Source organism: Rhamphochromis longiceps, linkage group LG12, assembly GCF_057381845.1.
Source record: "Rhamphochromis longiceps isolate RC_006_pf linkage group LG12, R_longiceps_female_GT1.1, whole genome shotgun sequence".
NCBI lineage: Eukaryota > Metazoa > Chordata > Actinopteri > Cichliformes > Cichlidae > Rhamphochromis > Rhamphochromis longiceps.
Genome location: NC_140568.1, coordinates 26,738,351 through 26,791,978, shown reverse-complemented (window position 1 = coordinate 26,791,978; position 53,628 = coordinate 26,738,351). Strand labels below are relative to the sequence as shown.

At 40.1% G+C, this 53,628-nt stretch overlaps 5 protein-coding genes across 14 annotated transcripts; 3 read left to right on the top strand and 2 right to left on the bottom strand.

Annotated features, from left to right (window-relative positions):
* Positions 1-650: 650 nt before the first annotated feature.
* Positions 651-8,870, bottom strand: ankrd13a (ankyrin repeat domain 13A). The gene is made up of 15 exons (XM_085425467.1): positions 8,367-8,870; positions 7,164-7,299; positions 6,748-6,872; positions 6,614-6,659; positions 6,121-6,264; positions 5,839-6,028; positions 5,091-5,157; positions 4,921-5,002; positions 3,272-3,333; positions 3,054-3,184; positions 2,801-2,958; positions 2,547-2,675; positions 2,267-2,427; positions 2,088-2,152; positions 651-1,826 (listed from the first exon to the last, which is right to left on the bottom strand). Exons 1-15 carry the CDS (start codon positions 8,472-8,474, stop codon positions 1,628-1,630), a joined length of 1,803 nt encoding a protein of 600 aa, XP_085281593.1. The 5' UTR covers positions 8,475-8,870; the 3' UTR covers positions 651-1,627.
* Positions 8,871-9,927: 1,057 nt separating this feature from the next.
* git2a (G protein-coupled receptor kinase interacting ArfGAP 2a) lies at positions 9,928-24,901 on the top strand. Of its 8 annotated transcripts, none has more exons than XM_085425460.1 (22): positions 9,928-10,090; positions 10,208-10,289; positions 13,040-13,173; positions 13,555-13,667; positions 13,827-13,932; positions 14,062-14,148; positions 14,265-14,395; positions 14,486-14,580; positions 15,080-15,125; positions 15,535-15,583; positions 15,671-15,743; positions 15,872-15,969; positions 16,105-16,216; positions 16,323-16,465; positions 16,558-16,707; positions 19,464-19,712; positions 20,584-20,673; positions 21,977-22,059; positions 22,179-22,373; positions 22,679-22,810; positions 23,333-23,396; positions 23,540-24,901. In XM_085425460.1, exons 2-22 carry the CDS (start codon positions 10,238-10,240, stop codon positions 23,750-23,752), a joined length of 2,415 nt encoding a protein of 804 aa, XP_085281586.1. In that variant the 5' UTR covers positions 9,928-10,090; positions 10,208-10,237; the 3' UTR covers positions 23,753-24,901. The 8 variants fall into 8 exon arrangements, with proteins under 8 accessions (XP_085281586.1, XP_085281585.1, XP_085281583.1 ...); XM_085425459.1 differs by having other exon boundaries at positions 15,532-15,583; positions 22,182-22,373; XM_085425457.1 differs by having other exon boundaries at positions 15,532-15,583.
* A 95-nt stretch (positions 24,902-24,996) lies between these two features.
* On the bottom strand, positions 24,997-30,003 carry tchp (trichoplein, keratin filament binding). Its single transcript, XM_085425466.1, has 13 exons — positions 29,866-30,003; positions 29,312-29,506; positions 28,338-28,548; positions 28,193-28,249; positions 27,773-27,841; positions 27,269-27,442; positions 27,059-27,171; positions 26,895-26,961; positions 26,631-26,803; positions 26,458-26,539; positions 26,174-26,359; positions 25,610-25,753; positions 24,997-25,520 (listed from the first exon to the last, which is right to left on the bottom strand). Exons 2-13 carry the CDS (start codon positions 29,500-29,502, stop codon positions 25,488-25,490), a joined length of 1,500 nt encoding a protein of 499 aa, XP_085281592.1. The 5' UTR covers positions 29,503-29,506; positions 29,866-30,003; the 3' UTR covers positions 24,997-25,487.
* A 615-nt stretch (positions 30,004-30,618) lies between these two features.
* gltpa (glycolipid transfer protein a) lies at positions 30,619-35,950 on the top strand. Of its 3 annotated transcripts, XM_085426957.1 has the most exons (6): positions 30,619-30,758; positions 31,197-31,324; positions 33,459-33,517; positions 33,589-33,722; positions 34,284-34,434; positions 34,537-35,946. In XM_085426957.1, exons 2-6 carry the CDS (start codon positions 31,222-31,224, stop codon positions 34,717-34,719), a joined length of 630 nt encoding a protein of 209 aa, XP_085283083.1. In that variant the 5' UTR covers positions 30,619-30,758; positions 31,197-31,221; the 3' UTR covers positions 34,720-35,946. The 3 variants fall into 3 exon arrangements, with proteins under 3 accessions (XP_085283083.1, XP_085283085.1, XP_085283082.1); XM_085426959.1 differs by lacking the exon at positions 30,619-30,758 and having other exon boundaries at positions 31,133-31,324; positions 33,598-33,722; positions 34,537-35,950; XM_085426956.1 differs by lacking the exon at positions 30,619-30,758 and having other exon boundaries at positions 31,135-31,324.
* Positions 35,951-38,614: 2,664 nt separating this feature from the next.
* Positions 38,615-52,141, top strand: trpv4 (transient receptor potential cation channel, subfamily V, member 4). Its single transcript, XM_085425456.1, has 17 exons — positions 38,615-38,877; positions 40,122-40,202; positions 40,935-41,383; positions 41,958-42,133; positions 42,772-42,924; positions 43,422-43,562; positions 44,993-45,291; positions 45,380-45,559; positions 45,775-45,933; positions 46,588-46,680; positions 46,819-46,892; positions 47,256-47,421; positions 47,508-47,574; positions 47,785-48,089; positions 50,210-50,337; positions 50,431-50,552; positions 50,657-52,141. The coding sequence occupies exons 2-17, from the start codon at positions 40,194-40,196 to the stop codon at positions 50,755-50,757; spliced, it is 2,622 nt and encodes an 873-aa protein (XP_085281582.1). The 5' UTR covers positions 38,615-38,877; positions 40,122-40,193; the 3' UTR covers positions 50,758-52,141.
* The last annotated feature ends 1,487 nt before the right edge of the window (positions 52,142-53,628 follow it).

Genomic DNA, 53,628 nt, shown 5'->3' with positions numbered 1-53,628 from the left:
TTTGAAAACTGACACATTCTCTGAAACTTTCAACCTATTATAAAAAAACCTTACAGCTCAAATGGCGCACTGCAAAGATTTTCATTAAATTAACTAAAGCTACCATTTTCAAATTTGACTTTTCAGCAGTTTGGCAACTTGATCTTTACAGTTAGTAGCTGTTCAGCTGAAGCTTCTGATGCAGTCAGTCGCACAGACCTCTGATAAAGTGGTTGGTTGTCAGTAAAAATCATTGACAGTGGTTAATGAGTGTTACTTGGCATCACACAGCTGAGACACCTTGTTTTTCAAACTACAAAATTTTAAAGAAACTCATTTAAACAGTTTAGTCTGAGTTGCACTGCATATAAATTTTGCCACGCTTCAGCTCCACCACGTGTTATCAGAGCGAAGCAATCCTTGGCACATGCTGAAGAAAAGAAAAGGAAAAAAAAAAAAAAATCAAACCCCAACGTATGGCGCTCATGCTTGACCTCAGGGTCTGTGCTGCTTTCCTTCTTCCGCACAGAGGTGTTGAGTTGTTCATGGATACAAAATGTAGACTGCCCTTTGGAACTACTGCTTCCCAGCTGCATGACTATTATAAATCCACAGACAGACTGGTCTTTGCTATTGCATTTCTGAATTGAGGTGAAGTTGCTCAGTGAGAATTTACAAAAAAAAGAAAAAGAAAAGAGAAGTCAATTTTCACCAGAAGCTCAAGACAGGAAAGGAAAGCCAACCACCCCCTTTATCCTTTTTGCAAAGAGATACTACACCATGCGGCTAATTTCAAATTTCTTTCAAAGCAACATGCTCTACTCCATCTGTAGAGAGTACATTCACAAAGTACAAGAAGACACATTTACATATGAACATCTGAATCAACCCAACAAACCTTTCCAACTTAACACTGGCATAGTGTTCTTATAGAACGATATGCTAGAGTGGTACCATATTAAAATCATTTACCTGGCTAACTTCTGTCAGTTTTACAGCTGATTAACAAAGTTATTCCAAAGCAAAGGAACAAAAACAAAACAAAACTGCTAACCCTGAGTTTTCTGCTTTTCAGTGAGTCCAATATCTTCAACCAAGTGACTATGTAGGGAGACTTTACAATGACAGCACTGCTGTGTTTGTTTGCCGGGGCCGTGAATATCACATTTGTGTGCCGACACTATATGAAGTCACCTTTGAGCAGTCAGTCAAACTTTTTTTGTTCACAGAACCACGTTACACTGACTCAACCCTCACCCGAGACAACAGTGACAGAAATACCTGCAAGTTGCCGCTGTGAGTCTGAACTGAAACAAAGAAACTGAATAAATAAAAAGTAGAACCCATCCAGAATGATCTCAAACAGTCCAGGAAAGAAGCGTGACGATGGAGACACTATACTGAGATAGAAATATACAAAAAAAAAAAAAAGAGTATACTCTTACCAAAATACCTTCTGAAAAATATTGGATACAGACAGTTTGATTTTGGCTGTGTAAGAATTATCTGTTGTAGAAAGAGATCTGCAGTTGCATAGTTGATGAGAGTGGTTAGGAAGGAAAACTGAGGTGTGGTGGTTGCTTTCTGGATCAGCAGAATTTGTATTATTATAATTATTATTAATATTTATATTTCCCTCTTATTCCCTTTATTTCTCTGTGAGCGAAAGCTGCAATATCCTCTCCAGCTCCTCTTCCTCTTGTTTCCTCATTCTCTCTTCTTCCTCTTGAGCTCTTGCAGAAAGCTCCATTGCTAGACGCAGGTCTGAATCAGGGCTAGAGGCAGAGGCAGAGCTGGGAGGGCTGGAGGTGTCTCTATAATCCACCAGCACCCCCTCTGGGATACTCCTAGAAGGTCAACAGGATAAAACTGAGATTCACCTTTTTTCCTGTTGCCTTTACTGATGCTTACAGGCAGCGAGGCAGAATATCATCCTCACAGGTGGACACTGAACAGACTTAAGGTGCGCAGAATAAATATGTGATAAAGTTTGACTAAAAACACTACAAAACCAACCATGTGAATCCCTAGGCCTCCTAAGCTGCAAGCACCTTCTATTAAAACACTCAGTAACAGAGTTACTTGTAACACTGTTAATCTGTTCCTACCTGTCACTCTGGTTAATCGGCATTACATCAGCGAAGTCCCCATCAACATGATCCCAGAGCCCCTCCTACAAACACACAAACACCAGGGGAAGTTACAGTCTTCAGCATGTGGGGGGGGGGGGGGGGGGGGGGGAAATTTGCATGAAAAAGAAGTTTGTGTCAGTGACGATTGCTCTGACCTGGCCAGTGCCTTGACGAGACTCCAGGAGACTCTGATGGATGGCGTACTGTAAGAGCTCCTCATCGTTATTGGACACAGGCATGTGGCGGCTTCCCCCGCGACGGTGATAACTCGCAGGTACCTCAAACACCGAGGGACACACCTGGAAAGGAGGTGGTGCTGGGTAGGGTGGATAAAAAAACCAAAAACAAAAAAAAAAAACCAGTAGTTGAGCAGTTTAAAATGACAATCGTGCGTTTTGTGTTTAAATATTCTGGATAAACCATCTGCTTTCCAACCTGCTGCTTCATCGTCTCCTGTGGATGTTGGTGTGGCTGCTGCTGATGTGTTCGCTTCCTCCTCAGTGCTGCATTTATTTACACTACCAAAGGTAATCTTGGCATTAAGCACATGAAACAGGGGAATCTCTGAAAGAGAGGGCCACATGAGATACCAAAGTGACAACAGAAAGGGTATCAGAGTGCTTCTGCAAATCCAAAATTTCTAGTGAAAAAAATAACAATAAATAAAAATCATAAAACTGCAAAAATACCTATTTTAACAGGAAATCCAGGAGGGAATTTCAGGGTTACAAAGTCTCGTAGTCTTGCAAAATGGGAACTCGTGCGAGCCATGAGGTCGATAATGGGGGTTACCTGCTCCACCAGGGAGAGGGGATGGTCCTCACTCATCCACAATGTTCCTTTGAATCTGCGTGAGAGGAGATTGCAGATAAAGTGAAACATTAAATTCCACAATACAACTAGGAAAATGAGTGGACTGGAGTTTAGAACACTTGAAATTACTTCTGTGTTCGAATGCTCAGTTCAATAGGACGGCCGATGTCTCGTTTCACAAGGTCAAAGTCGGGATCAAAGTATTCCTCTGGAGTGATCGCAGTGGGATTGTTGGCAGTTGCATATTCGAGAGTCAGGTCCTACAGAATGATGAAGTCGCAAAAAATAAGCAGGTGCATGGCAACAAAATGTATCACGTTTACAATAATGCTGAAGGAACAACTTACTCCTTGCGCATTTATGTGCTGCTCCACAGTCCCCAGTAGAGACTCCAGGATGTTTCTTTCACCTTTGGAAAGACCAAAAACAAAAGAAAAGCAGCCAATCAGCACTCAGATTCAGTTCTGTTATGAGTGTAAAGAAAAGTTGACTATAACAACATTCAAACCACTTCCCTGACATTTTGAACTGGCAGCAGATTTCATGTTGTTTTGAAAGGCATCAACAATTAAACTTTATTATTACTATTATTTTATTTCGCTGACACTTTGGGTCCTTTGGGTTAGTGGATGGGGCATCCATGGATCTGCCTCAATCAGTCAGGGATACATGTCAGAGAGGACGACCCTGCCAGTGTTGGTGCTGGTGTTTAGGTGAGTGATACAAGGCAAAATAATAGCCACATTAATACTAGAGCGCTACAAAGCGAGATCAATTGGTTAGCGAGCTATGTCAAGCTTAAAGTTGGAGTTTTTGGTGTGACAAGAGCAGCTCTCATTTTACCTGGCTAAATCACTATGGTAACTTGTGCTGAATGAATAATCTTGTGGGGCAAAGGTTATGTTTAGAGTTTCAGTTTAAAATATACCACGACTTCATTGATTCTTTTTTCTCCTCCCGAAGGGTAGGTGTATGGATTTGGTTCTTTTTTAGTATGTGTTTGTTAGCATTCTTATCAAGATACCTTTTTCTTGAGCTGATGTCATTTTGGTAAAAAAAAAAAAAAACCAATCAGGTCAAGGTCACACCAAGTGTGAAAAATTAATTGTAAAAACTTTATATTACCCACAATTTTTATAGATCATCTTCAAACTTCACATAAGTACCCAGGTTGCCTTCACCTTCATTCTTAGCACCAAAGGCTAAAGTTCACTGTGAAAAACGCATTCCAAGGAACCTGTCAAAATATATACTCTTAGAATATATCATGAGAGTAATATTCATATGAAAGGGCATGGAGGGAGCTATGAACCAAATACGACACGCTATGATGTCACAATGACACCATAACAGGCTGAAAACCGTGTGCTGTAATAAAGACATCATAAAACATTGAAGTTTAGTGTAGCCCTCGCCCTGCAGAAGGAGATCTCCCTGAGTGCTCTTGTTTACAGCTTGTTTTCTCTGCTGGGAGGATGGGGGAAGTTAAGTTATTAAGCCCTACCTTACTGATATAATGAAAGAAGCAAAGCTGTAAAATCACAGCAGGTCCCTTAAAATTTGCATATATTGTTTTGGCGATGCAGAAAACGTATAAATGTTTTTATGCTTGCTTCCAATCTGCTGATAAGTCTCCTTTACACTGCAGGAATTGCAGCTGCTAGAACACACAACAAACACCAAAAATGTTTATTAAACTTAAAAAAAATAAATACAACTTTGATCCACTGACAAATTAAAGAAATTTCCATGTCTGCTTTATTTGTCTGTGCAGAGCCTGAAGCAGAAAGTCTGGCTTAACAGATCCGTTATCATCAACTAGGTTCTAGGTTTTGTGAGCCAGCTAACACAAAGAAAGCCCGGCTGTGTTGAGCTTCTTTCAAAGGATACTTAATAATTAATGCTGTCACTGATCAGTTCATTTAAACTATGTGCTGAAACCCCCCCCAAAAGCAAACAAAAACAATATATATACTGAAATACTTAAAAACTGTACTTTTTATCCTGGCTTTCTCCTCGTCTGTAAGATGCTCCGTCCGTGTCCTGATTACCACATTTACATTGTTCACACTGAAAACCTGAGAAAATGACAAAAATACAATGTCAGGTAATAAAACCAGCACATTTTATAAACACATTCTGGTTTGATTTATAACTTCTCTATACCTTCGCTTCAAATCCATTGACTACTTCAGTTTTATCAGCTCTCCAGCCCCAAATGCCAGACTTAGTCCTGTAGGAAAAACACAAAACAAAAGACTGGTATATATCCAGAAAACATAAAACATCATAATAGAAGAGATTCATCGTTGTTCTTTAGATTCAAATACATTCACAATCCAACAGTGCAACAGCAACTACTAATGTAAGGATAGCTGAAGTAAGATGCCGTCTGTCACCTGTGTCGTCATCATCATTGTGATAACATGTCCTCTAGCTGGATGTTGAATAAACAACAAAAAAAAAAAAGTACTAAATATAAATATTGCATTTAGATGCTACAGTTTCCAGAAGGACAGACAAGAAAAAGCTTGAATATCTCATGTAAAAATTCCATAATAACTCAATATACTGTATAATAGAGAATCATCTACCCTGCTATTTTAACATGTTAGATTCTGGTTTGACGTGTTAATTTTGAAAAATTTAAGAATATTCCATGTAAGGCCTCAAAATATTTATTATCTTATACTACTGGAAATGTCATCCATAGATCAGAGGTGGTGATCATGAACTCTAATGGGTTACACAGTAACCTGGCTCAGGCAGTAATTCCACTGAAACAAGATGCCATGAGAAGCCAACTCTCGTGAAGTAGCATAGCTTTGGAGTTCTGTCGCAGCTTATCAAACAAATTTAGATCCTTTCCTGACATGAGGAAAAACAGGAACAAGGAGGAATAAATGCCTCTTACCTCTCAAAAGCAATATCCTTTGTGTCCAAGTAGGTGTTGACAATAGGAGTCGTCAACCTTTTTGCAACTTCCTGCTCAGCTGGCTGCATTGACTCTAACGTCACATCCTCCATTTCTTGGGATATGTTGAAGCGTTCGATGTCCACGACTTCATCATCATGGTTCACCTCCATCAGCTCTGCAAATGAATCTGCAGACACGCAGACAGGGAGTCGCTTAGACCATTTTAATCAAAACAGCAGCAAAGAAAACTCGTCTGTGTGAGGGAGTGTAAACACATGCCATCTCCTCTGAAGATGTAGCTTCTACGCCCTCTGATCCAGGTCATGTTCTCAAAGCCTAGAAGAGTAACATCCACTCGCAGCGAGGCGCCGCTTTTCCAGATGCGGCAAACATCACTCGGACAAACCCGGGACACGAGAGGAACTGCGAAACAACAGGATACAGAAACAAAAAGCATCCATACGTGAAAAACACCACTTAAGCAAACAAATACTTCACCTGCCATCAGGCAGGTATGTAGTTTTTCCTGTGTGACCTGATGAAGCCGCACAGGAAAAGTGTCAATCTTTAAAAATAGACTGCTGCCTTAAATAAAAAAAAAAAACAACTTTTGAAACCATCCCTCTTTTGCATACTGGATTTCTGATAAACTAGCTGTTTTTGCATGAACATAATACTATTTATACACTTGTCTACTTTAAAAATCTACTTAAAAAATATATATTTCCACTCACAAAAAAAAAAACAAAAAAAAAAAAAAAAAAAAACTTACTCCAACTGGTGAATTCCCATTTCATCTCCATATAGAAGTCTGGAGACTAGAAAGAGCAAAAGAAATGTTATAAATGTTTCCAGGCACACTTACAAATGATGACAAGCAAAAGGCAAAAATATATGAAGTCACACCACTCGGATCTTTGACAGCAGCTCAGGCACTCCTCCCAGGGCAGTGGAGGCTTTGAGGTAGTCTCTGCGTTGAAGCACTAACTGAACCATCTCTGGATCTCCTGTGCTGACTGCTTCCTGCAGCACTGCCCATAGAAAGTCAAGCAGAAACAAACCACTAAACCTTTTAATGCAACAGCATCCGTTTCCTGAGAAACGATTAACCATTAAAAACCTCAGCAATGAAATTAAAGACCAAAGAAACCATTTTACTGCTGTGGTAGGAGTTGATATTCTTGGATAAGTATATTTACAAGAAACCTCATCAACAGCAGATGACGGGTAGAGTTATAGACAGCAGGGATTGAAAATCAACCAACAAACCAATCCAAATCCTAGCCCTCCTTGTCTGTTATGTAGCTAGCTTCGTAACAAACCTGTCCAATTATTGGCATTTTCTTTAGTCACTTGACCGCCATGTCTCAGCAGGATTCTCACTGACTCCAGGTTCCCGAGTGATACAGCCAGGTGCAGAGGTGTTCGGCCTCTGGGATCCACAGCCTCGATGTCATTCTGAAAAATAATAAGGTGCCTGTTTAGATTAAATACTACCGAGCTGACATAACAACCTCCAAGCGATTACTATAACCAGTGCAGTCAACAACATGCAATTTGGTCATGGCTAACAATGATATAAAACTGCTGGAGTCAGTACAGAGGAATCATAATAATTGTATAGTTTGGATGTATAAGCCCAACAAGGGCTGAAAATTAGGAACAGCTATAAACTCTTTGTGCGGCACATCAGTTTCATGCTCTGTACTGGAACTATGTCAAACTGCATTGTCCATTTTAAGTAAATAAAATACACTCTCAAGCACGTATTGAGGTAATTATCGGCGTAGGGATGGGAATCTAGAGCTTATACTATTCATCGGATTATCATAAACCCCCCAAAACATCGAATCTTTTCACGACACATGGCATGTTTTTCCAAAAGTTGCAGATTGCACAACAGTGACACCAGACTCGTGATAGCGGCACTTTTTACACACCTGAGTCACATGCAAGCTTATTTCCCCCTACACTTTGTCCAAGCAGTGAAAATGAAACTGAGTTGACAGTAAAAACCAATCTGACCTATAAAGAAAATCAATAATGGCATTTGCATCAATAAACTCTTATCAATACCCATCCCTAACACTTCTTATTGTTTGAGCTACTGGAGCTCTCCATTTTGAAGCTAAATAGCAATGCCGAGTTACTGTAGGTAGTGCAAAAATAAACAACAAATCTATGCATGCGAGTGATAAAACACGTACTGCTGTCTGTTAATCAGTGTATTTGAGGAATCCAGTGAAATGGGACAGAAGCTTACATTTTAACTGGAAACAAGCTACCAGTCTGTACCGGAAGACTTTTGGGTTTTTTTTGTCTTTTAAAGCTTTCAAACTTATAGATGCGTAAAAAGCTGCGCTACTCAGTGTCATGTGTATGTGGCTGCCTGCGGAGCATCTGTAAACACCACTGGCCTTCTTTAACTGCCTGCCTGCGGAAATTCAGCAGCTCACTCCTGGCTTAGTCCGGCTAGCTGAGTATCGGTGCCAAAGTTACCAACCTCGCCAGTGGTTTTAACCAACCTGCGTTGATGTTAATAGCTGCTCCAGCTTCCTGTAGTCATTCTCCCACACTGCGGAATGTAGGGGAAACTTCACCCTGATGTCTTCGCTAATGTTAGCCATGGACATCTTCCTCTTTCTTTCAGTGCAACGTTAGCCACCCTCTAACAACTGGAGCCATGAGAAAAGCTGGGACAGCCACAGTAGTTACGCCAAAAAGCTTTGATCCATGCCTTTAATGTCTGACAGCAGCGTCGAAGGAATAACCAATCCGGTGACCAACTTTCCCCCCCAAGCCTTCCCCTAAATAAAACTTTTGAACAAGGAAGTGCCAGGAGTAGTTCCCAGCAACGACAGGGGTGTTCTATATAGAAACAGACTCGCAGTCCATTAAATATCGCCTGATTAAGGTAACCTAATGGTCAATTTTAAAGGAACACCTTATATACGGTTTACAAAAAAATCATTTAGGCTAAAAACAAATGAAACAGCACTCGTAGTTAAAATCATCGCCTTAAAAAAATAATAGACAGTCCCAGTCTGGAATCAACCATTTAGCATGTCGACGTGGGGGTTGCAGAACCTTCATTGTTAGTACTATGACTAAATAAAGTGATTTCTATATTGTCTAACTTTGGTTCCCATATTTTGAATTCTTGAAATGTAGCGCTGCTATATCGTGCAGACATTAGATAAACAAACCATGTAAATTCCCAGAAAGTTAATTGTCCTATTATGCCCTATAACATTGAAATGGGATTGGCAATATTACGTTTTGAGAGAGGGGGTGGATGCGGGTTAAAAATCTAAATCTGTACCGCCAGGTTATAATGTACATAACTTTTTAAAAAAATTAACTTTATTTAGAACAATAACAATGACAATCTCAAAGAGACAAGCGACATATTAAATCAATCAGAACAGAATCACATCTCCTGTACTATAATGTACATAACTACGCCTGCTAAATTTAAAGATAGTATATAACGTTGTATGTATCCGGCTTATTGTTTAAAACTTCACAAATCAATATTAATTAAAAACTCATCTGTCTCAGTTACGTTCGGTGCCTTTTTCTGCTCTACGCAGTCAAATTTTAATACATGATTTAATACACATGACTGTTTTCACGTCTTGTATCTGGGTTGGTCACTTGCCGTTTTTGTTTTTTTAATCTAAAATTGCATCAGTGTTAAAGATGTACAAAGCGCGATTTAAAAGGCTGTCGGTAGGTGAACATGTATGGAGATTAATTTAAGACATAAAAAATACTACAGTGTACTCCAAGGTGAGTAGATCAAACTCACCTCTTTTAGGGAAAATTAAAACCCTGATTTTAATTTGTCAGGTTGTGTACCGACAAAAACGAGCTCCACAAGTATTGTGTTGTATTCATATTTCATGTTTACCCGTAGATATAAAATTAGAGAATCGGAACAAATTTCAAGCAGGACTTATTCGTATTATTTTGAGAGGTGTATTTCCTGAGAGTCAAAACTATGGGCAGAGTAAACCACAATTATAGGTCACAGTCACAACTGCCTCTGGGATCGCGCTAGCGCTAAATGCTGCTGTCTAGAGGCAGAGGAGTAAACTACCAAGTGTGCACAGGCTAGTTAGCTAATCAGGTGGCTGCTCAGTCAGCTCACTTGCAGACGAGCGGCGTTGTAGCGGGAGGAAATGTTATCATGGTCATAACTCCAACTCTAGCAAAAAACGAAAAGGCTCGCAACGGTTAAAAGGAAGTAAGTACGATAGTTAGTTGTTGGATTGTTTTTAATTTTCTGGGTTTAGCTAACGCGGAAGGCATCTTAACGGAGTAATCAATGGTTAGCATAACGGACACAATTTCCTCTACTCAGTTTTAAAAGGCGTTTCTTCCCGAGTTGAGGATGTCTAAACGCCTGCGAAACACTGAGGTCTGCGCAGATTGCTGTGTCCCAGGTAAGTAAAACTCACACCATCTATGCAGTGTTTGTCTGTTAGCTGACATTTGGTGCTTAAGAAACACCCCAAATCCAAATAAATCCGATTAGCAGCGCTGGCAACACTTTGGTTTCTCTTTACAGTAATTTAGGGTATCCAGTTTACCTAGTTAGTATTCATATCTAACGCCATAGCTCCCTTCATGAAAGGAGTTTTTAGGGTGCCGTTTGGTTTAATAACCAACCAAAACCCTATTATAATTATATGATATGTCCCTTTTATATGCCCGTTATAAAATTAACTTTCAACTGCTGGGATTAACTGTTTCTCATGAGTAAAGTGCAATAAAAAAGGGGGCATAACAGTGGTCTTCTGGCACGATGGAACTCAGCTGAACTAAAGGTGTTAATGAGTAATGACTGTATTGTATTTCCTACTGTATTCATAAAGATTTGATTATTTAAAAAAGTCTCTGCATCATTAACCCAAATCTGCAGTCCGTGTCATCTGTAACCAGTCACTTGTAATGTAATAGAGTAAAAAAAATAGTGCTATAACTACTTATATGGCATCAGGGTACACGAGCACTCTCTAACAGAGCTTTGTTTTTCGGGACCAATGGCACCAAGCTCTGAGAGCTGAGCATACAATTGTTGTATTGTGTCTGAGGCTGTACTTACAGAAGTTCCACTTGTATAGAAATGACGTGATGCTGTTCAGCAGGCACAGGAAGCAAAACAGGATGCTGAGTGAATTGACCGCATACTCAATGCAGGAGAGATTTTATTTTTCTTCTTCTTGTGGCGACATAATGCACTGTAAATTAAGCAAAGTCTAATAATAGAAAATACATCGGTTTGTTTTGCATCATTCAGCGGAACGCAAATATTAAGAAGCTCGTCTGTCATCATGTCACTCATGTCATTAGTTAACCCTGAGCTCTCCTCAGCAGCTGCCCTGGATTGCCCCACTTTATGGCTGCTACCAGTTGTTGGGTGTGAATATTTTTAGCGTTTCAAGATGTGGTATTAAATTTAGCAGCACGTGCTGAGGAGAGCACTGAGACTCGGGAGGTCCTGAGGGACAGTTGTTAGAAAGAGATTCTGAAAACTCTGGGACCAGGAGCCACAATCTGTCCAGCGACCTCCTGCATCTGTTGCTCTTGCACTGCAGCTGCTGTTGGGATTTTTACAGCGCCTGTCCCGTCACTCTATCTGCTTGAAACTCAGTGGGCTTTAGTGTTGTATCATTTTACAGTGTTTCTAGTCTTGATGTTTGCTGTCAAGAAGAGTCTGTGCACAGATGGAAGACAACTCTGTGACTTTTGCACTGCATGAACCGTGCAAAATAGGCCAAGGTTAAGTAAACACATTTATTTTGGTCACAGAGTCATAGTACACTTTTAATTCATAGGGCAAAAAACACCACGCATTAGGTTAATATTGCAGCTCAGTTCTAAGATTATTAGTTCTTCAGGTATTTTCTTTATAGTGCTTTGAAAGAGGAAGCTGCTCTGTTAGTCTTCACTTCCTTTTTACGCAACCCATAGCTTCACCTAAATCTGCAGTCAGAAAGGCGATACATGACTATGAATGTGACCTTTTTCACAGCCTGTTTTGAGTTTGGCTTTTTCTTTTCTTTCTTTCTTGGATTGTGTTTTTCTTCATTAGATCTTAAAGCATCCACTCAGCATCTTGTGATATTATTATGTTTAATTATATAACATATAATACATTGTGATCTAGTGTCCAGAAATTTAATGAAAACGCCAACACCAACATTTTGTTAATCCCATGTGTTGAAAGCCAATGAAGACTTTTTTTAAAAATAAAATATATGAAATAACTATTTTGAAAAGCCTCAGCTATTTCTTCCAGCAGGACACTAGTTTTCAGCGAATGCCACTTGAGCAGGATTAAACAGCATATTTTTCAGGGACCTTTCTCAGCTATAGATAACTATATGTTTGTTTTCTCAGAGCGGGTCTGGGGACAGCTTTGTGCTAAGGGGTCCTCAAAATAATATGCTTTAACTCATAAAATCATGCCATAGCAATCAAAAACTAAATACCTTATACATATGGGGACTATTTACGCTATCAAAACAATCAGATTCTGTCGATTATTTCATTCTGTGGGATCTTTGGTCCAACTGAAATTCTTATGTTGTCTCGAAACTCCGATATTATCCCTTTCTGTCATGAAATCACAACTCTTTTTAGGGTGCTAGGAACCTAAAAGATAGTTGTCTTAAGCCCAATCCAGCTAAATCTGTCAGAATTATGAAGGATCCATGTAAAACGGTTACTTCTGTGCCTCTAAACATTTGAGAGCTCATTTTTGTAGGTGCGTAATGGTGTGTGTGAAGTACTGATATCACTGTGGCTTGGCTATAATTTTCAAGAGTCCTATGGCACAGAAGAATAAACTGTATTAAACTTTGGGTAAATTAGCAGTACTTGTGAGTAAGAACTATCAAATGATGTTTTTTCCTTGGACAAAAAAGCAAAATATCATAATTATTACAAAGTAAGCACCTGCCTGTAGTAGTCATCTTACAACAGCGGTAACAGGAGACTCTTTGGGTCCAGCTTGTTGTCAAAAGAGAAGCACTGAGTTGATTTGAATATGATAAAAAGAGAAAGAAAGATTAACTTCCTCAGCTTGATCAAAGTAAAACCAGTGAACTGCTCGAACTCCAAGATTATACTCTAAGTGCACAATTTATCTATCATAATTGTGACCTGGTTGTTTTCTGTTCTCGCTCAGAACCTCGCTGGGCCTCGGTGAACAGAGGCGTGTTGATCTGCGACGAGTGCTGCAGTGTACATCGGAGCCTGGGCAGACACAGCTCCCAAGTGCGCCACCTGACGCACACGCCATGGCCCCCTACGCAGCTGCAGGTAAATAATCCTCAACAGAAATATTTTGATCATTCAGCTGTTGCATGCATATTTATTCTGTTGGCTGTGAACTTGTCTTACTTGTAGTTTCTGTGCTTAGATGCTGAACTAAAGCCATTAGAACATGTTATACTTGGGTTTGGGTTAGTATTACTTCAGTTTTAAATTCAGTAGAGCTGTATGACATCAAGTGCAGCAGATCCCCTGAGGTGTATTGATTTTTGTCCAAATATAGCAAGTGCAGCACAGGAAGGGGATTTATTTATTTATTTATTTATTTATTTATTTATTTATTTATTTATTTATTTTCCCCTCACCATTTGAAGGTCTAAATCAATATGAGAAATTATACACGATGCTTTCCTTTTTAATCTAACCTAGATGGTTCAGACATTATACAACAACGGTGCGAATTCAATTTGGGAGCACTCCCTTCTGGACCCTGCGTCTGTGACGAGTGGAAAACGCAAGGCCAACCCTCAGGACAAACTCCAGTGAGTCATAAATGTTTGGAAATGATTATGGAGTACTTTTTTGTTTTTTAATTAAAAAATGACAATGGACTCTCTTGCTGCTTTCTCATTCATAGTCTCTCAATGTCTTTTGTGTGTGTGTGTGTGTGTGTGTGTGTGTGTTTCATGGCATCCCAAAAGTCCAAACAAATCAGAGTTTATAAGAGCCAAATATCAAATGCTGGTGTTTGTCCATCGCATACCTTGCCGAGAGGATGACAGCTCAACAGCCAAGGATTTAAGCAAGGTGAGGAGAAATGGTTGGGTGCAGTGATCCACCAGGGAAAGAAAGGAAGCATGTTTTTGAACAGAGCTCTATTGTTGTGCTTTTTAAAGTCACAGTTAAATTTTTTTATTTCTTTTTTTTTTCCCCCAGCAACTTCACTCAAGCGTACGCACTGGTAATCTGGAGACTTGTTTGAGGCTGCTGACACTCGGAGCTCAAGCAAATTTCTTTCATCCTGTAAGACCTTCTGTATTTAAAAGTATCATTTCCGTGTTTTTGCATGTGTTTTTTTTTTTCTGTCAAATTCTGGCTCATGTTCTGGCTTTTGTTATGTTGATCATTGTCTTGGGCAGGAAAAGGGAAGCACTCCTTTGCATGTAGCTGCAAAGGCTGGGCAAGTATCTCAGGTTGAACTGTTGACCGTTTATGGGGCAGATCCTGGTGCTCCAGACAGCAGAGGCAAAACTCCCATTGACTGTGCAAGGCAAGCCTACGTGTTTATTATGTAAAATAATTATTTATATATAAGACAAAATATTAAGCTTAATTTGACTTTTTAAATATGGTTTTGTAGAGAAGCTGGCCACAACGACCTGGCAGACAGGCTGGTGGAAATTCAGTATGAACTAACCGATCGACTGGCGTTTTACTTGTGTGGACGAAAACCAGGTAAGCGGAGATGTGTCATTTAAAATAATTTTTTTTTAAAAAGCTGAAAAAGCAGCATTTGCTGCTGCTGGGTGAGCAGTAATGTGCAAGAACTCTTGATGTTTTTGTAAAAATAAAATAGTATTTTTGCACCAACAAAGTGATTCTAAGAGCTTCTGGCTGAAAGCTTGGCATATCCGAGCATGCTGTGCAGTGTGGACTTAATAATTTTGAGAAAACTGGACTAGTGGAGGGCAAAAGAAGAAGTGGGAGACCTAAAAACAGCAGATGAACAGTATCTAAAAGTCATATCCTCAAGAAATGTGAAACAATCCAGCACAGACCGGGACTTTTGCACAGTGCTGTAGGTGTTTTAGTGATGTGGCTCTACAGCTGATCAAATTTGCTTATGAGCTAAATACAGATTTTAAATGGTGATTAACAGAAAGTGAATACAGTTCCTGTAATTGCCCCGAAGGATTTTGGCACTTATCCAGAACTTTCGCGTTGTTCCTTTCAGATCATAAAAGCGGCCAGCACTTCATCGTTCCACAAATGGCCGACAGGTAAGAAAGCAGAAGCTGTACGTCAGTATGATGCATGTCTACCAATTAACATGCGCCTGAGTGAATGAGTTTAAGTTGAACTGAGCCAGCAGAGTGAATGCAGTGAGGCATTTAGTGATGGTTGTTTTAGTTGTGAGTCTTGTTCTGACATGAAGTTAAGCTTGCTGCAGTCTTTTAAACAGAGTGAGGGAAGTTTTCATTATTAGCTCTAATTTCAAAGCAGAAAAAGAGCAGAAAAATACTTTTGCACGTCAAATGACACATGCGATCTGTTTTAACTGCTTTCATTTATTGGGATCAGGAACATGTAAGTATTACTGAAAATAAACTGCATTATAGTAGCAATAGACCTACAGACCTACGAATTTATTAAGCAATGTTCACAAACACAATTTTCTGTTTGCAGCAGTGCAGATTTATCGGAACTTGCAAAGGCAGCGAAAAAGAAACTGCAGTCTGTAAGTGTTTTCACTGTGTTTCATTTTAAATATTCTCCCCTGAAGTTTGCTCAGGTGTGATTTTTCTTTCTTTTCTATTTAATGTAGCTCAGTAATCATTTATTTGAGGAGCTGGCCATGGACGTGTATGATGAAGTGGACAGGCGAGAGACTGATGCAGGTAGAGTTTTACCCCTTACCAGAGGACTCAAATGCATCTATAGTGGTATTCACACGCACTCTTCAACACCTCCACTAGCATTGCAGCTGTACTCGTGCCTTAAACAGCACTCTGCTCATTCTCTGCAGTGTGGTTGGCAACACAGAATCACAGCACGCTGGTCACAGAGACAACTGTGGTTCCTTTCCTTCCTGTGAATCCGGAGTATTCATCGACACGAAACCAGGCAAGTCAGCTGTGCAGAACACCCCTGCAAACGTGGTTGTGTTGGTTTTCTCTCTGTTGTTACCTTAAAGGTTGTGCATTGTTTGTGTAATTTCTTTGTGTTTTTTTTTTTTCTTTCTTTCTGTGTGTTATTTAGGGGCGGCAAAAGCTTGCAAGATTTAATGCACATGAATTTGCAACTTTGGTCATTGACATATTAAGTGAAGCAAAGCGCAGACAGCAAGGGAATCCGATAGTCAGTCCCAAAGGTCGGTGTCTTCTTGTTACTTTCTTCAAAAATCCCCCCCGACACCCGAGTCTCATGAAGATACAGAGTAACAAAACAAGTTGGTTTTTTTTTCTTGTTTGTCCTAGACAACGTTGAACTTATCATGAAGAACGTGGCCGTCAGACACTGTAGTGATAGCCAGGACAATGACCAGCCTGACTATGATAGTGTGGCATCTGATGAGGATACAGATCAAGAGCTCCCATCAAGCAAAGGAGACAGGACCAAGGTACCCAGACAGTATTTTCACAAACTAAAACCCTGAATGAAATCTCTTTTGCATCATTCACCTCTTTGTTTTGTTTGGCATGTCTTTAACAGAGCCTGGACTCGGACCTCTCAGACGGACCCATCACTATGCAAGAATACCTGGAGGTGAAAACCGCCCTCTCTGCCTCTGAAGCAAAAATCCAGCAACTCATGAAAGCAAACAACAGTCTGAGCGATGAGCTGAGGCTCATGCAGAAAAAGGTACCCACCGCGCTCCACCCGTAAGATCACTAACATCGAGGGCCGGACTAGAAGGGGCGGGGGCACAGCGGTCAGCAGAGCACTTCTCCTGCACAGTGCGAACGCTCTCTGGTGTGGAGGCCCAGCCTGTGTTTAGTAATCACGGCCGAACCACCTGAATAGGAATGCTCTGTGGTACGATAAGGCTGCTGTGACACCCTGCTGGTCCACCCTCTGTTATGGCCAGCATGTTCAATTTTCAGAGTCTGAATGTAAACCAGAGATTTCTGTTTTGTTTTTTTTTCCTTTTTGTGTGTGTGTGTGTTTTGGTTTAACACCAAGGTCACTTTTCCCACCTAATTTATAAATTAAAGTTAAAGCCGGTCTAATGTTACTAACAAGCATGTTTGAAGAAAAAGCATGATATAATTGATGATGGTGTTTTTTTTGTTTTTGTTTTGTTTTGTTTTGTTTTTAATCCCTTTGATAACACACAGTGACTAACTGAAATTGTATGTGTGTGCCTTGCTTTGTCATATATACTGTGTTTACTGCAATGAATGTTTTTGGATGATTTCCAGCTGTTTGGGGGAACATACTTTAGCACATGTGGACTTTTTGTTTGGCTATTTTTCACAGAACACCTCACCTTATACTGTTAAACTCAACTGATGATTTAATGGGAGACATTTGAGATTTATACAGTTTTAGCTTGCTAAAACTAAACCAAATTGGAAGTTATTAAGTTACTATTTACTTATTTGGTAAAGTAAACCTGGTATAAAGTTTACCCAGGGTAAAGTAACAGTGATGTTACAATGTTGTCGTTTTACTTTTAGAGCTGATGAAGAGCATCTAGAGCATTCACGTAGCTGCACTCAGTCTGCTGTTGTTTCTCCCCCTGCAGTAAACTGTAGCACACAGCATCATTTAGATAAAGATGTAGTGGAGAAAACGTGCAGCACTGTGGCTTTTCTTGGCTTACTGTGGTTGTACCTTGTAGTTTCAAAAGTACAAATGTTTCTTATTTTGTTAGCTTTTTATATTTAAATATCAGTTCATGATCACATAAGCACAATCTTTAGCTTTATCGCTATTAATCTTCATCACAGTTTTAAAGTAGTTGTAGTATTTAAGGCCAGTGTATTCTTGATCAAATGTTGATGTTTAGAGCATCCCTGAATCCCTTTATAATTCCTGAGTCAGTCTGTTAGTGCTGTAAACCTGGAAGAAGAACCGTGGAAAGCTTTGGATTTCTGCATTGGTTAAGCTATAAAATGTGGTCCGATAATGATCTCAGTCACAGGTATAGACCAACACAATGACTCTCCACAAATGCAACAAAAATACACAAACTGTTGTATTTTTCGTTGACACCGAGTTAGCACTTACTTCAGGTTTGGGGGGGAATAAGTGAACTCTTTAATGTTATTGAACTTCCTTTACCAACCATAGTTTCTAGCGGGTGTTTCCTGTAGCTTCTTATGAGATTTGCACAACATTGAGGAATTTTGGACAGTTTCTTCGGAAGTTCATCAGGATTTCTGGAAGAACAGCCTGCATTGGGCTGTGCTACAACATCTTATCTGGGTTAAGTCAGATTCTCACGTGATCTTTGAAAAAGGTGGGGAAACAGGGTAAAGGTTTCTGAGACAACTTCACCCAAGGTGCAAGAAGAAGAGCAAACATCTGAAAAGGTTGAAGCTTTTTCAAAAACTTGAAAAACCTTGTCCTCTTTTTCAATTAGTCTGTCTCCATTGCCTTGTTAAGTCATTCAACCTCAGCCTCCAGACCCTCAGGCACCAAAGCATTCCCAAACCATGATGCTCTCTTCACCATACTTTTTTGTTTAATTTAAGCCAAATTGTTTTTTCATCCATGCTTTAGTAGTATTTTCCAGCTTTGTCCACCTCTAGTCCTCCTAAACCTCTATAGTCCTCCTAGATATTGTTCATAGACTGACTTGGATCACGTGACTTAAAGTACTTCTGGAGAAATCTGTGTCATAGAGGTTCACTTACTTTTTCCTGCTTATACTGGGAGGGAGTGTTTTTTGTTTTTTGTTTTTTGTTTTCGTCAGATTGTGTTGGTCTATAATTGTAACTTGGGTGAAGATCAGACCATGTTTATTAGTTTTTCATGCAGCAATCATGATTATTCCAAAGTGTTCACAAACCTTTCCTTGCAGCTGAATCTTTGACTTGAACTGCACCTGTGTTTCTTACCTGTACAATGATCTTTTGCTTGCTTATCTTGAGCTTTGCACTGATAGGCAAAAAGAATCCACCCAAACCAAAATTCATGTTATTCCTTTGATGCTGTTTCAGACGAGACCTTGAATTTGAATTTCCCTGCACTATAGATACTTAACTACTGGATACTGTCGTCAAGTAAACAGAATCTAAAGCTGTTTGAATATGAATGGCAATGGTTAGTAATGATTAGTGAAGGGTACTCAGCAAGACACTTTTCTATAGGAGGGGTGTTGTGATGAAAATCTATCAGAGCTTTGAGCGAGCATTCTCTCCATAGCTATGGACTTTTTTTTTTTATAATTCATTCATAGTTGTGAAAACAGCTTCAGGTTTTGTATATTGGTGACGTGCCAGAAAAGAACATGTTTCAAACTCTGTATCTGGAAAGATTGGTGGTTTCTGCCAAATTATAACCTTGGCAGTAGGAGCGGCAACAATCTATCAAAATTTAAATAGATAGCAATCTAGAGAAACAGTGGCATTAAAGCGCCCCTCTTAGTGTATTACTGACATCTCTTCCAGCTGCAATCTCTGCAAAGCGAGAACACCTCTCTCAGGCGGCAGGTCACTACCAATATCTATCAGATCCCCAGCGGTACAGACTACCCTGACCCCTCCAGTCCCTCTGCCCTGAAACGCCGGCAGTCTGCACGGGCCAGTCGGCCCATGTCTATGTATGAGACCGGCTCAGGCCTGAAGCCCTATCTCCCTAAAGGGGAAACTCCCTACTCAGAGGAGGGAATCCCCACCCTTCAATCCTTCCCAACTCATGTAAGTAAGACCTGTTCCCTGCTCTCCTTTGCCATTTCCACTCAGTGACTGTCCCTCATGTCTTCATCCTGTCTGCAGACATTTTCCCCTGCCTGTGTTTGTGTCTCTCCTTACTCATTTTCCACTACGCACGTTTTATTTTGTTTTGTTTTGGGGTTTTTTTTTTTAATTTTTGGCTTCTTCAAAGACTGACTCATTAAAAACCACAATGCGATGCAATGTTAGATAGAGCCAGAGCAATCGCAATATGTGTCCAGTTTAATAACACACACATCTGCAAACATCTGTTGTTAATGGGAGTGCTGCCTTTTTAATTTTTTTGCTAGACAAGACTTAGTTGTACACGCAGAAACATGCTGTCATGGTTTGTGTTGGTTTGTACTGTGTTTTTTATGTTGATAAAGTATTAAACTGCCATACAAATACTCTGTGTTTTTGTAATGCACCATACATTTACACACTCACTTTAACTGTCCATCTGCTCTGTTTGGTTTTAATCCAAGCCTGTGACTTATAGTTTCTGATATTTTTTTCCCTTTATCAGCTCGTTTCCAGGCTATTCAGTGATATTTTTTTTTAAAGCACTGTACACCGAAAGGAAACAGTGGAGCTCAGGGAATAAAAATAGGAGGATTAAGCTCCATTGCATTGTCTTTGTACTATTGATTTATCCTAAGCTAAGAAAGACTTTTATTATTTTGAATTCAGTGCTCACGGTCTTTGCACAGCTTTGCATCGACTCCAGTCCATACACAGTATTTTTTTAATATCCATTCAGCTTTTTTGTAAGTCCGTATAAACAGGTCTTTTCATTTTAAGAAATCTGTGTGTGTGTGTCTGTGTTACATTATGATTTGAACCCTGTCTTTAGACGGAAAGGGGCGCTTTTGTGACCACCTCTTCATCCCTTCCCTCATTTCCATCCACCTTGTGTTGGTCGAAGGACGACAGTGCTCAAAAGGTTAAGTACATCCTAACTCGGTCTGCGTCTCGCGGGACGCCGCAAATCTCCTCGGAGCCCAATTCTACCCGTTCATCCTCTGTTCTCCTGCTCTTTATCTGCCCTGCATGAGCCATCCTTCCATCGGCTGTCCTCACCGCCAGATACCTGCCTTCATCAGCATCATCCTCATTGTCCTACTAAACAAATGGAATTTGTGGGGTTTTGTAAAGGCAAAACCTCTGCGTCACTGCTGAGCATTGAGCAGAAATCTGTGCTTGTCATGCAGCGCTGCTTTTTTTGTGTTCTAGAAACTGGTATATGAGATGATATTAAAGTATTTTAGCAATCTATGTGAAGACAAAGGAAAGAAATTGCACATTATATATTGTTTTAGTTGGACTTTTTTTTCATTTGAAATACTCTAAGAATAAGACAAAGTTTCCTTCTGCCCTGTTTCTTACAAAATCTTAGCTACTTTGCTTTTACTTCTCTGACAACCAAACAGTGGAAATCTGTGAGTGGTTTGCAGTGTGAAGCGATTGATCATCTGCTAAGAGGACAATTTATGTAAGCATGAGATAATCCCACAATGTGCTGCATTTAGTATTGCATGCACAGAGAGGATTTTGCTCAGACTCTTGAACGCAGACTGTCAGAGTATGAACATGTTGTGTAGTACAGTGAACTTCCTGTTTTTTTTAGATGTAGCGTTGAGTGTGAATTTGCATAAAGTTAAGTCACGCTATCAGATCACAGCAAACCCTATATGGTATGAAGATAGCGTGCCTATGTTGTGTGGCATGCACCACTGAGCTCTGACTTCACATATGCAAGTGTGGGCCCTCTGGGGTTTACTTGTCTTTATTTTAGAGGAGAAAAGCTTGTGCCGCACTTGTAAAGTAACGTTTTAGGGTTTGTTGCTTTCTGTGTGGCTGTTTTCAAATGTCACATGTAAATCCAGCCTTGCTTTGGCATTTCAAGAGGTTTCATAAGGTATTAGGAAAGGTAACAAGTGTCATACTAATGCAAATAAATGATATGATCTCAGCATAATCTGCTCTACTAATGTGAAATCTTTAAACTGTAGATGTGCTTTTGCTTTACAGCTTTACTGGCTTGTTTGATTCAGTCCTCTGCATCACCTTTACTTGTTTATACTCCACTTTGATGTGGCTGTGCAGTTTCTTGTTGGCACAGCACACAGATGAGGCTTATGTTTTTGCTTTTTAGATGAAGAAAATGTATTTTCACCACAGTTGCTGCTGGGTTTTGCCGTGAGTAATACTGGATCTCTCTCATATTGTTCTTTCTTCCCTCCCAGGCTTCAAAATTGGAGAAGCAAAGCAGCATGCCAGAAAGTGACTATGACAACACGTTCAATGACTCGGAGATGGATGACTCGGGGTAAGAAAATCACCCAGAAGTCAGTGAGGCAAAGTGGTCTTCATGTACAGTTCAATAGGAAAAAACAGGTTTTTGCAGGGGGCTTGATTTGTTGTTTGGGTTTTTTTTCACCCACTTAGCAGGTTCTGCAGGAGAGGGAGGCTGAGGAGCAGTGGCTGGCTGGGGGAGGGTAGCTCTATCCCTGAACTTGATGATTTGGAGATGGACTCTGACCCCACGCTTCCCAGCACAGAGGACGTCATCCGCAAGACCGAACAGATCACCAAGAATATCCAGGAGTTGCTGCGAGCTGCTCAGGAGAACAAACATGACAGGTCAGAATGAGATGAAAGGTTTTTGGGGGGTTTTTATGAGTTCTGCAACTGATTTATATATATATATATATATATGTGTGTGTGTTTTTTTTTTTTTTTTAAACTTTCGTTTCCTTGCTCTCATTTTAAACCTCAAGTTCCTCCTACATTCATAGCTACTCTGTTATAATTAGTTCCATGTAAGCCCTGTCATTTCCCCCTTTTTTTTGTCCTGCTCTTGTCACTCTTCCTCCTCACTCTACTTCCTCTCTGCTCCGCTGTTATCATGTTGTTTTGGTGTCGCCACCAATCACTCCTGCCATCAGACCATGTGAGCGTGAAGGTGTGCGTCGGCTCAGGCACAGCCTGGGATGTTTCAGCACTCTGGTACCCTGGGCTGAGAAGGCCCCCTCTCCCCTTCAGCCGCTCAGCCTCCGGTCCCCCGACCCCACCTCCTGGTACTCTGGCTTCTGTCCCTGCCTCCCAGGCACAGTTTTATTTTCCTCTCCCTCAGACACTTTCTTCTTCTGGTCTGCCTCACCTGCTAACAAGCTGTCTCTTTTTCTGTCATATTGTGCTGCATGCTTGAGTATGCCGAGTTTCAAACATCAATTCATTTCATGTTTTATCTTCAAGCGCTGACTTTGCTTTAGTTAGGTAAAAAAGGTAAGGTGCATCTGTGCAGTGACTTATAGCTGACAGCATATTTGTTTTTGATCTTGACGTTTTTTTACTGTAGAATTAAAGTGCTGTTTACTTACAAGGTTTAAAATGTCTTTTAAATGGCATGTTTTGTAGGTAATCTGTCGATGATGATGGTGCATGGTGTGTTCTGAAAACTAAATTGCACCTCCACTTTGTGAAGTAACCTGATTGCAGTGGTGATTAGCTAATTGATCATTCGTATCACTTTTATAACCATTGTATTTGTTACTTTCAGTTTACTTTCTGACTGTGACTTCAATCTTTTCACCTCACAGCTTCATACCCTGCTCAGAAAGAATACATGTGGCTGTAACAGAAATGGCTGCCCTATTTCCTAAGGTAAATAGATTTTTTCTTGCAAAGAATGGATCTGCTAATTGTTTGTTATTTGACACCTGGATGCACACTGCACCCCGTTTCTGAAGAGGCCTGTGAGCAGACTTTTTCTATGTTTATTAAGATCATTTAATCTTCCTCTGCAGAAGCCGCGTTCAGAGACGGTGAGAGGCTCTCTGCGCTTGTTGACCTCCAGTGCGTGCAGGCTCCAGGGCGAGTGCCGGAAGGCGGTGCCTTCGGAGGGCTGCCCAGGACCGGACATGCAGCTGGTCACCCAGCAGGTCATCCAATGTGCTTATGACATTGCCAAGGCCGCCAAGCAGCTTGTCACCATCACCACAAAGGAAAATACCAACTAACAGCACTTACAGGGCTGCAAAGAAGTCAGCATCTCAGTTTTGTTTTTATACGCATTTATAGTTATTTTATTGTTTTTGTTTTTTGTATATGTGGTATATGCATGCCTTGTTTTTTAATTATTTATGAATAAGCATTGACAATATTTAAAGACAAAGTCTTGGTGTCAAGGGAAAAGTCAGAAACTTAGCCAGCTTTTGTAGAAGCACATTTTCTGATGGGGGGGTGATATGACTTTCCAGCTAACATGCTGGGGAAATAGCTTGTTCTGTCTTTGATAATTAGAATTACAAAATATCATTAAAGAGTTAATGCCTTGCATTAGGACAAAGAGCACAGTAAATCGATATGATACTGGTCAGTGTTATCAAACCAAAGCCATGCATGGATGCTGAAAAACCATAAATGAGCCATGAAATCGTTATCATTGGATGCTATTACAAACACTCTTGTAGCAAAAGGAGCTTCCTCTAATATATTGCACTGTTTAAGCATCACTACACTGTAAAGTTTTAATATGAAAAAAGGAAGAAAAAACGAGCGTACGGTTTTGTTAGCTTCCATAAGTTGAAGACTTTACGCACATTTCAGTTTCAGCGCAATGCTGATAATGTTTGTTACACTGAGGGGAAAAAAAAGTTATTAATATGACCTGCTCCCTGCCCAAGTGTAATCCAGTCTGCAGTGCACTTACTGCAGCTATTTATGTGTGCCCATTTGTCAAGTCAATAAATGCAAGAAACACTTGTTCAGGGGCCAAGTTATCATCTTCACCAGCACCGAGATGTTGTTGCATCAAGTTAGGATTATTTGGTGTGTTTCTAATAGGCTACCCATTGCACTGTACACTACAGCCACTCTTGGTGTTAATATTTAGTGCTAGTAACCATACTGTATGTATGTCCATGTGTATTGTGCTCCGTTCTGTTGCTGCTAGTTTTGTGTGTAATGTGCAACATATGGGATCCTGTAATACTGTGCTAGCCAATGTTCATCATTGCCAGGTGTTGCAGATTTCATTTTCCTTCTGAAATCTGTTCTAAGTAACGTCCATCTCTGTGCTTGCATGGAGTGCAGGGATGCGTGATGCAGCAGAAGGTGCATTTTGGGGAAATAATTATTTTCTAAATAAACTTAATTTATAACTATAACTGGTTGTGGTTTGTAAATACAAAATGCTCAAATGATTTGATTGCAACAGCTTTAATACACACAGAATAGAAAATTTATAGACATTCAAGAGCTCTAAGAGCAGAGACGAATCGATTCGAGTCCAACAAATAGAAATTAAATCAATATGGCATGACAGGAGGCACATGTGGCCTACTTTTCTTTTCTTTTTCTTTTTTTACGTTTTATCCTTTCAAAGGACAAAGTTTTCTTTTGGCTGTTAAAAAACACTAATGTACAACAAAAGTCAAATTCCACTGCAGGCCTGCTTCCACAGGATGTGTTCAAAGACTGCAATGGGTGAGAGCTTTTATTTTAACTTTAACATTGGACGTTTTTGTCCTGAATTTGGACGGAGAGTTTCTTTGTGCATCTGTCACTTTGAAATCATTTGACAACACATAATGCTTCATGCTCAGTGTTGACCAACAGCGTAATTACTGTGACAAATGGCCTTTAAGTCTTCATAGGGCTGTTTTAAAAAGCATGAAATATCCTTTAAGGCTAATTCCTAACAGAAAAAATACAACAGCTCATGTTCGGCTTCACTTCAGTCTGGCAGGTCTCTCATGTCCAGGCTGATCGTGGCCTGCTGTGAATCTGAAAGAGATGGTTTCAAGCATATTTTAATATTAAAGAGCAATTTTAAGCTTGGAATCATGAATACGGCTGCCTCACTCTTCTTTCACCTTGTCCTGGTATCCTTTCTTGGCGATCCTCTGCATCTCAAGCCTCAGCTCCTCTTCTTGGATTCGAAGGGCTTCCCGTTCTTCCTCTTCCTCCTGTTCTTTCCTACACCGCTCCTCCCACTGCGCCTCTTGTTGCTGCTCCACCTACATAACATGAAAACAAACAACTTCACATATGATTTCTTATTTAACCTCCTAAGACCAAACTCTTTCATGGCATGCAATTTTAATTTCTCTTTGATATTTGGGCTGATTGGGACCTGATGAATGTAAAAACAAAGATTTACCAGATTTTTTTTTTTTTTTTACCTTTTTTTGTTTCTAAGAAAAATGAGAGCCACAAATGAGGATATTCGTATAAAATTTCGATCGAACAGTAGCAGTATAATGTCCTCGTAAGTAGATATCAAGGCCCTTGTAGAGCAAAATTGAGTATTTTGGTCTTAATAACCCAAAATGTGATGTCCATATATGTGGACGCCAGGTCCTAGGAGGTTAATGCATAGTTGGGGAAATAAACCTGAGAACCCCCTCCCATAAAAAACAAAATAAAAAGTATCCAACCTGAGCATTTATCTCTTGCATCCGCGCTGTCCTTCGGCCCTCTTCTTGCTCCTTTTCCCGACGTCTGAATTTCCTCTCCCACTCAAGCTCCTTGATAAGCTCTTCTCGTCTCTTTAGAGATTCCTCCTGAGCCTCACGGTTCTTCTGTATTTTCAGCTCTATCTGCTGCTGTCTCTCCACAAGCACCTTATCAAAAAAGACAGGAAAAACCCAAAACAGGACAACTTTTATTTGAACTCACATCTTTAAGCTTTACTTCAAGTTTTACTCCAAGAGAAATTTACCTCATGCATGAGCCGTTCTCTGGCTTTCCTCTCTTTCTCCCACTGAACTTCTCGTTTCTCCCAAACATGCTGAGCTTCTTCCCTACGAACAAATGGGATGCATTGATTTGTATTCACAGAGCCGCACGTGCGCCTTTCTGGAGAGTTGAGGCTTACTAAATCTTGGCGCTCACCTGTGTAAGACTTCAAACTCAGCTTCCCTCTCACGCTCCAGTTGCAGCTGCTCTTCAATCACACGTTTCATCCAGGCTGCATCAGCGACAGCTCTTTCCCTTCTTGCAGTCTCCAGCCTCCTGTCCTCCTCCTCTCCTTCAAGCAAGGCTGCCAGGATCTTACGATCGGCCTCCTGGTGTCGTAAAAAGGATTTCAAAGAAAAGGTCTGGGGAAGTTATCTGGATGATCACACAGTAAAATCTGCAGGTAAAAAAAGTATTTACCAGTTCTTCCTGCACTTGCTGGGCTCTTCTTCTCAGCTGAGCTCGATACTGACGGATCAAGAAACGCCTAGTGCAACATGAATCCCATATGTAAAGTACCTCAGTAGATTGAAATATCATACCACTCTTTTTGTTTGGTCATCTGGAGAATAAGCTTCACATACCCGATCTCAAACTTCTTCCTCTGTTCCTCCGCCTTCCTCCTGTCCTCCTCTATCTTCTCCAGCTCCCACTGCTGCAACAGTAGAGCCTCTTGCTCCTTTTTCAGACGAGTGGCCTGTAAGAGAAAAATAAAAAATAATCTTGTTTACAAAAAAAAAAGCCTGCAAAGGTGGTTTTGCACAGAAGAAATTGTTTGCTGATGCTCTGAATACCTCTTCTTCTCTCAGCTTCAGTTCTTCCATCTGCTTGCGTAGCTCCTCCCCTCTCCTACGCTCCTCGTCTTTCCTTTTCTCCTCCGCTTGTTTGATCCTCTCCAGAGCTTCTCTTCTGGTCCTCTCGTACTCGTTTTCAAAGCGTCTCGTCTCCTCCTGGTACGCCACTTCTTTCTGCATGTTTGACAAGCTGGGTCACTTACAGTAAGTGTCAAAGCTTTCTTAATTATGCACCACCTTTGAGGGGCTGACCAGAGTAGGTTGCGGCCGTGATACTGTGCTCACAGAGTACACGAACACTGTTCAATTAAAAATAGATGTGTTACATAAAAACTTGGCCACATAAAAAGATAATGACTTGTGGGTCATATGTGTCAACACCGGCCTGAGAAGGGCTATACTATGAAGTACTGAAGCAACTTCTTCAATACTGGCTATCAAAGTTATTAAAACACTGAAATGAACATAACTGACTTTGTCTGGTGCCTGGAATGATCCACCTACCTGTTTCTTCTCAGATATCTGCTCCTGCCATTGGCTGACAACGTGATCTTTATGTAATCCTGACTCCAGCTGCAGACAGATTGAAAGAGTGAGTTGTGACAAAGCTGAGACAGAGATACTGATGACCTTGACCCTGGGTGGAAGGGATACCAGAACATTTCTTTTTCTTAAGTCAACACTGGAATCAGGTTAACAGAAAGTCATGGAATATCTGCATCACAGGCCATATGGGTTTCCAGATCAAATGGATGTCTTGACAAAAAGTGTCTGTTTCCTCTACTTGGTGAACTCTCTAGACGTATGGGGTGGTCACTAGATTCCTGAAGCCGTCAAACACTTCATCAGTGGTAACACCTCGAGGTCTGAGGTATGGGGCTCGGCAACTTGTCACATTTGCATCAATAGTTTAAACTTGCCTACCTTTCTCAGCTCTTGGTTGTTTCTCTTCCAGTGCTCCCTCAGCAGCTCCTGTGCAAGCTAGGCATGACAAAAAAAATGAACGGGGATTGCAAACTTACATGGCACAACACTGTGGTGAATATTTATGGGGCAATATTCCACCAACTTTCTTTCTTCTGTCTTCTCTTGCCGTGCGAAGCTCTTCACTTTTTTGCACCAACTGACTTGCCAACGTGCTCCTGTCGGGCACCATCTCTCGGAGCTCTGCCTCAAGTTGGTTTTGCTCCTCTTGCAGCATTACCCTGAGTCGATTCCTGCGCTGCTCCAAGCTGGCTTTCTTTTCTTCCTTCAGTCTGTCTTTATGGTATGCTGACATACTGAAAACAAAAAGAAGAAAAATGCTTGGGTAAAAAAATTAAATAAATACTAGCATTTTTGTCAACTGATGACAAAGAGCAACACAGTAAATATAATAACATAAGGCTATTTATCTATTTTTTAAACTAATTTATACAGACAAACAAATATGACATACATACATATATATATGTTGTTACACAGATTTAAAGGAAGATACACTATGGTATACTCACAATACAACAAACAACTTAACACTACTTCTCTTAGCATACCAGCATATTCTAATAGGCCAAAGAAATTCATGAAAACATTTATTTATTGTAATTTCAGTATTTATGGTATTTCCAGGATGTTCCTGGCTTTACCACATTGGATTCCTGTAGGTTTTAGATTTTAAGATTTTTCTGCTCCCAGCCTGAGATGAGACCAATCCCTGGCTGTTGTAAAATCGAGACTTCAACATAAAGGTTAGCCTAGTTTTGCCATAGGTAGGGAGTAGTGTCAAGTACTATCACTTTTTTTATAACACAAAACTTATATATGACATGGCGTGATTACTTACAGAGCCATCTCCGAGGGCAATAAAGGAGAAACAGGATGATAATGCTGGAGTACGTTATGGCAATCATGTAAAATTAATGACAAGAAAATGAAAGGAGGATACAAAAATAAAATCACCAAATATAAAGCAATGTGTAGTTATTTAGTTGGATTGCTTCAATATTTGTGTAACGTTTCGGAGACCGTGTGAGTGAGAGCATCTATGCTGGAGGAAGTTACCTCTGCTGGTAGGATTGACGGGAGCTCCACACCGTCTGTTTCTGGCTGCGGATGCTCTGCTCTCTGAAGTACTGAGCATGCAGCTCCCACTGCTGCCGCCACCGGGCCTCCTGCTCCCGCTGCCGGGCCAGCTGGTCGGCCAAGACCCGAGATCGACTGGGCACACGGGTCGAAAGTGTCGGCAGAGCCATGAACCTGAACAGTTAGCACAAATGAAAGCTTGATATTAAATTTGCTAAAAATAACAGTGCAGACATAGTTTCATTAGGGCATGTAGCCAGTCAGTATGCACGAATGCAGACATCACAAGTCAAAGGTCTCTTGGCCCCATCATATATTCACTAATGCTGCTTTTTTAAAGTAACTAGTTACTTAACAAATACTGACGCCGAAGACAGCTCAATATCTCCACTGTTATAGGTGATCTGCCCATGAAAAAATTATAATTTCATGGCCATAAAGAAAACAATAAGAACAAAAGACTACCAGCTCCAACTACCCGTCTGCACTCGGATATAAGGAGCGTTTAGCTACACCGATAGCAGCCACTTTACCTCTCGGTGCTACCTTGGATTGCCTCCCCTTGGCTTTTAATAAAAAAAAAATCGACGTTTTGCTTTCAAACAAGGAAAGCTCAAATTTACTCACTACAGCTTTCCTTAGTTACCGATACATACACTTCCTAGTTACTCATACGCTACGGGATGAAGTGAAGGTCAAATTTAGTTAGCGGCGGAAAACGCGAAACGCATAATTGGAAGTTTGTTTCCGCCACTGAATTTTCTTTGTCTTTGTCGTCGTCGATAAGTCATGATTTTATGTGATTATCTCTTCGGTCAGTGTGTTGAAATTTTGTAACTTTCCTTTAAATTTTCATTAGATATGATTCGACACATCTATCTGATACTACCACTAATACTATTACTACCACTGATATTAATAATATTAATATTAATTAGAACTTACATGAAACTAATAATTAACAATAAGAACTAGCAAACCTACTCTGCAAACTAAACTATATTTAACACAAAATGTTAAAACTAAAAAGGACTAAAATAAAATAATCTACGTAAAATACCAAACTGCGGAGTTCATGTGTGATACTATTTTGTCTGTCTCTTACAGTAAGATATTACATAGTTGTTATATGCTTGCACGAATCCCGGGATAACTATAACTAACTAACAGATAAACAGATAAATTAAGTGGAACCAAAGAGCGATATTCCACCAGACTCCATTAGTTGGCAGCAAAGCAGCACATGCGATTAAACGCAGAGGAAGACCAGTGTCAGCTGATGGAGCACATCAGGTGCTGTTTACTCTGGACTTGTTTCTTCTGTCTGGTACCGTTTATCCGCCCTCTTACCCCGGCAGGTGGCGATGGCCCGGACCTATCACTAACATGTCGATCACATGAGCTCCTCTGCAGCCAGGAGTTCAGTGTAGGTGACTTCCATGTGTGTGTAAGAGAGAGAAAGAGAGATGTGTGTGTGTGTGTGTGTGTGTGTGTGTGTGTGTGTGTGTGTGTGTGTGTGTGTGTGTGTGTGTGTGTGTGTGTGTGTGTGTGTGTGAATAGATCTGTCCGTGTGTGTGTGTGTGTGTGTGTGTGTGTGTGTGTGTGTGCGTGTGTGTGTGTGTGTGTGTGTAAGGGTGAGAAAGAGAGAAAGAGAGAGGTTTCTCTATGTGTGTGTGTGAGAGAGAGATTTATCTGTGTGTGTGTGTGTGTGTGTGTGTGTGTGTGTGTGAATAGAGAGAGAGATGTCGCTCTCTCTTTCTCTCTCTCTCTCTCTCTCTCTCTCTCTCTCTCTCTGTGTTCTCCTCCTCCTATCACTGTGAAGCTGCAGTGGAGGACTGACAGCCTGTTGCTATCATTTCAACAGTTAGGAGTGTATCCGGACTAAAGAGATGGCTCTGCTAATGGAGCACCAATTCAGACAGCTGCCAGCTGACAGACAAGTGGAAACAAGACCGTTTCTGGAAGCTGTGTCATACCTTCCACCATTCTTTGGTAAGTGAAGTTTCCACAGTGTAACACAGGGGAGACTACATTAATGGGACTGCAAATGAAGTTGTGAATTTTAAAAATAGATGACAGCAGGGAAAATGTATAGTTGTGGTGCTTTATGATTAACCTCTCAAAGGCTTCCAGATTAATGCCATGGACCGATCGTGCTTTATACTTCCAGGACTGTTAAACTGGTCCAGTAGGCACAAAATGTGCAGTTTACGTTAAAATTACCACCCATGCAATGGACGTGTTTTTTCCACTGCTGTGAATCTTCATTTGGAATTTGTCTGATTATTAAACACTGAACTTGTGGTGAGGATAAATCTGTCACAACACTTCCATCTCGTTTAACAAAACGATGTTGCTCTTCCTAATGATAATCTTTTCTGGATCGTGTTTCTCTCCACCAACCTGTCCACAATCCTTTAGCATGCATAATTTACTCCACTGGCCTGGATTTTAAGTTGTGAAAATTGATTAGTACGGTGTTGAGTTCCCCATGCCCATTCACCGGTGCCGCAGTGCGCCAGGGCATCTTTGTGCGGCTTCATTCTCTATTAATATGCCAAAGTCCCTCCATTGAATTTGCCACGTGAAACCCTTGAGATGAACCAAGTCTGATGTCGATATTAGGCTCTTTCCTCCTTGTCACCATTATTCTTCCTGACCCAGAAATTTTTGAGCCAACTTTCCTACAGGCCATTACCATCCCGCACACTCATAGTACATTCACACAGGTGTCTGAAACTCTCTTCCCTAATTAGTGTCCTAATAGACTTCACTCCACTGGCACGTTCACTCTCCTGTTAGTCTTGTTTCAACACACCAGTGTATTTTATTTTTATTTATATCTAAATAGAGACTTGTTATTTAACCTGTAGTAGTAAAAGTTAGTAGTAAAATGTCATCATGGCTTTGCCTCAAATCATTCTGAGTCATTTCAATTAGTAAGTTTTACTTTATGCTTGTTATTAGTAATAAATAATTAGTAGATAAATAATTAGTTTCAGAAGTCCAATATTTAGTACAAAAACCTTTTCCCCGTGGAGTGTATGGAAATTAAAGGGATCTGAAACATTAAATGATGCCATTAGTGTTGTGGCGATGCATTACACTGCATTGCACAATAGAAAAGGCTTAGTCATGGGTAGTTTCCAGTAACAGCTCAAGAGCTAAAGGCTGTCTGTTGTGTTAGCAGGTCAGCCATGAACCATGGGAGGTCCGCACTCGAGATGTCTTGTTGTTCATTATTACTATTCACTCAGCATCGCCTAATTAACAGATACCAAATGAAAACAGTGTTATGTGTCTGATACTCGCTGTCCAACAGCAGATTTTTGTCACCGCAGACATTTTGACCTGTCACTGGTGGGAAAACAAAGGAAAAACACTTTCTTAACGAATGTTCACTAAACAATCCTGCACTTTATTTATTTATAATCATAGTTGTAGAGTCAATGCTCACCTGTCACCCTACAACATACCTGCCGTGCAGCACTGATGCAGGGTGCGGTCAGAGGTTACACAGGCTTAAAACTTTTAACCAGAGGGTGCAAAAAAACCACTGGCAGTTTGCACATGCTTTTTCCATCATTTTACTAAAGCTATATCATTATTCACGAGGGGTCGCCACAGCACACAGCTCTATTTATTTGATTTGGTAGTTTTCAGTTCTTTTAAAAACCAGATGCCTGATGCAACTCCAAAGGGATTTGTGTCTGCTTTCAGAAACAAATCAGGGACGAATGTGTAAACCACTTAGATTTTTAAAGACATTACTGTTCAACAGTCTACAAGTACGGACAGGTCAAATAGCAAACATGGGATTAAGCTCTTGGGATTCCATTGTAATCTTGAAGGACAGCTATAATTAAAAAAATCTAACTTCTAAAGGGGTTGTGAGATTGTTCGTAAGTCCCCACAGAATATCCTGTGCATTCAAACTGGAGTTTAAGTCAAGTTTAATACAGATTCAAATTGAGCTTTTGTGTTAATTAGTAGGAGATGTTGATTACCTCCAAAGAGAATGTTCATCATCTCATATGAGCTCCGTAGTTTTTGTTCACATGTGTGGGGAAATAAGTTTTGACTTCTTTAATTGCGAGTCACAGCCTGTGTAAATATTCCTCCTCAGACTGCCTCGGCTCTACTATTTTCGCACCGATCAAGGCTGACATATCGGGTAACATCACAGTAAGTATGCCCCTTGACTTCTACATTGCTAATGGATGATACAATGATACAATAACTGTTTTATTTAACAGAAAATCAAGTCTGTTTATGATAGCAACCCCGGACGGTTCAAGACTCTCCAGCAGATTTTGGAGGCAGAGAAGGACATGCATGGAGGAGAATGGCCCAAAGTTGGAGCAACTTTGGCACTTATGTGGCTAAAAAGGTGTGAGAAACTCTACATTTTAGACCAGGGGTGTCAAACATAAGGCCCAGGGGCCAGAATCAGCCCAGCAAAGACTCCAAGTAGGCCCGGTGGACAATTTTCTAAAACATGAAGGAGGGCATATATTTTAAACTTTTAACTATATTTTAAAATGTTGTTTTAAAAATACTTTCAACTATCAATTTGACATCTTTTCCTGCTGATAAAGAATCCCCAACAGCCATTCATACCACGGCAAAAGTTCTGCTAGCACTCTGAGCCCAGAGTGCTAGCAGAACTTTTTCTGTAATTTTACACATTTATCATTATAAAAACTGAGATTTTCTATTGAAACAACACTTCTTCATCTTTTATTAATATATCTTAGGGACTGACTGTGTAGTTAAAAGTCCTTACATTGACAGAAAGTGGAGTTTCACTCTTCTGTCAATGCCACTTAATGTGGCCATCGATGTAAAATGAGTTTGACATCCCTGTTTTAGACTGTTGTGCTGCACTTGCTTCGTCAAGCTGAGAAAAGTCCTCGTCCATAATCACTGTGCATGTCTTCTTGTCCAAAAGGGGTCTAAAATTCATCCAAGTTTTCCTTCAGAGCCTGGTGGACGGTGAAAAGGACGAGAACAATCCAAACCTTATCCGAGTCAATGTCACCAAAGCCTATGAAATAGCACTTAAAAGATATCACGGCTGGTTTGTGCAACAACTGTTCAAGGTGCATTCAAAGTAGCTACAAAAATTTTCTTTATACAATAAATTTGTCATAAGCTCATTAGACGCGTAGGCTTGTGAGTAAAATCTGTGCTTGTTCTTATAGGCGGCTCTTTTTGCTGCTCCGTATAAGTCCGATTTCCTGAGAGCCCTCTCCAAGGGTCGGGATGTCAAGGAAGAGGACTGCTTGGAAAAAATCAGAAAATTTCTCATCAACTTCTCTGCAACTGTTGATGCTATATACGACATGTACAATAAGATGAATGCTGATCTAGACTACACAGTGTGAATGCAGGACTTCCCTGCGTTTTCCTCAGTGGGAGTGATGTAATCATTAAGTCGTTTATGTTCAGCAGCTCTGCAGTCCGCATGTTTAAAAGACAGCTCACTGTGACAGAGCATAATATTCACTTCCGGCTTTGCTGGTGAATCTTTTCCTCAATCTTATTTGATTCTGGGACGAGAAATCCAAATATAGCTATAAAGTAAATATTGTTTTTACATAACAATTGCATTTCTTTACTCTGTGTTTGAACATTCGTGTTGCATTCAGGTTTTAAATTATTGTTGGGTGTTTATATCTATTCTTATGAGTACTCAGTACACAGAAATGTGTTAGAACTATACAAAGTTAACTTAACCAGACAGGACCAAGACGTTAATGTGTGGGATATCTGATGCTGACATATTTAATCAGCCTGTAACAAGTCATCACAAAATATAAGATTAATTATGAATTAGAAAGTTTCTAATCACACGGAGGAAACAATATAAACTGGGAAACGGTTTAATTTTGCCATTATAATGGGACTGTCATAGTGTCATGCTACCTTTAAGCAATATCTCTCTAACACAGGGCTCTATGGTAGTTACACTGAAGTGACTACAGAGAGAGAAGAATCCATATGTTTCAGCTTATCCACCAAACACTGTCTGTGATTGGAGTTAAACTTAATCATTACCTGCACTACAACCAGCAATCACTATCATGACTTCCAGTATTTAGGGCTCCTCTCTCTATTCCTGCTCTACATGAACATTCTCTATTGCACACACCTGTTTGTGCCTTAAGCTGGAGGTGCAGCTCATTTAAGCGACTGTGTCAGCTTTTCTGTGTTTGATTGTTTTTATTGTTTTATACGTCCGTCACTATTAAAGGCAAAGTCTGCCTAACATATACTTAGCTGCTATGCTAAGTTGTGCTGTCTTTCTAAAGCAGTGCTTCATCAATGTTTCTCATTCTAAAGGTGCTTTTTACCCTTTAAGCATAATTTTAAAAAGCTTTTTCATTCCAGTTTTTGACATCTCTAAAGGAGTAATTTCAAGTAAATGTCAAATGATTGATGAGTGTGGTGTGTCTTCTTGCATTATGTTGCAGTGTGTGTACTGTACAAGAAAACGAATATTGTTCTTTCATATTATGTATTAAAAAAATGACAATTTGTGTGATTATCAATGAAATTATTTGTCTTCTTTAATTTGTTCCCTATCATTGTGTAATTAATGTGTGTAATTAATGTGTGTAATTAATGTGTATTGTTCAACCCCCATTTCTTTATATTTTGCTTCTAAGAAGCCAGACTTTCTTGTCATTTTTTAAAAGGAGGCCTTGAGCAATAGTTCTCCATGCTTTCAGAAGGTCTTTCAAAGTTTCTCTTTAACCATTGGCTGATTTTTCACTCATTTTCAGTCCAGTCCTTGCACCGTATCATTTTCAAAGGAGTGCTTTTGTTTGCTAAACCACTTAACACTGACCTATGACCTATTTATGCATAAAAAAGACACCCGACACAAGGGATGAGCCAATGTTGTTGCTCCACCTAAAAGACAACTTGGGAAAGAAACTATCTTAAATTCTATCTTTAGGAACTTGTCTACTACCAGCCTGTCACAAAACATATAATTTCTCCCTATTTCTTTAGCTGAATTGCTGAAAAATGCCAACGCTAACACAGTTTGATAGGCATGAAATAGTATTTTTGCACCAATAATGTGATCTCAGGGGAAGGGTGGCTGTCAAATAGGCATTGTTAAGGAAGAGAAACAGAGAGCCAAAATTACACAAGAACTGGAATGAAAATCAGTGGCAACAGGTTTCATGGAGTGACGAATCTAAATGTGACATTTCTAGTTACAGTAACAGAATCAACTTACTTGGATTTCCTCACCGGGATTTTTTTTTTTAACATGGATTAAGATACAGGGAAGCTTGGCTTTCCAGGTCATGTTGAAGGAAAAGATGGCCATTCCAAATGCTGACTTTCAAACTCATTAGAATTTTATAACCTCAGTTTTTGCCTTATGTACGGTGTTTCCACGTTTAATGTTTATACTAAATCGCTGCACTTGTTTCCAATTTTTCTAGCAAAATATAAAAGAAATGAAGGGTGGCTCAAATTTTGTACTATACTAGTAATGAAATACTTTTTGATAGTAATCTTCTCTGTGACCACCAACGACAGTTTTGTTTGTCAATATTTTTACAATAAGACATCTCTATTTTTACAGCAATCTCAGTGCTTGGGCTAACCTTAAATGCTAAAGCTTTTTTACATTATGTGGGGGTCAGTGATAAACTATACACAGTGAAGCAGCTTTAAAAGCAGTAAATCACAACATCAAAAGAAGTGGCTCTTTGTTTTGATAACTGCTCAGACATTCTTATTCTTTTGTATAGCGCCTCATGTTCCTTTTATTGGTCTTGCCACACCCTCCTCATAGGAATTTAGTAAACTATTCTCCGCTCCATTGTGCGAGTTTGAAGAGTGGAATAGAGTGTCAGAATCTGACAAACTGCTGCTGTGTGAAGGTATGTTGTTTCAGCAGTGCATTCATGTGTTTTTGGCACAGAAAACCAGGTTAACAATTAACTTAACTTTCAATCTCTGCTTTGGTTTAGCATAAAATTAGATGCCTTCAAAATAAAATGAAAATTCCAGAATAGTGTGGTGCAAAAGAAAACAAGTGCAGTGATTTATTGAACTGTGTGCAAATATTCATGGAAATACAGCATATAAGGCAAAAAGCAGACTTTGCACAATTCTATCAAATTTACATTTTTCATCATTGACATGCTGAAAATTGAAGCTGTTGCCAATCAGATGCTTTCCAGATGGTTTTGCAGGGTGGATCAAAGTCTGACTGCACTTTTTTGCTTTCATAATTCATCAGTTTTGACAAGATTACAACATCCCGGCCTGAAACGCACCAAGTTTTTCTGTGTTTTACAGATGGGTGTAGACACTGTTGCACCTCTCTCCCCTGACCTCCTCTGTACATTCTGACAACGATGATTTGAACCAAAAATTTCACATTGAAATTCAGTACTCCATAAGTCCTACCCAGTCCAGTTCTTGTATGATTTGGCATACCTTAGCCTTTTTCTCTCTCTTTCCCTTCCATAAGAATGGTTTCTTGACAGCCACCCTTTCACCGAGACCACCTTGTTAATGCAAAAATACTATTTTGTGCCTGTCAAACTGTGTTATCTTGACATTTTCAATAGATTCAGCTGAGTAAATCAGCACAAATTATATGTTTTGTGACAGGCTGCTATTAACAAAGAGACTAAAGATAGAATTTAAAATAGTTTCTTTCCTAAGCTGTCAAACAAAACACTGGTTGATCCCTTGAGTTAGGTGTCTTTTTATGCATGGAAGGGTCATAGGTCAGTGTTAAGTGGCTTAACAAACAAAAAGCATACTGTACCTGTGAAAATGATATGGTGCAAGGACTGGACTCAAAAAGCATCCAATGTCCAAAGAATTTTTTTAAAAAGACTTTCAGAAAGCCTGGAGAACTATTGCTCAAAACTACTTTTAAAAAATGACATGAATTCTGGCTCCATTCTTTATATTTTTGCTCACTGTAACCAAAATATAAAGAATGACTCCTGACTTTTGCACAGTAATGTTGATATGACAGAATGAGAGGTACTGTAGACATAAAACAAACAAACAAGGAAACAGATAACGTCAGCTCGGAACTGTTGTTTATGGCGGTACAAGAAGAGGAGAAAATTCCTGGTGCACCATAGTGGCTTGTAATGGCATGTAAATTGTGCTCAGGTGTCTTTGTAATTCCAGGAAAAATCCGGAGACTTCAGTGAAGTCAGCCTCGAGCGGCATTGGAGTCAACACCTGGCGGCCACACGTGGTACTTCACCTCAAAACTTCCGTGTTGGCTCCTGCTTTGAGGCAAGGATGTGGTCACTTTGTCCCACCCAAAGTTTGTGAAAGCGGCCGTTGTTCTGTGAGACTTTAGGGCAACTGTTTTAGGTAATTCACTTTCATCTGGATGCCTGGAGTTGCATTAAAGCAGAAGATGCATTCAAGGAGCGCACAGTAGATCAGAGAAAACACGTCCAAACGTTCTATGGGATAAAGTTACGGAGCAGGCTGTAAACATTTCTAAGAAAATGAAAACTGGATTTACTGGTTAGAGGAAGGTAAGGAATATGCCATACTCTTTAACGGCTTCTTCTGCTAAAGAAATTTAAAATATATATATATTTTACTGTATCTGTGTTAGCTGAATAATTAATGAGAGTTGCGCACAAACTTTTTTTTTTATAATAATACCTTAGTATAGAAAAAGTGATATGAATTTGTATGTTCATTATTCTTCTTATTAGTTTTCATCATAATTTATTTTTAACGTCGTTTTTGTGCTTTTAAAAATATAAAAATATTTTCCCGTGTTCTTTTATTTTCTCACTTATGAATAAATATAAAAGAGATGTTTGTATTTTTTACGCTATTATCTTTCGAACTCTTAAAATGTATTTCAACTAACGACTTACTCAAAATCATAATTCTAATCTTGTTCTTTTGCTTGCTCTTCTTTCCTGCGCTCGTTTGGCACAGTCGTCACGCTCTGTGGCTCTGGATAATGTCACGTTAGCTCTGGCAAAGCAGGAAATCCCACATCCCTGAGGGGACCCTCAGTGTCACTCACACTGAGAAACTTTTAAAAATGAATTTCTACTTCTCGACCCCATTAATGGATGATATGAGCCTTGGATCAACTTGATGTTTTATGATCCCATCCTATCACTAAACCCTTAGTAAAGCAGTCTTTGCTCTTCGTGTTTCAGTCTTCTAATAATCAGGGGCAGCCTTTTGTTATGCCTGTCTTTTTACCATCAAATGCCCACTGAGGTGTAAAGGCATGATAATCCAGTGTGTCAAAAGGGGCTGTGAGTCATTTCTCCTGCTTCAGTGGGACCCCAGGTTTCTTGTTTGTATTGCTTCTTTTACAGCAGAGTTTGGCTTAGATTGGTTGGCTGTCTTGAGCAAATTCATAAAGACCTGTTTTTTTTTTTTTTAAAGTCCATGCTGCACAAAGTGTGAGAGTATGCTGCAGCTGTACTGTGTGTGTGCATGTGTTTTGCATAGAGATACTATAATATACGCATCTGTAATAGGAAAACATTCAGAGCATTCATTTACTAAATGTCCCGTGTTAAACAGGAAGGTGGTGTGATTCTGCCTTCTAGAGAAAACACGCTCAACCGACCAATGGGAGTCAAGACTCGTACTGATGTTGGCATTGCTCCTTTTTTAAAGTTTTCCATACATTCCTCCTCTAAACACAGACACTCTTGTTGTATCACTAGGGACATACCGATGTTTCGTCTGTACTCTTGTGCCACTGTTTCACTTGATGCTTACTTTTCTTTGCTCTGCACAGCGCCCACATGCTTCAGCATCATTTCCAGTTTCCCCCCGAAGAGGAATTTGGCACATCATTGTGATAAAAGGGATGAATGAGGTACAGAGCACTCCTAAATGCATGCTGTTAAATCTACTTTACGCTTTAAATGTGGATTTCAAGTGCCACTGTGGTAATTGCAGTCTTAATACATCTTCTCTTTAGTCAGAATAATGTGTTGCTGAGTGCAGTTTGCTCATCATATTGTCTAATGTTAAAAGCACTGCTGTGCAGCGTTAAATAAAACTGGCATATTACAGTTTAATTTAACCCTGCACAGCAAATGCCATATAAAGTATTTAATCTGGGTTTTTTTTTTAATGTATTGATCAGTATCTTGGGATTTTTACCAACTTGTTTTTTAAAATTGCATGTCTAATACCATTTCATACAGACAGCATATAAATGGGAGTCACTGACGCCTTTCTAAGGCTTTTACCCTTCAGCAAGCAGCTTTGCGATGGTGACCACTGGAGACTGTGCTTGTGTCTTATATCCTCCTTCCTAATGTGACCTCAGAAAATGGTCAGGTCCACTATAATTAAATACAGCTCAGCTCTCTCTCTTGTAATAGTAAGCAAGAGCTTGAAATAAAATAATAGTAATAATGAAATGACCAAAGATCCTTATCAAATATTCTAGCTGGGACTTTCTTTATTAATATATTAGAAAAAGTTATTTTTCTACATAAATAAACAGATTTAATATTTATCTTTTTGTTTTAAACAAGACCTTTGTGACATTTAAAGAACCTGCTGCTTCCTCACAATATTTTTATCATTTGTATTCCAGGGGCGATCTGCTATCTTCAAAAGGCGGCACCTTGCCTTGCCCAAGGCCAACACCATCAGCTCTGAACCAACCAGAGACACTCTCTCGGTGGATTTGGGAGACAGTGAGGCTGCTCAGCCTGAGGGTGATGGAGCCTTCCCTTTATCTGAGCTCTCACACCTGTTCGAGAGCCAGGATGGATCCCCAGCAACTCAGGACTCGAGTCAGGAGTCAATTCTGGAGCCGGCCCAGCCGGGCCACCCCGCAGACAGCAGACAGTACCTACGGATGAAGTTCCACGGTGCTTTCAAGAAGGGCATATCCAACCCGATGGACCTCCTGGAATCCACCATATATGAGTCAAATGTGGTTCCTGCTCCCAAGAAAGCACCCATGGACTCACTCTTTGACTATGGCACCTACGGAAGCTCAAGCAACCAGAAGAGACGCAGAAAGAAGCTCCCAAGAGGGTGAGAGAAAAGATCTAAGCTGTTCTCAAACTGCAACATTTGTGTGCTTCCAGGAAACATGGAAAATGATTCAAATGATTCAAACATCTCGCCTTAGGCGTTTACCTTTCTGTCGTTAAAATATACTGGATTTTTATCCGTGGACAAAAGGGCTAGTTTGGAAAAGTTTTGTCATTAAAAACAAAATCCTCCCACATTGGCCACTCTGCAGACAGAGGTGTGCCACATGAAGTGGTGCAGTTTGAACACATAGAGACGCACTGTGTGTGAAGCACAGTCCCTAAAAGCCAACAGAGAGCATGTTGTTGTTTCCCCTGCAGCCGCTGAGGTAATATTAAGGCTGCTGTCTGTTCCTGGCTGCCCTACCTGCCCCATACGCACAGAGGTCTATTTATTGGAGCAGTGAAGGCTGTTTGATTGCTTATATAGTTTGTAAGTAAAAAAAAAAATCTTAATGTTCTATCAGTGAAATATTAAAAATTCACTGGTTCACAGGGAGTTCCTGCTCTTGTTGGATCATCAGTTCAGTTGGAACATGTAACGCAACGTAAATCCTGTTTCTGTGTCATCTCAGTAAAACAGAGGCATCCTGTGACGAGAGCCAGAGCTCTGATCCTCCAAAAGTCGTGAAAGTATTCAACCGCTGGCTTCTCTTCGACTGTGTGTCACGTGGAGACCCCGCGGAACTCGAGGGCCTGTTGCAGTACCTGCAAAGTAACAACAAGAGGTTAACCGATGAGGAATTCAGAGGTACGTTTTAAGATGCAGTTGATTCATATTTGTTTCCTACTCTTTCTAATGTTTTTTGGGGTTTTTTAAGTTTTGTCAGCTCTGCGCTCAGCTTTGTCCTCCGGCTCCTTTGACCTTTTGCACTTCCTCGCCTCTCCCTGTCTCTATCTGGTTTTGACTCTGACAATATTAAGAGGAAAAGGTGGAATGACGTTAGAGTCTTTGTGTGACCCAGTGCAAAGCTTCCTGTGTGTGTCTGAGGAGCTTTATGTCAGGCAGCACAGAGAAATCACAGCAAACTGTGGCCTCTGTGAGAGAGTTTAAATAGTGCTTTATTTTTAGGCTCAGAATCTCATAATAGCTTGTTTAAAAGGGCTTGTTTGACCCCTGTCTTTAACAGCCTGTTACTGTAAATCCCAAATACTGATTTATTTCCCAAAACTTGGGCTAATTTATCGTGTACATGTTCTGGGGTGTACTACAGCACATCTGATAGGATTGGGGTAGCCTTGGATGCTGGAGGCCTAAAGGGGTATTGGAAGCTTTTGTATCACACTTAGATTAGATTAAATAAAGAAATAAAATCCCTTTCTAAACAAAATATGTCTGGATTAAAGTCTTTTCTTTTTCTTTCTGGTAAACTTTTTTCTTTCTACCAGAGCCATACACAGGTAAGACATGTCTGCCAAAAGCTTTGATGAACCTTTATGGCCGTCAGAACAACACCATCCCAGTGCTGGTGGACATAGCAGAGAAGAATGGGAGTCTCAGAGAGTTCATAAATACGCCCTTCAGGGACGTCTACTACAGAGGTATGAAAATAATCCCAAAACGACCACATGCAGTTGCAGAAAATGCATTTGTGCTTTAAATTAATGTGAATTTTGCGGTTAGTATATAGGGCTGCTGTCCCTTCTTCTTGCCCTGAGTTACAGCTGGCAGGGGAAAATGTGTTTATAGTTAATATGTTTGCAATGTCTTGGAACCCTGAATTGGAGAAATGGTGAAGTAAACAACAACTGTTTACAGTCCAGACACCATTTGTTTGGCTTTCACTCCTTACACTGTTAGCTGTGAGACAGTAGCACCTTGTGACAAAAAATGAGTTGTTAGGTCACTCAGTGTAACCTCTGAGCTTTTACTCCTTTTTGCACTTTTGGGAAATATTGTAGAAGACAGTTACTAAAACTTTGAGCTCCTGAAAACCTGTCCACAAACCCAACCCTTACTCCACATTGATTTAATTAACACAAAGCAGTGGTATGACATAACGTAATATTTCTTCTGCTGGGTTCGGTGGCGTTCTCAGGCCAGACAGCGCTCCACATTGCCATCGAACGACGCTGTAAGCAGTATGTGAAGCTGCTGGTGGAAAAGGGAGCTGACGTTCATGCCCAGGCGAGGGGACGCTTCTTCCAGCCCAAAGACGAGGGTGGTTACTTCTACTTTGGTAAAGACCTTTGTAAGCACATAAAAACTTATGTGCTTCTGTTTTTCTACTTTTAGCGCACCTATTCCCAGTCCCAGTCAGCCACACATACAGAGTCCTGGAAATGCATATAATCTTTATATAATTGGGAGGTTTGTTTGAGGTTTGTATGACTTCACCGGTCACATTTTCAATTTCCACTCTCACTGCTTTGCTCATAAGCGGTTATTCAGCTTTTTTACAATGCAGAATTCACATCAGCGCAACGCAGGAGCTGCCAAGATCAAGTAGTTAACGCATGGAGTATTTTTCTGGCAAATAAACAGCTGTTTCCATGGAGAAATGAAGTGACATTTTGGCAGAGCCAATACACTCAGGGTACTGCTGTGGTCCAGCGGTGAGCTCCACCTTTACCTCTACCCAGATTTTTTTTGACATATTGAGGAGCTTTCATTAGTCACGCTCTGAAAACACATGAAAAGACGAACCTTATGTCAGCTGTTCAAGGACTGCATCCAGTGAAAGGTGTCTGTGTCCTGCATTTGAGAAATGTAAACATCCTCTGCTGGTGCAAAGCACCTCATTGACCTGCTAACAGCAGTAGGGGAACTACATCAGAGCCGGTAAAGTAAACCCAACACTGCCCTCTGCTGGGTAATGTTCAGATTTTACTAAGGGACAGCATATAACAGGTTTGACATCAGCTGTGTGAAGTACCCAGAAAAAAATGTCTTTATATACATGTTATCATTTTTAATTGCAATCGAACAATATAAATGATGCACATTGTTTTTCTCCTAAAACGTCAAAAGACAAGTAGATTTGCTACATTATGGGCTCTATTTTTAATTTTATTTAAAAATTTTATTGTATTTTTTACCCAAACCAAATTTAAAAATTGTCTGTATGGTCACAATCGAGCATCACACTCCTTACTCATCAAACAGGGGATGATTTCTATTTGCACTTAGCATGGCTGTCATTCCCAAATCCCAGCGTGTCCGGGCACTGTGTGAGTAATTTGCTGCGGAGCTTTGCAGTGAGGTGTACAGGAACCTGGCAGGGCTGATGGCTAATGGGATTTAGACTCACGCTAACACTCTGCATGCACCCGTGCAAATCCATGAAGAGGAGCGTTTCTATGCGGGGTGACAAAGTAATCTGTCACCCATGGCAACGGCTCATTTTCAGCAGCTGCTTTTGGCACTCTGGCCCCATTGCGCCCCTCCCTCAAACAACTGCTAATTGTGCTGTTTTCATAGGGGGGATTTAAGTCAGATCTTTGATCCATGTTTTGTATGCTTTGCAGGGACATACAGACACCAGCTACAGTTCCTAATTAACCCTCCTGTTGGTTTGCTTATTTTTAATCTGAAATGCAGCTTTCCTAATAATCTCCTGTGATTTCAGAATTAAGTGAACACACACACACTCTCTGTCTGTTTGCCCAGGTGAGCTGCCTCTCTCTCTGGCTGCCTGCACGAACCAGCCTGACATAGTGCACTACCTGACGGAGAATCCACACAAGAAAGCTGACCTGCGACGCCAGGATTCACGTGGAAACACGGTGCTGCACGCGCTGGTGCACATTGCAGACAACACCAAGGACAACACGCGTTTCCTCACAAAGATGTACGACCTGCTGCTAATCAAGACTGCCAAGCTTTACCCAGACTGCAACCTGGAGACAGTGCCGAACAATGATGGCATGTCGCCTCTCATGATGGCTGCCAGATTGGGCAAGATAGGGGTAGATAAAATGTTTTAAGCATCATTTTCACTTATTATAGAAAGTCCAGATCAAAGATGCTTAGGCCACCTTGTTCATGTTCCTCCAGATTTTTCAACACATTATCCGACGTGAGATCAAAGACGAGGAAGTTCGTCATCTGTCCCGTAAGTTTAAGGACTGGGCCTATGGTCCAGTGTACTCCTCCCTCTATGATCTCTCTTCACTGGATACATGTGGCGAGGAGCCATCTGTGCTGGAAATCCTTGTCTACACCAGTCACAATGAGGTAAACAAAGACAGTATTTTCTTAGTTTTTTTCTTTCAAAACTTGAAATTAAGGTTTTTGAGCCCACCGTTTGATTATTAAAACATCTAAACTAAGCATAAAAAATACACGGGAAACCTGGCACATTGTATACATATACAAATATCAGGATTTATTTATGTTTTTATGTTTTCATCACATCTATTAGCATCATGTTTTTGGTCCTCTGTTGTCAGAACCGCCATGAGATGCTGGCAGTGGAGCCCATCAATGAGCTGTTGAGGGCCAAATGGAAAAGGTTTGCTGCTGTCACTTTTTACATCAGTGTGTTCTCCTACCTCATCACCATGATCATATTCACCCTGGTGGCTTATTACCAACCAACAGATGGAAAGGTAGGTGTGAAATGACTGAAAATGACTTTTCAAGACACCACTTGAATATTTTCATTTATCATTGCAGGGATTTAATTTTATGTTCTGTCTCATGTATAAAATACAATGCATCCTCTGCTATAGCAGCAATTTTATGTCCCATATTTGCTCAGTTCTGCACTAACAGGAGTTCAGTGCTCTACATTATAAGAATATTTACTTTTTTGGGGGTGCGGGGGATCTGCTTCCCTGCCAAGAGGCAGATAAGGAGATTGATGGCATTCTCATATCTTTACAATAAATATTAAGCTACAGGCAGCTGACAGTTATCTTTGTTTAGCATAAGCAGGAGGGAAACAGTGAGCATACCTCTATCCAAACTTTGAAATGTGAAACTCCAGAGTAAAATGTGACAAATTGAAATCTTACGGGGGATTACATGCTAATACTAAACTAAGATAAAAGCTGCAGGCTTGGGGTTTATTCTGATAGATATAAGATTGATAGCAATCTTCTCATCCAACTCTCAGCGAGGAAGTGAAGCCACATAGGCCTCCAAAAAGATAAACTAATCCTTTAATTTTTGGTCATAGTCACTTTTTTCCTTATAAACATTCTGCATATGATGCTTTTCTTGTGTGTTTTGCTAAGATGTTCAGATGTTCTTCCTTCCAGCCTCCATACCCACGTACCACATCGTCTGACTACTGGCGGATGGCCGGGGAGATTGTCACACTGGCATCAGGAATCTTCTTCTTCCTCACAAATGTTAGTGTGTGCCCTCCGACCTCTTGTTATATTCTGACCATCGCTTGGTTGATGCTTTCTCCCAGTCTCTTTCAGCCTGTTCAGCAGTGTTGTTGTCACTGTGGAAATGTTTCTCTCACTTTTTTTTTCTTTTTGCAGATTAAGGACCTCTTCCTGAAAAAGTGCCCTGGGGTGAAGTCTTTATTTATTGATGGATCCTTTCAACTGCTGTAGTAAGTCTCCATCCTCTGTACTCACAGGCTCTGATCCTCACCTCCGCTATATCGTTTGCTGGCTTTTACCCGAGGCAAATTTCGCATCCTTTTAATTGAGTCATCTAATTAATTTGTCAGCCTCCTCACTGGCATGTTTTATATTTTAAATCTTTAATTAAACCCATGATCCAAACACAGAGCAGAGGATGTCGAGCATCCTCTCTGAACTGTGTTGATTTAGATCATTAGCCGTGATGTATACATTCTGTTAAAATGCCAAATGCCAGCAGTCGTATCTTCCTGCCATCATCCCTACTTCAGTATTACACAATTCACCAGTGATACTGGTTTACTGACAAAGTTATTCTCTGTCCTCTCTAGCTTCATCTACTCTGTATTGATCATAGTCACAGCTGCTCTCTACCTGTCTGGAATTAAGGCCTACGTCTCTGTCATGGTGTTTGCACTCGCCCTGGGCTGGATGAACACACTTTACTTCACCAGGGGCCTGAAGCTCACGGGCACCTACAGCATCATGATACAAAAGGTTAGACTGTGAAAATGGACAGCTAATTAAAAAAATGCAAGACATCCAAAGGCTTGTGTGTGTCTTAACATTTGTTTTCTTCTTAGATTCTTATCAAGGACCTTTTCAGGTTTCTGCTGGTGTATGTGCTCTTCATGATCGGTTTTGCATCAGGTAAGCTACCGGGACAACAGCACCTTGAAAAAAATTATACAATCGTCACACTTTTAGTAACTGATTTCAATCCTTATGATAATCACACATTCTGCTGGCTGTAGCATCATATTTATAATAATCAGACTGGTAGAACTTGCCTCTCAGGTTAATGTTCATGTAAGTGCTCACAGACTCTTAGCCAACCTGCCTTTTGTTTCCATCCCACAGCCTTGGTATCTCTGCTGACAGTGTGCCCAGTGTGTAACGGTAGTTGCCCAACCGACCAAACAACCTACCCTGCATGCAGGGACAATAACACTTTCAGCACTTTCCTTCTGGACCTCTTCAAGCTCACCATTGGGATGGGAGACCTGGACATGATCTACAGTGCACAGGATCCAGTCGTCTTTCTCATCCTGTTAGTTACTTACATCATTCTCACCTTCGTGCTGCTACTCAACATGTTGATCGCTTTGATGGGAGAGACAGTGGGTCAGGTCTCCAAGGAGAGCAAAAAAATCTGGAAGCTTCAGGTGAGTCAGTTGTTTGTGGAAGCCGACGAAAAACGAGGCTCATTTAAACATATAATTTAAATGGAAAAGAAATGAAAGCCTTATAACTGCCAGCAGGGGGCGACGCTTCTGCTAGCATAAACGAGTTTGATTACATAGAAGCCAATGAGAAAATAAACTTCCTGCACTCTGGATTTTTGACTTTCCTAACACATTTGTGGTCTCAGTGTCTACTGACAAGTTTTATTTTAAAGAGCATGATGATTATTTAAAATTATAGAACCATAACTTACTGTAATACAAAGCACCTCTGTCTGTGTCTTTCTTCTTTTTATTTTGTCTGCCCGCTCCTCCTACATGATCAACCAGACTTGAGCACAGGTGCATCTTAGGCCCCTGAAGGTTCTTATCTAACTCAGCTATTAGCACAGCATCATGTTGCCCAGTATCTGCCTAGCAACAGACTAAAATGCTTTCATTTCCCCCGTTTTTTAAAATTTCTTTCTGTTTGGACTACTGTAGCTCACTTTATGTGGGGGTCAGTCAGTCGTTGCTCTCACGTCTGCAGCTGGTTCAAAATCCCGCAGCACAACTCATAACAGGAACTTGTAAAAGAGAACACGTAACAAAGTACTGAGATCCAGGAGGAAGCTCAGAGCCTTTTCTATTGTTGCTCCTAAATTATGGAAAAACTTGCCCTTGCACATTAGAGCGGCTCCTTCACTGTCCACTTTTAAAACATGTCTTAAAACCCATTTTTATTCTTTGGCTTTTGACCGTAGTGAGACTTAGTTGTTTGTTTTTTTTGTTTGTTTTTTTTTTAAATTAAACCGTTTATTAACTAACTAGTTAATTATTTTACCTTTTTTCTTCTTTAATTTGGCTTTTATTTTTATCTAATGTAATTGTATTATTTAGTAATTTAGTACAGCACTTTGTGTCAGCTGTGGTTGTTTTTAAAGTGCTTTATAAATAAAGATGATGATGATGATAAAATAACCTGTTTTAGCATTTAGGCACCTATAACACCTTATATGACCATTGTATCATTTTTCATTTCACCAAACTAATGTCATATTTAAATCCAGAAAATGGTGTATATTATTACACCATCACTTTACTTGGCAACCACCTAGCAACAAGCTCACACCTGTTTTTTGGCTTTAATGTACCTACAACACTTGATGAAAGCACTGAATCGTATTAAATTCACACAGTAACGTCTCATTCATATCCAGAGAAGTTGAATTATACATGCATAACAACCACCTAACAACGGCCTAAAATGACCCATGTTTAGTGTATGAACACCTGCCACCCGTATTTGGTTACTTTCCTCGTTGTGATTAAACATATCAGTATGCCAACAGCACAAACGGATAAAACGACACGGTAGCATGGGCATACACTGGTGGAGTCAAATAGATGACAGAGTTCAGAATATGACTATGTTGTGATTAAGAGGGCTGCAGCATCCCTCAAACGTGTCAGTGAGATCAGGCTGCAGTTCATCCTGTGGAAATCTTCAGTTTGTGAAGCATATAGTTGCCAAAGATTTATTCTCTAGACATAATGATAATAACATGTACAAATTTTTTATGGCAAACTATCAAGAACTTCTTGATATTTATTTATACATAAAACAGGGACAATAGATATTAACATTGCTTTAAACAAAAATGCAGCTGATGCAGGAGTTCACTAGTTTGCAGACCTTGTCCCTGGTTAGACACAATATGTCAATACAAATATAACTCAAAAAGCAGCAAATAATAATAATATTGATAATAATAACAGACAGCATCTACTACAAGTAAATCCAGCATTTAAGAACAATTAACAGTGATAGAAGACCCATTTCTGGGATCCCAAATGTACTTTTTTTAGGCTATAATTTTACCTTTACTTTAAAACTTATGAGATCAGTTCATGTTGTTATTTTTGGTGGCAAAGTGCTCCAAATCTGTGAGTATTTAACTGTAAACGAGCACTGACAAAATGTTGTGTTATATTTCCCTAATTTACAACCACCAGTAATTAAGCTGCCCTTGTGGTTACAGCTTTACTGCTGAATTTCAAAATCTGCTTTGTTATGATAGTTTCTGTTTACTTCAAATATTTTTCATAATTTGTACTCCCAGTGGGCAACGACTATCTTGGACATCGAGCGCTCGTTCCCGGTCTGTCTTCGCAAGTCTTTTCGAGTTGGAGAGATGGTGACGGTGGGGAAGAACTATGATGGCACACCTGATCGGCGCTGGTGTTTCAGGTGATCTGTCTGATTCGTAATCTGTGCCACTCAACAGCGCCGGCGCTACAACTAAGAAATCTCATTGCTAATGGGGTCCTTTTATGTAATCAGGGTGGACGAGGTTAACTGGTGTCACTGGAATCAGAACCTGGCGATAATTAACGAGGATCCGGGAAAGAGTGATACCATCCAAGCCAACGGGTTGCAGCAGGGCGTTAGAGCTTTGAGGAGAGGTGAGAGATTCTCGTTGCATTCTCGTGGTTAAATAAAAAGACAGATACAATGTACACTCATCTGGACCACACATTCATTTAATCTTCCTTGTTATCGGCCTTAGATCGCTGGTCCACAGTGGTCCCGCGGGCGGTGGAGTTGAGCAAAGGCTCTCAGTCTCATGATCTCGCGGTGGAGATGGAGCCGCTGTCACCCAGGCACTGATTCCCGCAGATGATGAGTGCTGTCCTTGTGATGAGGAGACAGCAGAAAGCCATCAGCATCAGTGAAATCACTCTGCAGGGAACGATTTGGCCAATAAGTGTACTAATTTGCACGCGTCTCCTGTGCCTTTTGTTCAGAAAAGCTGTCGCGAATATAAAAGCAGCACACTCTGTGTAACAGGACAGACGACATGCAGAGACACTGGATAAAGAATTGCCGAGTTAAAGACATTAAATGCTGTTAGAAACTAACCCTGAGACCAAAAAAGGATAACAAAAAATGTGTTTTGTAAGCAGGGAGCTGTAATTTGTTTTGTCACATAAGAATGGAAAATCTCAAAAAAATGTACTGTACCTCCACTTTTCAGACATCAGTGTCAGAATACTCAGGGATATAAGAAAGCGAGAATATTTCAGCATTTACAGTGCCGTATACTTTCGAAAACACAATCGTAGCAGGCTAGCAGAAGCATAATTACAATATTATTGCATTTTTTGTGATAGTAATAAAACTTTGCACCTATATTTACAATAAGAGATACTTCTTTATGAAAACATATCAATAAATATTTATAGACTTATAGAATAGAACTTTTTCACTTTTAATTTTCTTACTGTGTTTTGCAAAGTCCTCCCCCGTGTGTTCTTAATTACGCTCCACATGCTGATTTAAATGTTCATTTTCTAAAGTGTAGGGGAGCAGTGTCTGCAAAGAGGACACATCTATTATAGAAAGTCTATTTCTTTCCATTTTTATATGATATTAATTAAATAGTTTCCAAACTTTGACAATCTCAGGCTAGGAATTCCAGCTTAGGCAGACACAGCCGTCATTTGGACTGAAACACTATTTACATTATTACACGTATACAGAGACATTATTCTGAACATGGTGGGCATGATGAGCAGGTTATAGTTGTCAAGCAAGTATGCAAATGGAAGACAATAGCCTTCCGTGTTCTTTTGCAGCTGGGGTATTTGCATAATCAACTCTCAGTCCCTCCATTATGTACTTCCCCTTATTTGCTGCAGTGTTTTCATTGCAATTGGCTCCTTGCCCTATATAGCTTGTTTTTAAAAACACTGCTTGTTTGTGTTACTGCATTACACAACAGCTGATGGGCTGTACATTTCATTTTCACTTATTCATTACTGTTAAAAGTCACATTATGTTTACATTTCCAATCTATGACTGTTCATTTTTATACTGTTTGTACGTTGCTGCACAGAACAGTAAACACTGACTGTGTTTTATATGTTGTTTGTCTTTTGGGTGCTTTTTCTACAGAAAATACTTTCCAGTTAGGTTTTGAATGATTAAAAATCCATGTTGCTATTTTACTCCCAAAGGTAAATAAAACCTGACATTAGACCACAGTGAGTGAGACGACGGTCTAATGTGGTTTAATCCATCTGAGGAAATGCTGAAAGGATTCCTTTTCTTCTGTGCCAATAATTGCTATCAGTTTATGACTTCTGTTGTTTAGTTTGCATTTAATAATAGTCCCCAGCCACTTTATTAGTTACACCTTGCCAGTACCTGATTGGACCTCTTATGTCTTCAGAACTGCCTTAATTTTTAATGCGCAGTTTCAACAAGGTAATCTTCAGAGATTTTGGTCCATGTTGATATGATAGCATCACACAGCTGCTGCAGATTTGCCAGCCGCACATCCATGATGCAAATCTCCCAAAGGTTCTCTATTAGATTGAGATCTGGTGACTGTGGAGGCAGTCAGTAGCATAGTGAGCTCATTATAATCCTCAAGAAACCAGTTTGAAATGATTTGAACTTCATGACATGGTGCATTATCTCGCCGGAAGCAACCATTAGAAGATGGGTACACTTTGGTCATAGAGGGATACAGATGGTCAGCAACAATACCAAGGTAAATTGTGAGGTTTGAACAATGATAAGGAGTTCAAAGCATGCCAAGAATATATCCCCACCCCATTACATCACCAGCATCAGCATGAACCATTGATACAAGGCAGGATGGAGCCACGTGTTCATGCTGTTTATGGTAAACTCTTATCCTACTATTCAAAGGTTGCTGCATAAATTCAGACTCATCTGTTTTTGCAATCTTCTTTTGTCCAAATTTGGTGAGCCTGTGCAAATTGTAGCCTTGGTTTCCTGTTCTTAAGCTGACAGGAGTGGCACAGAATGCGGTCTTTTGCTGCTGTAGCCCATCTGCGTCAAGGTTTGACGTGTTGCACATTCAGAGATGGTATTCTGCATAGCTTGGTTGTAATGAGTGGTTATTTGAGATAGTGTTGCCTTGCTATCAGCAGGAAGCAGTTTGGCCTCCTCTGATCTCTGACTTCAAAAAGGCATTTTCACCCAAAGAACTGCCACTCAGTGGATATTTTCTTTTTTCTCTTTCCATTCTCTCTAAACTCCAGAGACGGTTGTGTGGGTTAATCCCGGTGAATCAGCAGTTTCTGAAATACTCAGACCAGCCCGTCTGGTACCAACAACCATGCAATGTTCAAAGTCACTTAAAGCACCTTTCTTCCCCATTCAGATGCTCAGTTTGAACTTCAGCGGGTCATCCTGACCATGTCTGCATGTCTAAATGCAGTGAGGTGCCGGGAGGTGACTGACTGATTTGCATTAATAAGCAATTGAACATATGTGCCTAACAAAGTGGCCAGTGAGCATATGTAGTTAGGCTATTATCATAATAGTTATAAAGAATATTCCCTTTCTTTCCATGAAAAAAATACAATTCTACAATCTAAGATCTGCATTATCTACAGTGTTTTAAAATTACATAAAATGTATACAAAAGTCAAAATGAACCTTAATTTTCATAAACTCATGCAGTATTCCTGACCTCTGCAATCCTCATCTGCATCACTTGCAGTT

Coding starts and splice junctions, on each gene's coding strand:
- ankrd13a (XM_085425467.1), bottom strand. CDS start 8,474: ATGTCCATGGCTAACATTAGCGAAGACATCAGGGTGAAGTTTCCCCTA. Junction 6,265..6,613: donor ATGGGAATTCACCAGTTGGA/GTAAGTTTTTTT, acceptor GTTGTTTCGCAG/TTCCTCTCGTGTCCCGGGTT. Junction 6,029..6,120: donor CTACATCTTCAGAGGAGATG/GCATGTGTTTAC, acceptor GCGTGTCTGCAG/ATTCATTTGCAGAGCTGATG.
- git2a (XM_085425457.1), top strand. CDS start 10,238: ATGTCTAAACGCCTGCGAAACACTGAGGTCTGCGCAGATTGCTGTGTC. Junction 14,149..14,264: donor AAGCAAATTTCTTTCATCCT/GTAAGACCTTCT, acceptor TGTCTTGGGCAG/GAAAAGGGAAGCACTCCTTT. Junction 16,217..16,322: donor TCCGATAGTCAGTCCCAAAG/GTCGGTGTCTTC, acceptor TGTTTGTCCTAG/ACAACGTTGAACTTATCATG.
- gltpa (XM_085426957.1), top strand. CDS start 31,222: ATGGCTCTGCTAATGGAGCACCAATTCAGACAGCTGCCAGCTGACAGA. Junction 33,518..33,588: donor ACATATCGGGTAACATCACA/GTAAGTATGCCC, acceptor TTTATTTAACAG/AAAATCAAGTCTGTTTATGA. Junction 34,435..34,536: donor TTGTGCAACAACTGTTCAAG/GTGCATTCAAAG, acceptor TTGTTCTTATAG/GCGGCTCTTTTTGCTGCTCC.
- tchp (XM_085425466.1), bottom strand. CDS start 29,502: ATGGCTCTGCCGACACTTTCGACCCGTGTGCCCAGTCGATCTCGGGTC. Junction 26,540..26,630: donor GAGTTTGAAGTCTTACACAG/GTGAGCGCCAAG, acceptor ATTTGTTCGTAG/GGAAGAAGCTCAGCATGTTT. Junction 25,521..25,609: donor AGAAAGGATACCAGGACAAG/GTGAAAGAAGAG, acceptor CATCTCTTTCAG/ATTCACAGCAGGCCACGATC.
- trpv4 (XM_085425456.1), top strand. Junction 47,422..47,507: donor ACAGCATCATGATACAAAAG/GTTAGACTGTGA, acceptor TTTTCTTCTTAG/ATTCTTATCAAGGACCTTTT. Junction 48,090..50,209: donor AAAAAATCTGGAAGCTTCAG/GTGAGTCAGTTG, acceptor TTGTACTCCCAG/TGGGCAACGACTATCTTGGA.